Below are 72,089 nucleotides of genomic sequence, written 5' to 3'. Positions count from 1 at the left end.
TTACCATAATGAGTACCTAAACTTCTGCTCATGTTACCTCACTTTTACCATTTACACTGCTGTTGCAACATTGTACTATGGATGCAATCCCTTTATCTTCATTTTAGGGTGGCTTTGCTTCTGGCTATCATCACAAAATTACTGTCCATTTGCTGCACTTAGCCATCCCCACCCTCCTCTCCTCTGTAGCAAACATCTAAAGCACTTTGACTCATACCAGCTGCCTGGGAGTGTGTGTGTTGCATCAGGATTCAACAGCACACACAGAAAGGAAATATTCTACACCGAAATATATTCCCTTTGCTGCAAACCAATTCAGTTATAAGGAACAGAGCAATTCATATGCTGCCAGGAATGGGTGTTTTATTTCAAAACATGTCTTAGGTAATTGAGAGCAATTACTAAAATTGACCTAGGTAAATAACTCCCCAAATCAGTCTTTTGTTTTAGATCCTTGTGTCTCAGACTTTAATGCTTTACCTTCTTTGTCCTTTATTTATCATGCTCTACCCTTTATTTGTCTTTTCATGTTACCTCTTCTCCATGGGTTTTTCCACATTTCCTTCAGCGAGCCCAAATAACGGGAGCCCACCCCATTAAACACATTTTAACTCCTTTAGAAGATTCTATGAGTACTAACATGAAAATATACTTTTGACAGTGGGAAAGCTTTAATTTGATGCAATATGTAAGTGAACAAATCATAGAATGGTTGAGGCTGGAAAGTACCTCTGAAGATTACCTTGTCCATCCTCCCTGCTCAAGCAGGATCAGCTAGAACAGCTTGTCCAGGGCTGTGGCCAGTTGAGTTCTGAAAATCCTCATGGATAGAGACTATCACAAAACTGTGCCAATGTTTGACCACCCTCAGAGCAATTAAATTCTTTCTTGTATTCAAACAGAATTTCCTGTATTTTAGTCTGTGTCTACTGTCTCTTGTTCTGTCACTGCACACTGCAGAGAAAAGCTTGGCTTCCTCTTTACTTCTTCCTGTCAGGTTCTTATGAACACTGATAAGATCCCTCCAAGCCTTCTCTTTTCCAGAGGGAACAGTACCAGCTCTCTTAGGCTTTCTTTGCATGAAAGAGACTGGTCCTCTGATCTGCATGGTCCTTTACTGGACTCCCTCTAGCAAGTCCATCTATTTCTTTTACCTGTTACCCCCAAATTCTGTACTCAAGGTGGGGTTTCACTGGTGCAGTCACCATCCTCAGCCTTGCTGGAAATTGAAGATGCTTCTTGCCTTCTTGGTTGCCTCATGCCCAGATTGGTGTCCACCAGGACCCCAGGTCCTTCTCTGCCAAGCTCCTTCCCAGCCTCAGCACAGACTGCTGAATGGAGTTGTTTCTTCTTATATGCAGGAGGTTTATTTTAATTTCTTGAGCTTTGTGAGTTTCCTCTCTGCCCATTTCTCCATCCTGTCGAGGTCCCTCTGAATGACAGTAAAACTGACTGCTGTACCAACAACCCCTCCCAGTTCTCCACCTCCTGGAAGCTTGCTGAGGCTGCACTCTGTCACACAGGTCAATAATGAGGATATTAAAGTGTTGATACCCCAGTACCAGCTCCTGTGGTACATCACTAGGACTGGCCTCCAGCTGGAACTTGTGCCACTGATCACAGTCCTTTAGGCCTGGCTGGATATTCAGTTTTCAATACTCTTTACTGACCACATCTGACTCACATTCATCTTGTCTGTGAGGGTGAATCATACATGTACATGCACATTCTGTTATGCTGTAGCTCTTTTTTTCCTATTCTTTTCCCTTTCTTCTAACATCATGTTAAAAGGGATGTTATCACATCCTTTATGGTCCCTGGCATTCCCAGAGTGGAGCTTGATAGAGCAGCACACCCTGTGATTGGTGTAGGGACTGTGCAGTTCAGGGAACAGTAATTTTGCTTCAAGTGTTGAATTTTGCTAATTTGTAGTTTTCTTCCAGGGGCACAACCACATTTCACTTTTTCCAACTGCTGGCTTCAGGGAAGAACTCAAATTCACAGGGAACATAAAGGAGGCCATGTAATTTCCTGTTTAAAGGTTTGCAAAACCCTCAGGTTCAGTGTGTCACAGAGCCTACAACAGAAGCCACACTTCAGAAAATGTTATTTTTGGCAGCAGCAAGAGGTCACAGTTTGGGGAGAGGGTGGGCTTAGTGAGATTCTTTCAAGGTATGCCACTCTTTCATTCAGACTTGGATCCAGCAGTCAGAATCACCACGTTTTCACAGAGAGCAGGGGACCTGCAGCTTCTGACTACCACCCTTGCTGGAATTATAAGGAGCTGTGAAAAAGCATTTTTTTATGTAGATAAGCTCAGCCTCTACTGCATTTTCTCTTGTGATTATTTTTAGGTGCCCCTGACACCAAGAAAATGTCACTACAGAAACATCCTACAGCTACCATGACTTGTAAAGAAACAGCTTACTCAGCTTAAACTAGACAGCTCACTACAGGGTAACATACCAACAGCAGCTCACTGCTTGATGAAAGCAATCCTGGAGATTTACCCCCATGAGCAGGAAAGGCTCTCAGTTCAAAACTAGCTCTAGCAGATTCACCTTCACTGAAGTCCCCCTGGTAACTAAATTAAAGATATGGAGACAGGTTTTATGCATGAACTCAAATTTGTGTGTGTGTAGAAGCAGTGACATAAAACCTAGCTCAAAATTGTGTTCTGGCAAGTAACAGGGCTACTAGCTGATCAGCTGGTCAGCTCCTTACAGAAAAAAAAAAAAAAAAAAAAAAAAAAAAAAAAAGAGTTTGGGTATAATACCCAATATCAGGTAATTCTGTCTGAAAAACAGTAGATACCTGCTGCACTTGCAGATCTTTCCTTCAGATGGGGAAAGCAAGTGCTCAGGTTTAGTTAAATGAGAAGGCTTCATTAATACTCATTTTATGAAAATCACACTTCATGATTAAGGAAGTTAGGCTTTCATGAGGTGCTGGACTTACAAACAAGAAGGGAATAAACACAAATTAGAAAATTAAGAACCATTTCTGAGGTACTGACAGGTTTATATATATTTTGTTATAGCTTTTATAGATCTCAAAGACCTAGCTAGACAGCTCTGTATCCCAGCTTACCTTTGTTTTTTAAATTGTGATCCTTGTGGGCTCCTTCCAACCTAGGATATTCTATGATTCCATGAGTGATCAGTGGCAAGACTCAGCCAGTGTGGGTCTATAATTTTGAATGCTTAATAAGATCCAAAAGAATGGTCATGTGTTAATTTACACCATGACACACATTCTGTAAATACAGAAATATATTAATTACTGAATAAACTGCTACAGATTCTTCAGCTGGCAGCAAAACACATGGCTGTGGACCTGCCCAGTATAACTTTGGTGGAAAAATCCTATATGTACAAAGTCACTTAGCATGTATAATATCAGAATTATGGTCAGTAAAATAATACAAAATAAGTGATGCACATTTTCTCTCCTATCATAAGAAAAATAAAAAGATATTCCCGAAACCTCTTAAACATTGCTGCAGCCAGTCCTCTGGTACAAAAAGCAAAGACATCACCCATTATTCCTGATATTTTCAACTAAGAATGGAAATCATATCTCAAGTGGAACTCTCTTTGTACATTGTAAAATAACATCAAAGAGCACAAACAACCTTTGTGGTTCACCACATACTCTTGCTCTTGCAGTGCAGCACAGAAATGGGGTTAACACAGAGTTTCTGGAGCAGTGCACTCATCCTCCTTTCTGTTTTTCACTTCATTTTCTCACAAAGCTGACCAGAGGCAAGGAACACACAGCTGCGATTACTTTCTTCAAGGTCTAATAACAGCCATGCAATACATCATTTTAAAATACACTTTTTTAAATGAACAAGTTGCCCTCGAGGCAGAAGACGGGTGAAATCTCCCATGTTAGATCAAACCACCACTTCTGGTGCCAGCCACAGCCCCTGCTGTGACTGCTCCTTTGAAGTGCTCACAGGTAGGGGCAGCTCAGCTGAGAATGCCCTGCTGTGCTAAACCAAGGAGCTTGAACCCAGAGATCTTATTTTCTGCTTGTTCTGGAAAATAGCCTGCTGAGCTGCAGGCATACCAATTCAAATAGGAGGGCTATAGGTACATTAGGAATATTGCAATTGATTAAATGACACTTTGCATGGGAAAGGAGCTCAAATTTAAGCCAGGGTTTTTGTGCCTGAGTGTAACATAGCTATAAACTGAATTTCAACCTGTGTTTTAAAGCTGGTGGCTTACTTTTGCTGTGGGAGTGGGTTTCAAGTTCGTCTGAGACTGAAGATGTGGCATCACCTGCCTCTAAAGTAGATACAGAGATGTCTCTCTGCATTGAGAAACAACTCTTCAAGTCAAGTTTCAACTATGCTACAGCAAATTTAAAGCCAGTGTTTTAAGACAGTGTATTTCTTTGCAGAGAGGAGCTTCAGCCCCAGCTGTGAGTGCTTCAAAGGCACAGATTCCACAGCTGGTACTACAGCTAGAATTAAGTTGCCAGCTTCAACATATGCTAGATTTTATGATCCAAAATTTTTCATCATCAGTTTTATCAGTGTATACATTTTAACAAATTGGAAGTCATCTATAACACTAATTTGCAATTTTAAATACAGCTACGCTCTAAAATATTATTTAGATGAAGGAGTCATTTTGGAATTTGTGAATTATTTACATATTTCAGAGGTTATGCTTTTCAAAGCATCAAACATATGCCTCCTGTAGCTTGGTAAGGTGCTGAAAGTTGACTTGCCTTTATTAGCATATCTAGGTAGAACTTTCCTAAGATCAATCAGGGCCTCTGAAATATTTATGCTGTATACTGAGGAATGACTCCACATCCTAGCCAAGCACAGTGTTCAAGCTGAAAAAAGGCCAGTGCTGCTATATGGAAAGCTGGCATTATTCCCCAGACTTTGTTCTGAAATAACTAAAACACTTCAAGCACACAGCTTGGCATGTGAAAGGAGAGCCAAGAGTGAGACTGCAGCTTTTGCCACCCTGTAAGTGTGGCAAAGCAGGTGAGAACAGGCTCCTCATCACAGAGATGCTGTATCCAGGGGAAGCTTGGCTCATGCTGGGGTAGAGCACAGACTTCATAATACTGCTTTTTAAAAATCCCACTGATACATGTTTAGATTGTATTTCCTAGAGTAATCCACAGACACCCCTCCTTGTCCCTGACACACAGATAATGTGGTTCTGCCATGCTCCATCTCCTGAGTTTGGAGACTAAATAAAGGATCTAGAGGTGTACAAGAGACACAACAGGAAAACTCCTGCTGGTCCATTGTCTACAGACTGTATTGAGCCAACAGGACTGGAAAAGTGTCTTAAGAACAGGTTTTTGGAGGCTATCAATTCCATTTTTAATCATGGGGTTTATGTCATCTGAATTGGAGCCTACTTTGAAGAGTTTGCCTTTTTTTTAATGAAAAATCTAAGTCAATAGTGTACTGCCTTGCTGACAAAAAGGTCTCTTAAAAATCCTTAAGGTTTCTTGGTGAAATAGTTTTATTTTGCTTTGTCTGAATTTTTTCATAAACAAAGCATTCTAGTGTATTTGACTTTGTTTACATGTTTCCTCTCCTTCAAAATGAAAGGGAAAGGGACAAAAATTTAGAGAATGAGAAATCAGGAGCAAATGCTAAATTAAACTGGAGACAGTTCTAAGCTTCCTGAGAATCCTTTCTGCATACTCATTACCCCATTTCTCATACTCCCATTTCCTGCCTCCATTCTCTAGGCAAAAGGCAACACTCCATTTTATTAGCCCATGAGGAGAAGTAATACAATGTTTGCTATCTGGCCAGGCTGGAATTACTGTCAATTCGGGGCAAGAGACATTAAAGAGCATCTCTTGTTTCATACTGGGGTTTGCATTTTGTCTGCAGCTATGAAGCTTTTTCAGTGTTTTTAACAAGGGCAGCACAATGTCTTTGGAGGGATTAAATGGGTGCCCTTTTCTTACTGCAAACTTAAAGTATAATAGAGAACCATGGAGTAACTATAATGCTGTAATTAACTGGAGTGGCTCTGCTGATGTTATTAACCATGAGCATATAATTCAAGTGGCTTCTGAATAGCCATGAAGCCCCAGGAGTGGCATACAGTTCCATATTCACTTCATAACCATCTGTTATTATCAAAATGTGTTGGATTTTCCAGTTCATGGTGAAAGTTTTAAAGTAATGCCTCTCTATGAGATGTCAAAAAATGCTTTTCTAGGTGGTCTATGACTGGGGGAGTAGGCAAAAATTATGATAGTTTTGTACTAAATATTAGTTTTTATTTTACTTTATCAGAGCAAATACATGCTTGTAATTTTTATTCTCCTTTTTGTCCTCCACAATGCAATATTCTTTTTTATTTTCATTCTGAGCAATTTATGTACATCTGACACAACCGTAGCCTGCATTAGAGAGAAGTGGAAAACACACAGTTCAAAGCCATTATGACTCCCCCTGCCCTGTGGTGCAAAGTTCAGCTCATGCAAGTTGTCAGAGCTTTATTAAGGTCAACATTCCAGCAACTGGTAGAGCATCTGATGCTCCTATGGTTTTGATCTGAACACGTTCATGATTTCCTTCCCATCTGCTTTCCATTACATGCTAAACATTTATATTTCAAAATCTGTGTGTCTGGAATTTCACCTTTCAATTCACACAAGCACTTAAAAGTTTTTAAGGTGTGTATGCCATCTCTGGCTTCTGGGAAAGCAAGACAGGAAACATGGCTGAGAGAACAGAGTTTTAGCAGGCATCAATCCTCAAGTTTTTGGCAGAGAAATGGAATTTCCTGGTTTCTTTTGGGTTTTTTTGGTTGTTGGGATTTTTTGTTTTTGTTTGTTTGTTTGTTTGTTTTTGCTTCTTCCTTATTATATGCAATATCATTCTAATTCTATTTTTTGAAATCTAATAATTTTCAAGACAAATTATTAAAAACATTATATGGGTCACAAGGAGCTAATAACTCAAAGGAATCCAATAAGGTGGGCAAGTTGAACTTTACCCCTTCCCTTTATCAGTAGTGTGGCCAAATGCCTCAAGCTCAGACAAGTATCCCTGAGTCTCTGCCAGGCCACTGTAACTGTGTGGAAAGAACAGGAGGCCAAGTTGAAAACAGTCAGTAGAATCCAGTCAATGGGTGGAGATGGGGTTCTGGAGCATTGTTTAAATTTAGGACATAATCAGGTCTAGGACTGGAGTTTGACCCTAAAGTAACCAGAACTTATTTATTACAAGTCTCTGAAAAGCATTTGAGGTTAAGTGAATGCTGCTGCTGCTGCTGCTGCTATGGACAAAGAAACTCTGCTGGTTTGAGGCTGTATTATAATTAATACTAGAGTCAGAGTTAGTGTAAAGTTCTCAGAGAGTAAGCAGTGAGAAGATGGTTGTGTTGATGAATTAGAGTGAGCCCATAGGGACAACAAATGCACATTAGCAAAGGTGATTTACAATGAGTATGGTTTGTGGAGACACAGTCGTGTCTGGGGCAGAGATGGGGGAATTAAATGAGCATAAAGTGAATTGAATATCGTGGTAGATTTTATTGGACTGGTAGAGCTTGGATAAAAAAATGTCCCAGGGGATGCAGAGCCAGGGTCAAGGGAATTGATAGAACTATCAGAGCAAGGGCTTTGCCAGGCAGTGGCAGCCAGATCCAGCCCAGGGTCCAGATCAGAAACTCAGGGCAGTGAGGCAGGGGCAAGGCTAACGTGGGAATTCAGTTTGCTGGTCAGGATTCTGACCTTACCTGATGGGGTGGTAAAGGTCAGACATAGAGCTGTGGTTGCTGGCAGGATCCAAATCGTGCTGGGAAGGTCTTTGTGGTTGGGGTATTGATCAGCAGGGTCCATGGACAGACTCTGGCATGAGCTGGAGCCTGGAATTCCTGTGAATTGGTTGTGTACGACCTGGCAGCCCCACTGGACTGAAATGGGGATCCTGGGCCAGGGTGAGGAGCTGGGCCAATGGCCCCAGGGCTGGCTGGACACAGACTTCAAGGACTATTAGTGCCCTCAGGGTCCTGGCAGCAAATGATGAGCAGTGACAGGAGCCTCTGAACTATCTTTTGGGTTCAGACTTGGGGTTGAGGCTAAAGGCATGGATTTATGAAATAGCTTTAAATTGTGTCAAATAAACCCCACAGAATTAGGATGTGGGCTGACAGAGGCAGCATGGTGGTTAGGTCTAAGAAAGGTTTCACTCAAGTATGGTTAAAGCTATGTTCCACTGAGGGAATAAATAAATATAGTAAAAGGCAGAGTTTCTTTCTAGATCAGTATAGGCTAAGATAAGAGCTGTGGGTGAGTTTAGCTGCCTAATGGCAGCAATGGAAAAAAAAAAAAAAAAAGAAAAAAAAAAGAGATAGAAAAAAAAAAAGATAGATTTCATAAACAGCTGCAGATTGACCTAAAGCAAGGACAAAGGGCTTACCCAATCTTCTTCCTTCAGAAAAATTGATGGGGTTTTGTGTATGTGCCAATGGTCAATTTAGCATGGGCAAATGAATGCACTGAATACACTGAATGTTTGAAGCTGAGACCAAGTATTGGCTTTAGCACATCTGTTGAACTTCATGGAAAATTATCCAGTCTTTCACAGGACTTTTCTGAAGCCACCCCTTTGGGCACAGCACCCCAAAAAGAGCCAGCTGGGAACAGGAGCACTGGTCTTGGCCCTGAGAGTAAATCAGCTGCTATCATTCTGAGCACCTCAGGGACAAGCAGCAGAGTCTGCACTTACACAGTGTCAGTGGGTTAGCTGAAATTATGAGGGCATTATATAGACAGTGAAGAACCTCTGAGTCTGATTAATAGAAAAGGCAGAAGAGGATAAATGGTGCCTTCCTATTGACTCTCCTGGATATCTTTCTCTAGGTTCTGTCCCATACTGTAAAGGGAGAAAGAATGCCAACAATGGTAACTTTGGATGCATATTGAATGAAACTTTCATTTGTTGTAAATGGATTAAGTTTGACTTAAAATCCCAGCATAACTCTTTTTAGCTTTCACCAAAGAAACTGGTGAAGTATCTTTTTTCTTGCAGTGGAGCCTACCAATTCTCATTTGACTGACTTTCCCAGCATAACTTTCTATTGGCAGATATTTTTCACACACTTTCTTGGTATTAATATTGCATTGTTTAATTTGGGACTGGAGGTCAGAGCTGGGTTTTTCTAGGTACATAATCTGAACAGTGGACACTAAGGATAGCTTTAAGTGTCATCTGTTTTCATTGTCAATCTTTAGTTCATTTTGCTGAATTCCTTAATTTGTTAGGAATGCACATACTACAGTATTATCCAGCATGCTAGAACACAGGCATGCATTAAAGATACCACTATTGACAAAGGAAAGTTGGAAAAGCAGTTTGTTTACAGTCCTGTTTTTGGACAGTCTTCTATTGCAAAAAAAAATAATTATAGGAATCTTATCAAACCTTTTAAAAGTCGGTGGGAATTTTCCTATAAAATTCTTTGGCATTTATTAGATTGTGAATGAAATTGATGATGGAATGATGTAATATTAATTTTCAGGTGTGAACTGTAGAAGTAGTAGAAATGAAGCAGATTTTTTGAGAAAGTTATGGCATAAAGTTAGCACAATTGGTTTTTGCCAATAAGCCTAACCACTGTACTCTCCCCAGATACAAAAGCAACATTTTTGTCCTCTGCTCCTCTAAGCAATATCTGACACAACTAAAGATGCAAGAAATAAAGACAAAAAATAAAAAAATAAATTATTACAGTTAACTGGAAGATATTAACTAGCCCCTTTCACAGTCTAATCTCAAGACTACATCATGAACAAAGGATGGGCAACTTGAGGACTGTTCAAGTTATATCATCTTCAAATCCCCAGGCATCACAGACAAACTATTTGTTGTTAACAAATTTGTGCTGATCCTTTATGAAAATCCAGTTATTTACAAAATTGTTTGTGGTTCCTGGACTCTGTTTCTGTTGAATGGCCTTCAAGAAGAGAAGAACTGGAACAAAGATCAAACATCAGGCTGCAGCTGAAGGATGATTCAAGAAATCTTTCCTAAAAGTAACATCATGCTGCTTATGTCTGGTTTTCATCTATGCCAGCTACCAGAGCCAGGCATTTATTCACAAAGACTTACAAAAGAGCAAGTCCTATTCCCCACCAGTGCTCCTCCTTTAATAAACTTTTTGTGCAGACATCCTGCCATCCACTTGAGCACAGTGTGCTGCTGTCAGGCAGCTGAGCTGAAATCCCACGAGGTGGGGTAGCCAGCAGCATGAGCAGGTAGCCAGCCATGGCTTCAGTGGAATTTATACCTCCAGAGTGTCACAAATGGAGTCAGAAATGAGAAGAGGGTTACTCTGGGATTAGTCAGGAACAGACAGCAATTGCAATGCAGGGTGTGTCAAGAACATGAGCTTTTTCACCAGGATGGATAATTGAGAGGGAGAAAAGGAGAATTCTTCTAAAGTGGAGGACTTTTGGTGGGTTTTTTACTTCCAGAGGCATTTAGCCACAGCCAGAGAAAAGCTACTCTTCTCAAACATGAGTGCTGACACTGAGTCAACAGCAGGTTAATTTAGCCATGTAATTTATAATTTAAGTCCCCAGTCTGAGTGATATGAATTTTTAAATAAGCAAATATAATCTATTCAACAAACTCTCCTCACTTTCTCCCAAATTAAGCATTTCTCACATTTGATTTTTCAGTGTGAGTTCTACAGCTTGCTAAATCAAGATGTCAAAATATTATGAAATTTACATATAATTAATAAATACAGTTTTCTGGTCAGAAAACCCCTGCAGAAACCACTGTTTTATGATTTGTTGTTCTCCCTGAAGAACTTTGGGTTTAGGAAATGCCAGAGGCTGTTTTCCTAAAAAAATTATAATGAGTCAATTTAAAAAATAGAAAATAATAAAATTAATTCTTTTTGTGTTTTGCTGATTATACAAAAACTCCATCAATATGCTTATAAACAAAAGAAAAAGCTATGAAGGTACTTCCTTGCTTTTATTTTTACTTTGAAGTAAAAATACTATACACTACACTTACCTCTAATCCAGCATGGAAACCATTCTTGTGATAACACTTGGAGCAATCATTTCAATCCTCCTGTAAACTGGATTTCATTGGCAGCCTGTAAATGCAGTAGGACACTGTTGGATTCACAGATATTACAAATGTGGATATAGGTTTAGAGGACAGTAGCTGCTCGTTTCACTAGATACACATTTGTCTCCAACCTTGGGCAGGGTAATTTTATTCTCCCTGGATACTAAGAGCCATATTTTAGGCTATATTCTGTGTCTGTGAGGGAGGGACCAAGGACTTACATTATTACATTTATATGCAGATTAGTCCACCTTGACTCAGATAGAGTGAAATTAAATTAAAAGCTCCTTACCTGCTAGCTCCTTCCTGACAGCAGGTAGCAGGGAAGAACATAAATGGCATTTTCTTCAAGTTCTACCTTGTTACTTGCCTGTCATATGCAGTAGTTAGGCACAGGTTGTTTTATGATTTGCTGTTGCAGAGAAGTAGCATTAATGAGAATAAGGAGGGAGTTTTGATCCAGGCACTTCTCTAAGTCAAATGTCTGCTGGAACAGTAGGTTTGCCTGGGGCTATGGGGCAGATTGCCAGACTCTGGCCTCTGGAATGTGCTAGTAAGAGCACATGTGTAATATTTAGATAAAATATCTACATGTGATGACAGCACCCTGGGCAGTGCTGAGCTCACAGCACCCTCCAGGTTCTCTGGCACTGCATCCTCTGAGATACAAAACCTTCTGCCTGGCTTCTTGCTTGCTCTCCATGGAACAGGGAGATAATAAACCTCCAGCTCCTCTGACCACTGAGGCTGGCATTCCTAGGCATTCCCTAGGTGAGTGGAAATAGTGGGAAACTAGAAGGCTTTAGCTTCCTTTTTCACATGAAGCAGTCCCCAAAATATCTGGCAGGCGGTAACTCCAGGATTTCAAGGACTAGTGAGAGATTTAAGAAGTTAAATATTTTTCCCTCCAACTTCCCCAGGTGAATAGGGATTTGTACCCTTTGTTACAAGAAGCAGGGACAGAGATAAGCAATATATTCTGCTGTACAAACTTAAAGAGTAAAATAACTTGGTAGGTACCAGCACAGAAAAAGTCTGCAAACTATACTGCTTATGAGAGGAAAAAAAAGAGAAAATAATTTAAAATATACAATGAACATTCAGAAAGACACACACTGTAGGTAGAATTATCTTTAGATGGCATGTTTTCAAATTCTATGTGTCTTCTGAACTGCTTTTGTTACAAGGATCTTCATGAAAATTGTTGCCCATTCACACCTTTGCTCTTCATTCCAGAATAAATCCTCTGTGATTTAGATGTGAAATATCTCAGTGGTTAGCCAGAAGCCAAGGAATGCAAAAATTAGAGTAGTCACAGTGATGTGATCCTAAACCTCTACAAAGTGTTAATGTCATCCCAGGAACAAATTCAGATGAAGCATTGTAATACATTGATTTCCATTTCTGTGATCACAAACCACCAGTGCTTCAAAAGCATCTCTTTTTTACTGTTATTTTACCACTATAAACCACTTTGCATGCATGAAGAATTCCTTCAGTCATGTCCACTCAGTTTAGTATTTCCCTGCTTGGGCTGGAAAATGTGAAAACACTGTCCACATGATAGATTTTGTTCTTTAGTAGTCTTACTCATCTTCTCATACATGATTTTTGGTAAGTTAAGCAAAACTTATTGAGACAATTTCTATTCATTCTTAATAAGTATTTCCATGTCAATCCACTGCTTGCCCAATCTCTCTGCTCTCTACTGTGCCATGGCAGAGCTGTTTTTTTGGATAAGAACGTGTTTGGCATAAGCAAGCAGATTATTAATATGAACAGAAATTACAGGTACCCAGGCCTCTCAGCAGCATTCTTCCAAGTGCCAAATATCTGTGGTTACCTTTCAGGTACCCACAGCCCCTGACTTGCCTGACAACATCAGTTCAGACAGCCTGTCACTGCCTGACAACTTATCAGTAGCTCAGACTACAGGAACCTGGCTAAATTTGGGTTGTCCTGTGGTCCTGTGGATCATTCTTGTGAGTCCCTCTCAAGATGCTGTGGATTGTGTAAAAGCAGGTTGGTCTCAAATGCATGGACTTGACGTGAGAGGTGCTGTGCTTAAAAAAGTACATATTATTAATTAAGCCATGATACTGCTTTGTGCAATGCATACCATTAGAGAAACACACAGGAAGGGTAATGCAAGGAGGAGGCAGACTCATTGTTCATACCCTTTATTCAGAGGCAAAGTTTTCATTGCACACCTCCCCAAGAAACCTTTGCCATGTGGTTCAGATTATATTGCAGCATTTGGCTGGAAGTGACCCATACTAGTCTGTTGCTGTGTGAATATGTTTTATCTGATTCAGTACAGAAGTTGTGGGAAGAAAACCATGCCAAACAGTGAATCTTTTCCCAGCATTTCTTTGCAAGGCGTGGTGTTATGCACAACAACAAAGATCAAATATCACTTTTGGAACAGCAAGGAGAAGCTTCTGTCAGTATTTGCAATTGAGACTGAGTGAAATATTTTCCCCTCCTGAAAGATTGCAAGCTTTTGGCTTGAAACATGCCCTAGTAGAGTGTCAACATTTGCTTCAGCCACAGTGGCTTACCCTTTGTTCTCTTTTTCTCTTATCCAGTGCAAAGTCACCTAACTAGGATTCATTACAGCATTTCCACATGAGATGACACTGTAATATGAATAAAAGTGTTTTCTGTGTACCCTAGTTTTCAGCTTGAGCACCTGTACAAACCAGTACTAGAGAAGTGGCATTCATAATACATTCACCAGGGACTTGATTCCCTGATAAAACTACTGCCATTGTCTTCTACAATTTTGTATGTGGTACTAGAGCACTGCACCAGTTCTGGATTCCCCAACACAGGAAGGGCAATGACCTGCTACAGTGAGCCCAGAGAGGCCACCACGATGACCAGAGGCATGCAAACCTCTCTAGGAAAGGAGGAGAGGATTGGGATTGTTCACCCTGGAGAATAGAAAAGGCTGTGGGGTGGCCTAATTGTAGCCATTCAGTGCCTGATAGAAACCTACAAGGAAGATGGAGAGAGACTTTTTACAAGGGCATATAGGAACAGGATGAGGGGAAATTACTTCAAACTGAGGAGAGCAGGCTTGGATTAGATATTAGGAAGAAATTTTTTAGTGTGAGTGTAGTGAGACACTGAAACACATTGAGTATTTGTGGATGCCCAGTCTCTGGAAGTGTTCAGGGTCAGGTTGGGTGGGGTCCTGGGCACCCTGGTCTGGAGGAAGCTGCCCCTGCCCTCAGCAGCTTGGTTGGAACTAGATCATCTTTAAGTTCCCTTCCATTTCAAGTCATTCTATGATTATATGATTTTTGCAAGGAGTTTCCACTTTGCAGCCTGCTACTGCAGTTTGGTACTGCAGGGTCTTGTTTCTATTTGACAGTTCCAAAATCTGAATTTAACTACCACAATAATTAATTGTTGTTCAAAATGCTTGTGTTTTTGTGGGGTTATCTGAACTGGTGGCATGATGATTGCTTTCTGTATTTACACATAGCGTCTTACAGGTTGCCAGGAAAACCTAAAGCACTTTTAGGAAAAAGAGAATCTGAATCAATTGTGCTAATGATTAATTCTAAGTAGTTTTGCAAGTGGTCAGTTATGTAATTTTGGTAAGATAATAGAGCCTTTAATATTTATTATTATGTTCCTAGCACTTACTTTGGGTAAAAAGAACGGAATTAGTTTCCTCTGACATGGCACACTTAGAGGACTGTAGTAGTTTAAATGTGGAAATCAGAAGAGCATCTGTTTTATGGAGTATTTATTGTAAGTCACAATAGTGAGTACAATATTGCCATTACTTGTTATTACTGATTCATAAAACTGACTTTTAAAAATTAAAAGAACAAAAACGCTCCTTTTTAGGGCAGTAGTTGGGATTATTTAAAAGTGGCCAGGCCTTTGCCTTGGACCTGGATGATATTCATATGCCAGTGTCAGAACTGTGATGCTGAACCCCTGTGATCAGCTGAAAGGTCAAAGGCTCTTCCCTGCCTTCCTGCCATCCCTGTGCCTGCAGCAGGCTACCTCTGGCTGGGGAACGATGGAAAGCAAGTAGAGAAACTTATGGGTTGAGACAGACACAGATTTGTAAGTGAAGGAGAGAAAAGAAAAAAGGAAAATAAACCTGAAACAAAACAAGTGGTGTGAAAGTAGTCACTAAGCAGTGGCTGTTTTCCAAAAATCTCCTCGCTTGATGTTCTTTTTTGGCTAAGCACATGCTGTGCAGTGTGGGATAGCCCTGGGGTTAGCTGAGGTTAATCTTTGTCCACTTCCAGCCTCTGCCACCCCCAACCCACTCACTGGGAGGGCAGAACAGGAAAAAGAGAAAGCCTTGGTGCTGTGCAAGCATTGCTAACAACAGCCAGCAGAGTTTCTTGTCAACACTGCTGTGGTCACAGATCCACAGCAGAGCACCCAACAGACTGCTCTCAGCACAATTAACTCCATCCCAGCCACAGCCAGTACAACAAAAATATCTGACATACCTGGGGAGGTAACTGGGCCTCTCCAAAACTCTTATTTTCCTTCTGCATATAGTTACAGAAACAGGAATATTTGGGCTCACCTTTTGGGTGATCCAAGCCCTCTTTGTGGATAGCACCCACAGAATGAGGACTGCAAGGTATTCTGGTAAGAATCCTTCATCCCCTGCCCAGGCACTGTGCAGAAAACCTCCCCTCCTTCATCAGCACATAAGCAAACTGTAAGGGAAGATCTGTAAGGGCACAGGAGCCCACACTGGGTTCCTGCACCTCTTTTCTTTTCAGTGGAGAACAAATACCTAAGCAAGACACGGTAAAGGTCACAGTACAATGCCACACCCTTTGACTGCTAGACTATTTCATACAATGGTGGATAGCTATCCCTCATTTTCCCCAGAGGAACGTGCCTGCCTGATGCTCCCAGCTGTGCACTGCAAGCACTGGCTGCACCTCCTCTGCAGCCTGAGCAGCCACCAGGACTCTTTCCAGGCAGCTGCTCTTTGCTGGCTGGAGGCAGCTCCCTGTTCAGCAAGCTTGGGATTGCAGACCCTGCTTTGAGGTGTCTAACTCAACAGGCACCAGCCAAAGAAATTCAGGATCCGAAAAAGACTTATAGCCCTCTGAGCAGCATCTCAGGCCAGGCAGGATATACCCAGGCACCCAAAACAGTTAACCAAAAGGTTGGTGGTTCGAGCCCACCCAGGGACGCCAAATGTCCCAGTCTGAGGTTTCTCCTTTGCCCTGAGATCACCCCAGAGGGACATGAGGTGGTTCAAACCCTGGTTCTCCCTGAAGCAGCTGAAGAGAGATTGCTGGAGATGGTTTTCTCTTGTTCCAAGGATTGTTTATTATTTCTTATCTCAGGCACCTTTTACTTGCCCAGCAGTGGTCTGCTCAGCTTGGCATCCATGGTGGAATCTGCCTGGTGAAGGCAGGGCTTATCTTATATAGTTTGTACTATATATTTCATGTTTACAAAATTTTCCCAATACAATGCAATTTTATTAAATGGTCCAGCCTTGACCCCATCCAATCTAAAAGCACCAAAGTGTCACCCAACATGGATGACTGGGAGAAGAAGGAGGAAGAAGTATCCACCCCCCAAATTCTCCATCTTGGCCACGTGTCCCTTATCATAAACATTCCAAAAACCCCTATTTATCTACGTTCTAAAAGTCTAATTTATACTTTAATAATTTTGGTGACCTGTTTCCATTCTCTTTGTGCTGACAACTTCCCCCAGGGGTTAGAATTCAGCGCCTGAGACACCAGGGTCTCACTCAGGAGTCTTTGAGACCCTTGCCAGGGGGGTTTTGAGATCCCCCAAGGAGGCCAGGGATATGCCCTGGGCTCCCACAGCACACCTGTGTTCAGCCAACTTTGAAACCCAGGTTTATCTTTAAGAGTGACCTAGCCCAATCAAGCCAGGTTCATAATCTCTCTTACCTGCAGGTATCTTTTTCAAAAGTGAACTCTCTTCTATGCACTTCCTTAGAAGTTTTTGCTTACATTAACTGTTGTTAGATTTAAACTATTTCTAAGTTCCTTCTGCCCTCCTGGCTGCAGTTTTTATTTTTTCTGGGCCACAGTAGAGGTGGCTAAATCTCCTCCCAGCCCAAACCCTACTATTAAGTAAAAGCACCTACAGACATCGATGTGACCAGAAGAGAAAATGAACAGTACAATGCACTTTCAAAGCACCATGTAACTGAAGGGCCTTGTGATTGCCAAGTGCCCCAAAGTCCAATCACACTGACATGTGTGGTTTTTAGTAGCTGTTTGAGGAAACAGGATGGTTTCTGAATGAGAGCATCCCTTAATAGTCACACCCCAACAACAAATTATTTAGAAAATATCTTTAAGCTATGGATTGATATAATCAGAGTGCTAAATAGTATGATCCTTTTGTTGTATTAAGTAGCCCATAAAATATCATACTGACCTTTTCCAATAGTAGTAATTAAAATGCAAATGTGAAATACAAATGTGGTTTTCTGTCTCCACAGACCTGAGAGGTGCCTGTTTTTCAAACTGGGGGCTGACCCCCTTTAGATGTCAGCAGATAGTTGTATGCTCCATGTTTTATTCCTTTCCTTCTAGAAAAACTCCTTTTACTTCAGCTTGTTGTTTTATCCCCATTTTTCCGTTGCGGCCACCTATTTTCCCTTGGTTTATGCATCCTTTGGACAGGGACTGATTTTACACGTTGGGACTCATCAGTCACAGGAGGACTGTTCTATGATAGGAGCCCTCAAACACATCTGCAAAACCAAATAAATATGCAAATAACTGTAAAAATAAGTAACAACAAAACCCAATAACCAAAATAATGTTTGAGCAATAAGGAATAGCTTCTGGATATTTTGGGCCAGATTAGGTGATTTACAGTCTGTCATGAAGAAGGATTTGACATGAATACATCAGGGCTTTTTCAATGTAGCAACTGATGGAACAAAACATCAGGCAATATTTCAGTGTTACATGCAAAGCATTGCAGAGCTAGTAAATGGGATCACTACTTTTCTTCTTGTTGTTTCACTGTTGAAATAGAAGAAAAGAGAAACAATCAAAATAAGAGGAAATGGACTTTTGTCTCTTTTAATCATCAACACTTAGCCAACTTTTATTCCTAACAAGTAAAATTTACTCTGGTAACAGCCCCCTTAAATGGTGTGAATTTCCAAATGGAGTGTCTTAAAATTTACCTAATAATTTCATGGCTTGTGGAAATTATGAAATCTTTGAAACAGACACTTTCATACAGCCAATTCATCATAAATTAGTCATAACATCTCAACAGAACAATCAAGATGAATTCAGTTGACTTTAATGTAAATGCAATTTCTGTTTTTGTAGGTGCTCCATTACAATTGGTCTGCATTTAAATATGAGTCAATAGTCATTAAAAATGAAGTCTACCCTGACTTTTTCTCCCCAGTATATGTTCTGGTCATACATAATGTAACTTGAGTCTTGCTGCTCTGTTTTTGCCACTAGCCTACACTATCACAAACACACAACTTAGGATCTTGTATCTGGTCAGTCTGGTGTGAGTATTATAAATGGAAAAACCTACAGAACATACCCAGCTAAATGAAATTCTACATTTTGTTTAAGTTTATAGAAATGTGTGAAAGTGTCCTAAATTGCATTTTAAAAAATTTCCCCTATTTTTGCAGGAGTAAACAATGGTGCTATAGTGTTAACCAGAGAATGAAGAAAATTTTGTGAAGGAAAGATGCTTTGGCCCTATGATTAGACATGGGGGTATTTTTATGAACAACATAGCAGTACTTTAAAGCAAAAATGGTGAAAAATACTTATTTTTAAACAAGGTCAGGATCTTATTAACGTAGAGCATTCAAAAGGTCCTCAAGGTCTCAGCCATTATAAGTTTCTGGTAAATCCTGAGCCATTTATGCTACTAGTTATGTGTATGTAGTTCTGATGGGCTCATAGAGATACCAGTAAAACCTCAGTGCTGCATCTCACATGGAGACAAAAACTACCAGAGACACTGAAGCAGTTCCCTGCTGCAGGCAAAGGAGAACTGCAGAAGGTCACTCTGCAGGTGCATGTTGAGAAATTTGCCACAGGAAGGGGCAGGGAGGAATGAAGCAAATTCAAACACACAAGAATTATGTTCTCTGTATGTATTATACTCATGCAACACCCTTTTGCATTTGTAATACAGACTGCCTTGGGGGAGCTGGAGGAAGAGTTTTGCAAGGAATTAAATTGTTCTTTTAAAAGACAAAAAAATTATATATGAATGATAAAGAGCATTGAGATGACAGAAATCAGTTACCTGTTCATATTCCACATGCTCCAGACACATATCACTTCAGTACAGATTTAACCACTTAAACAAAATTCTCCATAGCTATAGCAACTGCTCGAGCATACCTTTCCTGCTAAATCCACAGCTGAAAATAAACATATCTTGTAATTCTTCTAAAATTTGCATCTTTGCATTTATGCCCTTTAGTATTTCTATAATAAACCATCTAACATGACAGTTAGAAAAATTCATTAGCAATGTGTGCATTTAAATATTGATTAAAGTGTGTGTGGGAGGTAGGTTTTGATTGGTTGGTTGGTTGGTTCAAATAGGTTTTGGGGCATGTTTGTAAAGAAAAATTAAAATCTGATTTGGCAACACTGATTATAAAAGCAACGGATTTAAATGAGTCTGGGTAGGTCCAAATGGACATGACCACCTTTTCATCTGTAGGAATTATTTGTGACATAATCCTAACTCTTTTTGCTGACAACACTGAAATGTCCAGTAGTCAAAAGGTAAAAGAAATCATCTCAGTTTTTGTTTCAAGGATTTATAAATCAGTATTATTTCACCTGAGTAAAATAAGGAGTTCTGTTTCTAAGAGAGGCTCGAGCAATCAGACGTAGAGAGGCCAAGAGAACTGAGCTCTGTTGTTTTGGTAGCTACACTGCTGCTGTTTAGCAACTATTTTGCCAGCAGTAGAGATCTTGGATAGGTGCCCCTGTGTTTTAATTCCTATTCAGTTGAATTCAATAAGTACTCTATTCCAACGTAACCAAAACAGCGGACGCAAAAACTGAGTTTCCAGCTTTTCATTCCCTCAGCAGGAAACTGTTGTTCTTTTTTCCGAACAGCTGAAAACAAAGGAAAATATTCAGAGAATGAAAATGTTTGAGGTAGAGAAGAGGGTAATCATTTACATATGTGCATTGAAAAGTTTTGAAAATTAGTTTTGGAGCTCTGCTTGCACTGGCGGTTTTTTTTCCTTACTTATTGCTACTCTCTAACAGTAAACCTTGTTCAATTCTGTCAGAGCCAACAGAAAAACAATAGAATATCACCCAACAGACTCAAGCAGCAGGAAAACAGCTTTGCCAAAAAATAAGTAAGTAAATAAATTACTTTTTAAATCGCTGATAAGTAATATAAATAACAGTTTTAATATTGATGTGTCCATGCTATTATCACACATTCTACTCCAGTACACTCTTACAGCTTGCTCACTGAACAGGAAACCACTCAGCTTCACCCTGTGTTCAAAAGCTGCTAATCTAAATTGTGTTATTGTAAGAGTGGGCTAGTTGTAACTCAGAGGTTTGTGGTGGTACTTCCCAAACTTTAGGCAATCCAAGGGTGGATGATTAGCTATAGATAAAATGAATGTGCATTAATGCAGTCTTAGTGTGATCCTTGGCCAAATCCTCATAGCAAAATAACTTTTGATGTTGCTCCTGAATACTAAATACTGCTACTGCAGTGACCCACAAGTGTTGCTGGACAGGCTGACACAGAGCTACAGTCCAGTGGGTAAAGAGGGTCATGGTGAGAGAACCAACATTCTCCATGGTAGAGTAACAGCAGGATGGAAGAACACATCAGGAGTAGGGGAAGTGCTGTATTTATTTGGCAGAATGGGAAGGGAGCCATGTGGAGTGGCACAGCTGCATGTGGAAAGGGAGTTTTAGCTCCTGTCTCCCTAAGGAAATTCATCCCTCCAACAACACACTGAATATGCTAAAGTATCAATAAGGCTGTTACAATATTTATGTCTAAAAGGAATATTTTCAAAATTAATAGAATTCTCTGCAACAAGCTTGGAGCTATAAGTGAACAAAAATGTAAGGTCTGACCCAATATTGTGGAATTTCCAAATCTGCCAAGTAATTTCTCAAATGTACTTATTATCCTTGCAACATTTACTCATTAATTTAAACCAGACTCTGAGAAGTTTCATAGAGCAATGACAATGTCTAATATTTAATTAAGTGGATTTTTTTCTCTTTTGTTATGTATTTAGGTCTTGCCCAAACGTACACGAAGTAATGAATCCGAACATACATGAGAAAGGTAAAATTCTTCCACTGCTGAAAAAAAAAGTACTATAACATGTCTATTCAGCCTGCTTACTGAGCCAGTAAAAGTCTGTGACAGATCTGAACATTTTAATATCATAAAAATTAAAATGAATTGGTAGAAAAAATGAAAAGTAATGGATACCCACTAAGGGGATACTCACTAATGCAGACAAAAAAGGTGTTTACTTCCACTGTGCCCCAAAAAATGTTTGGCATCATGATGGTATACTGCAAAAGTTAGGAATAATTCTATTGATGCAGACTGAAAACATTATTTTGGCTGATGGCTTCTAGAAAGCAACTGAGGGAACTTTCTTTTTCCATCTGCTGCTATCTTTGAAGGTCTCACCTCTTTTTCCTGTTTGCTGTTCCAAATAAGACAATGACAAAGGATGTCTAAATCTTTTCCATGACAGATTATGGTCAGTAGCAAGCATGTGTTTAAACCCCATTAATTACAAAAGTAAAACACTGCACTTTCTTAAATTGCTCATAAATGACACTGCAGTTCACAACTGTATCTGAGCTATTTAATGCAAAGCATATAAAATTACCTAACTAAAAAGTGGCACAACTAGCCAGATAAGTTTATTTGATGTACCATATGTTTATAGTGTTATGTAAGCTTGCTTTAATGCATTCAATATCCATATAATATAGAAGATTTAGATTTAAGGGTGGAAAAAGCAGTTCTGGGAAAAATAAAACCCAGCAATCTATCATCTAACTGCAAATCTTTTATTATGTGGATGGCTGGCCTTAGCCCAAACACCCCACCATAACTGGTATATATTCTCATGCCTTTTTCAGATCGCTGAAGTGAAACTTGCCTAATCTTTTACTTGATACTCTAATTAAACCTATATTATTCAGGAGCTTGTTAATCTAGCTGCTCTGTAGGCTTAAGGATGATGCCTGTATACCTGAGCAGGACAAGGTTTTGCATCATAATTTTGGGCAAGACAGTAAAAAAGTGACTCTGAAAATGTCTACAGTTCTTCCTTGCAGCATTTCCAGTTTGAAGGGGTTGTTTTTTCTACTGAAGTGGTTAGGATCCCTGTCAGGATCACAGGGTTTATTAAATCACAACCCACAATTCTTTATAGTTTTTTGCCACTGGCTGAAACACTGCAGTAACTGAAAAAACCATTGTGCTTTCATAGATTCAGAGAAGCCAATGGGAACAGATTTACCTTCTGCTTTCCCACTTGAAGGGCTATGTTTTTGATGTTGGACTTTTGTGTACAAATTTCTAACCTGTCACCCTTATAAACAAAACATTTTTAGGCCACCATGAAAAGTGAAGGCTGCCACAAAATGCACACATTGTTTTATTCCATTGCAAATTAAAGAGAAGATTTTGTTTCCATTTTGTCTTTTGACATCAGGCATTCTCTGTCAACATGTATACCACAGAAATATAACAAATTATTATTATTATTATTATTATTATTATTATTATTATTATTATTATTATTATTATTATTTGTAGACTCTATTTATTAATTTCATAAGCAATGCAGTAAAGCAACAAATAATTTTCAGACTGAACAAAACACAATGAGTCCCTATAGCTTGAGGAGACTCTAGCCTGTGCTAGCTTTAAATCATTAGCTTCTAGTGAAAAAAACAAAAATTATGCCAGAAGGTCCAGCTGATTGCAGCTACCTGGCTCAAAGATTCAGTCCTCTTTCATCCTTGTTCAACAGCCAGTGCAGCAAAAGCCAGAAAATTTGAAGATGTCTCTGCTCATTGCTGGTAGGCAGGGCTAGATGACCTTTAAAAGTCTTTACCAACCCAGTCTGGCCTATGGTTCTATAATAAAATAGATGTTCCAGCAAGATAGATAGATAGATAGATAGATAGATAGATAGATAGATAGATAGATAGATAGATAGATAGATAGATAGATAGATAGATAGCAGTAGAAATAGTCTCCCCTTAGGTGTGTTAACTTCTATGACAGTGCCTCATCTAACACCTGAACAGTGCACAGCACTTCTCATTCTGAAGGCCTGATAGGTACAGAAAGGCTGACAGAGTTAAATATTCACCTTCATTATGAAAATTATTCTAAAATAACAGCAAGAGTGATTTCTCACTGATTTGCACTCCTCAGCTAGCACAGAGGAAATAATTGGGCAGTTGCTTTATGTAGAGGGCAGACCCACAGAAAAGCAACACCAGTGCTGCTCCCTTCACTGGTTCAGTGCAAAGGAGCCTAAGAAAGAATTCTGGTGGTTTATGCATAACAGAAGAGATGATAAACTGACCTGGACATCAAATTGTAAACTGATATTGGATAGCAATACATCACCCCAAAGGCTTTTGTCAAACAGTCCCTTTTAGCATTAAGCCATGAAATGCATGGGCAATAGCATTGACATTTACCACTCTTATTCATTGTTTATTGTTGAGGATAAAACAACCACACTTTTTTTTATGAACAGAAGTACAAAGGCTGCAAACTAAGACACTGCCTTTTTTTTATTATTAACCTGGTACCATCTTTAACTGGGCTTACTTCTGGTTAGCACCAGTATAACTAAACAGAAAATCAGACAAGTAGTTTGCATGAATAAATCTCCTTCCCTGTCACCCATGAATGATCCTCCAAGCAGAGACTAAAGTACTATGTATATTGAATAAATGAACATTCAATGCCATCTGCTGGGGCATTAAAAAATATGCAATACCAGGCTCACAGAACAAGAGTGACAAATGCAAAGAAGGAGTTTAGGCAGAAACTTGCTTCTTCCAAAAGATAGATTTAAGGGAGGGTTGTGGGATGCTGACTGTCCTTAATATCCTTCAGCCACGGGGTACAGCCCCTGGACAAGAAGTAGTTCTGGTTTTAACTCTTTCCTTACAATAAAAGTATTTCAGTGCACAGTCCCCTTTTTTCCTAAGCATCACAACATGCTGTAATTATTTGTTATTGGTTGGTCTTGATAGAAGGACTTCCATGCTCTACTTTTGAAATCAGGCCATTATGTAGCCAGAGATGCAAGATTTGTGAGGTTACAGGCAGCCTAAAAAAGGATGGAAACAGTCCTTATGGCAATACCATGAGACAGCTCCATGGACAGACAAACACCACCAAAAACAATTTATAGCCTGATAGCTGAAGTGTTCTCAGATTTGGGATTTTCTTCTGCTACAAAGAGAACAAAACACGTTTCTATTCACAGAGGGATTTCCAGACCAGCAGTGCCAGAGCTCTCAAAGCTCTGCACCAAGAAGCAAAACTCAGGGGAGAGAGAGGAGTTCACCTTCTTTGGGTGTTCTTGGGCGGGCTCAGACATGCTCATGATGGTCAATCCCTTTTCCACACAGCTACTTCCTCAAGCATTGCATAGGTCCACAAACTCATGAGTGGACCTGCTCTATGTCCTTTTTATAGTATCTCTAAAATATTGTAAATACTCTAAAATCTGCAGTTGGCAGACTTTTATTGCTTTATATAAGTTATTAGCTACTGTATAATTTGCTACAGAATGGGACCTGCTGACAGCTTTTCTCCATTTCATACAGAAAAGAGAACTATTCTTGCTAGCAACCATCATTCTGTAAGTACCACATGTTCTTCCTAAAGTTTTACTTTTCTTTCAGTTCCTGATGTATGTTAATATCATCTGGGGTATAATACTAACAAAAAATGCAATCATCACTGGTTTTTAGTGCAAAATAAGGCATGAAAATTGTGATATATACATGAGAACTTTTTTTAGTGGAATCTAGACTGGAGAAGTGACTCGCCAATTCTCCATTTATGGGCTGAACCTGAAATACACTTTTATCATTAGATCAAGTATCAGGAATCAAGCTGAACAAGGATGTAAGTCATAAATCTCAAGATTAAATATGCAAGCAATACAAATGAAAGCTGGAAATCAAACAGTGTCAATGTCTTTAATATCTTTCTATTTGTGTCTGAAATCTGGGTTTGAGTTTCAGTTCAGGCATATAAGAAAAGAATGCAAATACATTTTAAATCATACAAAGATGAAAATTTGGCACAGGTCTATGTTTTAATAAGCAAGTTGGACAAATAAAGGATGACTAAAGAAGTTTGATGCAATCAATACTTTGACTGCTTCAGATTTCACAACATGATTAATAAAAATCAGATGCTATATGGGATTAATACCAAATAGAAGGCAAAAACAACACTAAGCAGAACGGGGAAAGAATGGTCAGGAAATTATTTACTTATGCTAAGACACTTAAAGAATTATTTAAGAAATTTCTGAGATATCAATTTATTATCTTTGGGAATTCTCCAGAGCCCTGAGCTCCTAAAATTATGGAAAAGAATAATGGTAATCATAATTTCTTCCAAGAAAGGGAGCAAATCCTGATGACTTATTTGGTACCTGAAGAGATTGTTAAACAAATTCAATCTGAAAGCATATTTTGGAAATAATAGGCCTTATTATGTAAAGAATTGTTAATGTGAACATGAAGAACATCTCATCAACTCCCCAAACCAAAAAGTAATTTCCTTTTCAGCAGAAATATGACTACAATAATGAGAAAGAAAACAGTAAATGTGATATATATTGATTTTTGTTAGGCCTCTGATATTTCCCAGAAGACAGTCTCACAAGTACATGCCTGGTCTAGATGAAAATGCATTTCATCTAGATGAAAGTGCTTGCACAACTGATTGAAAAAATAGCCACTCTCAGCCTAGCTGGCAGTAGTTTGTTATTGAACTGGAAAGAGTTGTGCAGAGAAGAGCCTGAAAACCCAGGTACCCTGCAGGGGTCTGTCTAGGGTGTGGTGACATTTTTATGTAATGTCATAAAGACAAACTTTGCTCTGGCATGTACTGTAAAGAACAATTCTTGGAGGTCTGGCTCATGATCTAACAGAGATGTGTACAATCTGGAGCTCACAGGAAAGCAGCACTGGGGATATGAGATTCAGAGTCTTTTAAGTTGGTTGACAATCCAGGAAAGATTTAAAGAGGTGTATTTTCTTAGTGAGAAGAATTTTAAAAAGATAATTATAGGCATTAGCATAATAAAGTTTGAAGTAAAGTGCATAGTAATCAATTTTTAGTGTCCTTGGAGGGTAAAACAAATTAGTTTAAATTTTAGCACTCAAGAGAACAAGCATGAACTGAAAGGGCAGTTAACTGGTAGAAGAAGATACCCCAGGAATTGATTCCTCATTACTAATGAGAATAAAACAAACATTAGGGAAAAAAATTGAGAATAAAGTAAATTAGAGAATAAAAGAAACATCAAAGAAGGTCCAAGTGCATGGATTCACCTACACTGTTGGTAACAAAATATGACTTCTAGAGGCATGGGGTACCCTCAGCTGAGTTTTTTCAGCAGCAATGTCATTCTGCTGAATGCAGAATGTTCTTTCTGTGCTGAAGGAAGCCAGCAGTTGTTTCAGTGAGTAAACAGAGAGGATGAAGGGTGGAACAGAGCTCCAGAACACAACCTTGAACAAACTCATACAAGTGTATAGACACATCCAGAGTCATCCTGAGTCAGCTCAGCACCATATTTCCATGGACTCCACTGCTCAATATGTACTCACTATCATGTTCACTTGGGCTGCACATTTGTTAGCACAAATTCCCCAAAACACCTTATGTTTGTATTTTGAAGAGTGACATTTGTGATGAGCTAGTTAAAATATTCTTGCAAGTAACATATGTAAACAGTCAGTACAATACAAATACTACATGGATTATATTATAATAAAAGATGCAGTTTCAAATGTCTGCAATGATCATAAATTAAACACTTTCATTACATTTTCAAGAGCAGAGAGGCAAAATTCAGAGAGACATTTGAACTGTCTCCCAAATGGCTATTTCATAAATCTAAACTAAAAATTTATGTACTCAAACCACTTCCTCAACTACTTTCCAACCCTTTAGTTTCCATCATAAAATTTCTCATGCACCAAAATGTCTGGTTATGACAATCATATATTTCCACACTGAAATCAATCTTGAACTTAAATTTATTTGTATTATCTGCATATCTCTTCTATCCAGAGCAAATACTTGACAATGAAGGGCAAGAGTGACTTACAGTTTTCCTCCAAGCCATCTGAAGAGGGAGAAAATGTGTATGAGACTGTAAGTTCTTCAGTGCTGGAGGCTGTTCAGTCCTTGAGAATCCTTCCTGCCAAACCTCTACAAGAATCTGAATATGCAGGTAACATCTTCTGTCTGTGGGAAGTGAGCAAAACCTAAAGTTATATAGGCACAGCACAGACTGGGAGCAGATTTTTTTTTTTTTTTTTAATTAAATGGTTCAACTGAAAAGTAACACTGGTAGGCAGGAACACGAGAAGAGCTTTGTCTGCTTCTTCATATTCAACAGTTACCCTGATTTTTATTAGATTATGCTAAATTAATAATTATACACTGCTTTTTAATTTTAATATTACCTTCATGGGATAAATTCTATTATCCCATTCCACATGGAATGTGCAAAAACCTGGCTGATCAAACTCAAAGCCATTTCAGACAATTTCACTGCTATTTAAGCTTAGAAACCTTTAAGATGGAAAAACCTTTAAAATATTAAAGAACACACTAAACTTTCCTCCAGATGATAATGTAGTATTCTTTCTAAAGGTGTTCTCTGATGCTTCAAATAGCAGTAGGGAGCAATTACTTTGAGTGTATTTCTCAAGCATTCTTAACCTTGTAAGGCAGCAGCATTAATCACCTTCTGGTTTACTGAAGCTATTCTAACTCACATTTAATACTTAAACATACAGAGCCAATTAATATCCCACTTATGGAAGTGAAATGTCATCCTAGCTGCAGCATTGCTCCAACCCAATATAAACACTTTAGAGGTTTTAAATAGTTTAAAAAAATGGTGGGGGTCGTAGATGAGAAAGACTGGGAATCATAAACCAGATAGTTTGCTCCAGTTCACATCAAAGTCAGCAAAGACATTTTCTACTCATTTTTTTGTGGGAGTTTGTTTGATGTCTAAACAAATAGATGGCTTTTAAAGTGAGTAAATTTATCAGTGTGTGAAAGGATCACAATCAGTCTGAACAACCAGATATTCTACATTATGATCCAAGACTAATTTATCCATTTTAATTGGAAATCTGAATTGAATTCCAAATACAGTTTTTATCTTGGTTAGCAGTAAAAACTTTTATTTAGCAGTCAGTACCTTTTGTTGTTTATGTAAGATTGTCCTGAAATAGCCAAAGGACATTGTTTTCATTTTGTTATTTCAGGTAAAACACATTAAACAAAAATCTGCTTTTTTTCCTGTGTATTATGTCCTATAATGTGGCAGGAGTGAGGAAAGGACTGAAAATATTTTTCAAAAGGATAAAATTCAATGCTAACATTTTTGCCATCTTTTCTAGATAAATACCAGTGCCATTGAGATGTAAAATTAATGACTGAAAACATGTTAGCATACAACATGAGCATTTCCTTTTGATTGCCAGGGACGCAGTTTTTATTAAAAGCTAAAGTAAAATTAAAATACTGCTTAGAGAATGAAACCCCTACAACTCTCACAAAATCAGAGCATGACAGCATTGCTAAGAGGAAAGGTTCAAATGAAAAACAAGTTCAGTAATCTAACCACAGTGAAGGTCAAATGTCTGCCTTAACTGTTTACCAGCTTATGAAGGTTTTTATTCATAACCACAGTGGTTATATAGCAAAAAGCTATTATCAGGGTCATGCTTATGTCCTCAACACAACTGTTAAAATAGTTATTATGTTCTGGGGAAAAAAGAAAAAAAAAAAAAAGGAGGCAAAAAAAAAAGATGAGACCTGATCTGAAAAACACATTTGGAACATTAAAACACCTCCTTCTTCAAACATCATATTGCTGAATTACTCAGGCTTGATTTTTCTTCCTCTTTTGCAGATAAACGTTGCTTAAGGCCTTCAGGTACCACTTCCCCAACGAGCAAGAGCCCAGCTCAGCTCCTCCAAGACTCAGCTGTAAGTAAAGACACTAAACCTTATTCACAACCAATTTCCCCTTTTCTGTAATATCTATTTCAAGTCTCAGCCACATCACATTCACTTGCACCGGGCAGCCCAAGCTCCTGTGAGCTGTTCCTGTTTCACTTTTCATGGATGCCCTAGCTCCTGCTTTCCCTCATTGACTGATGGGGTTCTGCTAGGTCTTGGAGGCATCCCAGCCAGGAGCAGCACCCTGCTACTGGCCTCAGCTTCCAGAATGATGGCTAATATCACATCTTGATTTTGGTTTATTCACAGATTCGCACTTTTGATCCGGAGGAAAGAGCACTGCCAAATGTAAGAGGTATAATAAAAAAAAAAACCCTACTCATTTCTACAAACAGAAATAGTAATTGCTACTTTCATATTTCCCTTTTGTAAGTAGGCAGAGATGACATTTAATAGAATAGACATGGTTTTCAGAACAACAGCTGCTTTCCAAAACAACCATCCTGCAAATTCTGCAGTATACTTTAAACTATTTTAATACTATATACTATATATTATATACTATACTATATACTATAAATAATACTATTTTAAACTATTTAAACTATTTTTTTAATTACTGAAGTAATTATTTACAGGAGATATATTTTATCTCAGGAGTTCCCTATTCCTACAGGAGGAGGAATAAAAGCCCTTCAGGTTAAAAGCCAAAATTTCCTTTTCACTACATTGTAAGGACATAAGGGGCAGGAAGAAGTCAATGTCTCCTGAACTCTTCCACCAAAAGGCTGCAAGTTTCCACTGTGCTTTACTTCCAATAATGTAATTATTTTTCACTCCCTGTCCTTCTGAGGCTGTTTCCATGAATATATTGTAAAACATAATCTAATAACTATTTTTAACAAGTAATACCAACTTTAACTAGTAATTCCCACTAGATATTTGCATCCTAGAGTGACTATTTATAATGGCAATTGTTCATCTGACAATGGAAAATTGAAAAAATTGAAATCTGACAATGCTCACCTACTCAGAATATGCTAATAATGTGGTACATCACCTAACATGTTTTCTTCTCTGCTGCTTTACCTTTAACCCAAAATTTGCTTCAAATTCCTTCAATTTTGAGTCAAAAATGTACCTCTAAATTTTGTTCTGCTTCTTGTGGTGAAATCAGAGACAGACGACCTTATTCTTCAAAATGCTAATGAAGTGTACAAATATTAAATCTCTAATTGGCAGTTTTACTTACTCAGTTGTAAGATTGTTTTAAAAGTAGGTTTCTATACAGTTTTTTATATTTAATTTACTTTGAATGTAGCAGTACATCATGCAGTCAGCTACTGAAGGATTAAATATCTGATTATCTTTGAAAAAAAATGGCATTTTTCATCTTACAATTTTCAAAGGTTTGAGCCATAAGGTAATATGGTCAAAAAGACTGCAATTGCCAAGCCAAGAAAATTTGACCGTTTTGTGTTTGCTGTTAACAGCTGACTTTTATAAAGTATTATAATTTGTTCAGCCAGAAAAATAACTCCAAGAATTCCATGTAAAACAGCATTTGCTTTTTCCCCCTCTCTTGTTTCACATTATAATGCAAAATGTTGAGAGAAATAATTCCTACAGATGATGAGAAAGTAAGACTTATATAGTTTGAAAATGAAAGGTTAGATTGATTCTTGTCAGCAAATCCCCATGTAGCCTGGAAAAAATTCTGAATTGAGATAAAATCGAGTAAGCCAGCTTCAAAATCTGCAGAAATCAGTGGGCAAGGACAGTTTGCCAGTTTATCTAAATCTTCAAATTCCTTTGAATTGGATTTACATGTCTCCAAGTGACGTGGAACCAAAGACAGTTCAGGAAGGTAAATTAAACTCTGGTGTTAGAGAACACAACTGATATATATTTTTAGTACTTCCTGAGTAAATAGTGCTTATAGAGACACCAGTAGTTTTAGATAATAGCTACATTGTTTTTATATATACCCTAACATTTTTTCTCATGCCCAGTGCTGTTAAGTGGCCTTGCCACAAGATGGCATGAATGGCACAGAAGACCTTTTTTCTGCAGTATTTTCTAGAAATGTTAAACATTTAAGCTACCATTATTTTATTCAGAGCAATTTGTTATGGTTTACTTGAAGGAGAGCTTGAGATATGTTGCATGTCTTTTGCATTAGTTAGGATTTCAGAATGTAGAAGTTAGGAAAATAATTTCAATATAGCAAAAATAAAGTAAGGTTTTTTTTAATTAGTATGATATTAATTTAAATAATCAATCATATTTTGGTATATTTGAAAAAATAGAACTGATTTCATTGGTTTTCAGTATTTTTATAAATCTCTATACAAAAATGAAAAGATAAAAAAAAAAGCATCACTATTTTGATGAGCATATACATATGTATATAAAGTCCCTGAAAAATATTTAAATTTACAATACCTGAATAAATATCACCCTCAAATGTTTCAGTCTGAAAGCAAGAGCAGAGTTTTGGAGGTAGAGGCAGGGGAAGGCAAGGAATGGGGCCGGACTGCCCATAATAATAACAACAATACCAGAATAAAGCTGTAATTTAATTTGTGAATTATATGGATAGCACTCTACTAAGAATTATTTGTAATTATTTTTAGGAGGAAGAATGAAAATACATGGATACCAGGTAAGCAGAATCTCTCATCGATTAAATTTGTTACTGATTATTTTGCCATTGACTAGATTTTTAAAAGCAGGCTGCCATTTTGCCAGCACTAGCTAAAGGAAAACTCCTCAGTGATTTAAAAATGGCATGTTATAGCATGATGTTTTGTATTGTAGTGCACATAAACCCCTTGACTCTTAACACAGGCATGTCTACTTAATCTAAATTCTTCTGTAGTAAACCAAGGAGGGGGAAATAAGCTCACAGAGATTTTTGTTTGCTCTCTTTTCCAGGAGCCCACACCTCCCCCACGGTAAGATCACATCAGAGATCACTTACCTGTGGTCCCAGGGGGACTCAGTGCTAATGAATGCTCACATCCATCTGTGCTGCTCATGGTAATGAGGTGACTGGAAGTGAGCCAGCATCCTTTCACTGCTGGCTCTCTTTGGACTCACAGGTTCTGATATGGAATTAGGGAGAACAAAACATGAGCTCTAAGCATTCATGGCAGGAGCTCAGGCCTGCATCTTCAAAACCAACTTGGCTGTGCCTACAGGCAAGCCAAAAGCCTATAAATATTGAATCTGGTTCAACCCAGATATAAATTGCTGGAAAAAAAAATATCCCACCAATTTTATTAGTGCCTTATGCTCTGTTCATTATTATAATATTGGCTTCATTCTCACTTATATCACTTTGCCAGTGCTTTTTTCTACACATCTAAATCATGTATAGAAATCAATTGGAATATCTCCACTTACTCCCACAGAAGATAGACCAAGCTCTATTCCACAAATATATTTTTCTATGATATGCCCACAAATAAAAATATAATCACCTCTTGACTTGGTCAACCTCAATAATAACTGCTATAATTAAAACCCATCCTTTCAAAAGGTTCTCTAGGAATGGCAAGTTTATTCCTCCACGCCTACACTGACTGCTTTAAAAGAAATTCTTCCATAAAGAATTTTAAAATATGAGTACCATTACGTATTTAGATTTGACTCTAAAAAATATGAAATAGCATAAAAGGGCAGTAAAATTTCACGAATTCAAAACCGTAATAGTGCAGGAATAAGAACATTCACAGTCCATTATTCTACAGAATTTCACTGTCTGTATTATGGTGGCCAGAATGGTTCTTAATTCTGTCACTTGACTTAATTTGGGTGTGTACTGTTCAGACACAAGGTCCCTCTGAGGAGCCCACTGCTGAAGGCAGCTCTGCCAGGCACCTGGGATGCAGCTCCAGGTTTGTCCAGCCAAGCTCTCCATGCTGCAGCTCCCAGCTGGAGCTGGGCTGGCACAGACAGGGCATGCCCACATCCCTCAGGAAACACCAGGCCCATGTCACCTGTGAGCTTTCTGGGATGAAGAACATTTTTTCCTCTGTGTCTGAAATTGCAGTGTGTCCCCTGGCTGGTCTATATACACAGCCATGCCCACCTGGAAAAATCCACACTGCAGAGCGGAACTTGGCACACCCTGGTGAGGCACAAAAAGCAGCACTTAGTAGCACACAACACAGTGCAGTAATGTTTTGTTAATGTAGAATATTATTCAATATTATTATTGCTGTTGAAAGGCCCTGAAAAGCTTGTGGATCTGAGCTTGGCTCAGACAAAAACATTGAAATACTCACAGAAAATTCCAGTCTCTTACTTCTAGAACTTGAGCTTAAAACACAGTCCCTGCAGCTCCTTTAGTCCCTAATAGCTGTTCAAGTTCTCTTGTGACTTCTCTAGGCCTCCAAAGATGCTGCCAAAGCAGTATCAGCCCCTGCCTCCAGAGCCAAGAATCAGCAGCCAGGTCTTTCCCAAGAGGAACACACTCCGCCAAGATCCCACCTTTCCAATATCAGCAAAAGTCACAAGGTACAGTGCATTCCTCATCTTCCTTCCCTGACAATCAAAACACTCTCCCTGCTCAAACCACAACGTTTTATTTCCATCACACCTCTGCTTTTACTTAAGAAAGTTATTCTTTAGACAGCTGTGAATAATTGAGAGAAGTGGTATTTAGTGTAATGTGACACTGGCTTCTTTTTTTTTTTTTAACTGACAAAATAATGGCAAAGAAGTAAAGGTGTAGAAAAGGAGACAGAACTTTCATTAACATTTTTCTTTAAGATCTGTCCTATTTTTTTCCTTAATTATATTTAGATGTCTTGCAACCACTTTTAGGTACAAAAATGCTATTTATTTAGCACAGTTAGTAAATCAAGTGATAGGGAAACACACTGACTGCACCAGAACACAGAAGCACACTCCACATCCCAAAGATATTACATTCAGCAAAAGAAATGACTCATCTGTAGGCAGATGCCTGACTTCAGCCCATGAGACCAATGAATCGAGGCTACAGATCACTTCTTGCTCTTTCCATTTTGCACTCCTCAGCCACACACTGCCCGTGGTCATTCAGCATCCTGACATGGCAGTGAGGATGAACCACCTGAAGCACAAACCACCTGTGCCCAGCTGAATGACCCAGAACATGCTTATGAACATGCCAGGTTATGAGTCTGGTTGTTTTTTCCACACAACACATAGCTGGTCAGATGTGCTCACTGCCACATAACCAGATGTGCTCTTGTGTGACCAAAATGCACATTCATAACAGGGGACAGTGTTGGACACCTGCTGGGGAGAGGAATGACACAAATCCAGGGGCCACAGGGTATAATGCTCAAATGATTATTGGCAAAAAACTTATAGCAGCTAGAAAGTGTGTCAGTTTTGTCCATCCTTCCTTAAATGATTTCAATTTCAGTTCATCTGGATAAAATTTTGCTTCATTTTATAGAGGTCACTTCAAATCACTTTGGAGGGAAAATAAGCTTAAAAATCAAGGAAATAATTTTTTGCTTAAAGTTAAGTATATTCTTAATGAGTGAGCTCTAATTATGGGTTGTTGGGGTAGGGTTTTTCCCTGAATGGTGCTTAATTTTTTTCATGGATTAGGTTCTAAAAGCTGTTGGTTGCTAAGACATTTTACTAATATGAAGTAGATTCATATTCAGATGCAAGACCTGACACAGATCTGCAAGGTTCCAAATCCCATGACTGATCCCCTCCCTTGGCAGGGCAGCACATATTCAAAGCTTTGTGAGAAATGTTGTAATCCATGTTGCCAGCAGATATCAGTATACAGAGCACTTGGATTTAAAAGGTCCTATTATAAAGCCAAATTCTGTAATATAAATACATGCCATGCCTATTGTACTAGGGGTTTTTATCACACAAGTAGGACAGAATAAGACCACACAATATCTGGGGAAGGCACTTAACAAATTTCCCAAAAGCACTTCACTCAAAATATGTCTCACCTGTCCTCAGTACAGTTACAGCTTTGTAAGGAGAAAAGATATGAGCTGCAGAGGGTAGGAGCAAGGCACTACTGCTTACAGTCCTCTGCTAGACTGTAAGCAAAGCTGTCCAACCACAGATGAGATTTAGAAGTGCAAGTCCTGTTTTCCAACAAAATTTGGAAGATTTATAAAATTCAACACATCATTATTCATACACTCCTAAAAATAGCTTTGTAAAAAATGGGTGAAGGCAGAGTCCTGGAATGTATCTAGTGTGACTGAACCTTTTCCAGGCCATGCAAGGGCCATGTCCCTGGGAGGTGGAGGCCAGCCCTACAAGCACATCTTTAATGTCATGGAACTTTTCCACACACCCAGTGTCCTGAATATGGCCTTTCACACATTAAACAATGACCCTGGAGACCAAGCTAACAAATTGAAGAAACTAACACAAAAACAACTATCCAAACCAAAACAATTCCTCTCCTTTCTCCTAGCCTTCTTGAATAATACAGATAATTTCCAAATTTCTTGCCTCAGGCCTCATGCTGATCAATGTTTTCAACACAGACATGAGGAAGAGAGCTCTTGTTACTGTAGAAAAATAGCTCCCAGGGTTTCCTATACCAGATCTTCCTTTTGTCTTCTGGCTGATTTAGCAAAATATCTGTCATATTTTTTCAGTCAGGAGATAGGCTAAACAGGGACTAAATCTCAGTGTCTTCCAAAAGCTACTAGATGCTTATTCACACCTTATGTTGCTAAGTAGCTTGTAAAATCTGGTCCTCTCTTTTATTAGGAGATGCATGCTGCTAAAAAGCAAAAGCTTTCATCATAACCAAAACATCTAACAAAGATGTCAGACTCAATATCTTGTCCTTTTTTTTTTGTTTGTTTGTTTTTGGGAGAATTTTTCTTTCCCAGGAAACGAAGATACTCCTGTTGATCAGGCATATCAGGAGAAGGCAGAAAAATACCCTAACACCTACTTAATCATGAGGAACATTTTCCACTCATCTTTCTCTGGTTTGCACCTCCTTTCCTCTACACTTTTCATTTCAGCTCTGCGTGTTTCAATTTTTAAATTCTTCAGTCTTCAAGGAACTTATTTCCATTTATAGCTGACTCTAAAGTGTGTGATAAGACCTTTAGGCATGAGATGAAAAGTGCTGAAGTTGATACTCCTCTTTTTCCCCTCCTCCCAGTATAAATCCTTAACAAAGTTGTCTTTCACCACAGTGAATTCAGTGGACACTATTCTTTTTTTAAGGAAGTCCAAGATACTTCTCATGAAAATAATTTGTGTAAAAAAGTAACCAGCCTCTGAACTCTAGCACTAACAAAATCTTTCCCTTGTCAAGGGATGTTGGTTTCCAGTGATGATGTACTCAAAGTGATTTTTATCATAATTAAATGTTTTGTATATTATTCTTTCTTTTCCAGACATTCATCTGTTAGGGAATCAAATAATGTAAGTATTCATATTTATATCTATGAGGACCATAAAAGCCAAACACATTCCACAGCTACACAGCCTCTATTCTAATAGTGTTTTAGCCTACTAGATTAAAAAAAAAACAAAAAAACAAACTCTAAGTCATATTAACTTTGTGTCAGAAAAGTGTCAATCTTTAATGTGTCACAACTTCAATACTGCTACTTCCTGAATGAGGTAAGTTTCTGAATTTGTTTGCAGAAATAAAAGCATAGGTACAGTGCAAAGCTACCCATCCAACTGTCCATATAAAGCATCTCATAACTGCCTGATGTGGATGCCTGTGAAGAGGGACCAGCAGGAGACACTCTCCTTCAGACAAATAGAGATTCTACATACATTTTTACAAGCAGAAAAATGAATTTATAAGGCCAATAGAGAAGTGCAATCACATTAATGTAATATAAATATATATATATATGCTTCAAATATAAGATGACCCATTTCAATACAAAACAGAAATGGACAAATTTTGAATTCAATTTTAGCAGTGCCTGCTATCCCCCAGCTCCCTTTTGCCTCTCACTCCCCACTCACTTTCTACTCAGACCAATGAAGTGAAGCAGAAAAAATGGTTTTAGCAATAAGGGAGTTTAGTTATGGAACGTGGTTTCCTCTAAAACTTATTAAGAGATACAGTCCCTACAACCATGCAGAGTGTTAAAGGATGATTGCAAAATTTGGAAAGAGGTTATAATTCATAGCATTTTGTGCTTTTTACTGAATGTTTTAGTTCCAGCACTAATGTGCTCCTACTGCGTTGGTTTTAATCTTTTTTTCTCATTAAAGGGAACAGAAGAAAGGAATCTATAGTAGTTAATCCCAACTGTTTCTTTCCACACCACAAATCTACAGACTTGTCTAACTTTTAAATCCATTGAGTTTTCCTTCTCCCCAGTTCTGACTGGGAGGCTGCCCCAAACTCCACTTCTCTTGGTTAGACACTTTTTTGGTTTGAAAGATGGTGACAAAAACATGATTTGATAGCAATACTGTAATCAGCACTTAATGCTTTAAAAAGTGATATATTGGCAAGAGAGATATTATTAAAAAAGGACTTTGTCATCCTGGATACTGACTCATTAATCAAATAGTGACTTAATCAAATATGAAAACACTCCCAAGAAAAATAAATATCTTACAGCTTTAATTAATATTTCTGGCTGGTCACTGTACAGCTGCACAAATAATTCAGCTCTTAACAGGATCTTAGTTTGGCTACATCTTAAGGAGAAATATTGTGTGTCTCATGACATGGAAAAGATAAAATTTAATTTTGATCACTTCCCATTCATATAGATATGAAGGCCTAAACAGTTTCAGTGTGAGGAGAAGACAGTGTTGTCCTTCTCAGGGTTTCAGACACTGAAGAGCAGGTCAATAGGTTTGAGACAAGGATTGTTCTTCATGATAACCCAGACAGGCTGCAGGAGAAGGTACTTGGAAAGAAGACAGGCAAAATGCTGCCCAAGAATGAACTAAACCCTGTGCTCAGCTGAGAAGGACCTGGGGACAAAGGCTGGACATGGAGCCACTGGTGTACCCCTGACAGCCATAAAGGCCAACAGCAAACCAAGCTGTGTCCACAAAAGCATTGCCAGGAGTCAAGGGAAGGAACTATTCCCTTTGACCCATCACTCAGCCAACACCTGGAGTAGTGCTTGAGGCTGAAGCTGATAGAGCAGAGAGGGTCAGCACAGGGTTTAGTTCATTCACAGCCAGGACAGGCAGCACCTGCCCTGTCAATGACTCTGGGCTCCCTCTGCCTGGGAGGGACAGCCCTGGGGGAACACAACACTGCCACTCAGAGATGTGTGTCCTAAAGAGAGCATGCTGCTTCACAGAGTGCCCAGCACAAGAGGCAACCGTCTTGAAATGATGAAGGTTTCAATGAGAAGTAGAGAAGAAAAATCAATTATGAGGGTATTAAAAGAGGCTCCCCAGAGAGGCTGTGAAACCTGCATTCTGGGAGGTCTGAAAGTCTCATCTGCCAGTTCTTTAAGCAGGAGCTTGGGCTAGGACCTGCCAGCCTGAATAAGACTTTAAATTACTAAGTAATAAGTAAACATTACTGGGAAAGTAACTTGTAAGGAAGGCTCAAAGTGCAACATCTATAAAGAATAACCTTTTTTTCTCTTCAATATTCAGGTATTATACTTTTAGATTAAAAAAATCATCTAAAATTAATGAACAAAATAATTGATATTCCCATCATTTTTATCTGTGAATCAAAATAATACAGAAATTCAGTGAAAATGTTGGAGTCAAACTCTGATCTTTAGAAACCTATCATTCCTATTTTTAACATAGTATGCTGGATTAAGACTCTCCACACAGTGATTTTGAACAAAATATCTGCCATGGCAGTAGAAATAATCATACTGTCATTTAAGGGATTTGAAAAGAAGTGACTGATTTTAATCTTTGAATAGTGCCTCTCCAGTCAACCATAATCAATATCAATTTAATACAAGATCAATGAAGGAAAACCATATTGTAAGTCAAATTGATATACAATAGTCATCATGAAATGGTGATCTTTGTAATAAATCACATGTTCACTTACACCCCTAAAAAGTACAATTCTCATTGTTGCTGGCAGAGTAAGATCAGTATTCAGCCCAGGTTTTGGACAAAGTGATTGGGCATTAATGATTGAATGATGTCTATAATTATTTTAAAACTGGTGGATAATCTGTTGGGGTAAATTCAAGTTACAAATCCAAATAAAAATATTTACTATGTTATCATTTTATATAGGCACCTGGAAGAGACCAAGGTCAGTATTCAATAATATGATAACAACTTGTTGTATTCCCTTTATATTCCAAAACTAAAATATTCTATCATTAAATCTATCTAGCTGAAACATGAGACATCCCTCAGGTATTCATCTGCTGAGAATAGAGAGAGTTAGAGAGACCTCAACAGTTACTGATGAGCAGCAGGAAAAAGGGAAACAACTTGGCCTTAGCTACAGCTATTGGGGGACTCAGGGTATCACACTTGTTCTAAGCAGATGTCCTAAGGTTTTGGGGAAATAAGAGTGTTGGTGCCTAAAAATCCAAGAGAAGGCTGCACAGAGGACATCACCCTTCTCTCAATCTTGCTGCTCTACCCTTATTTCAGAGTGACAATTTTGAAATGAAGTTTTTTTAAAGTTTTAGACTTTTAAAGTTAAAAATAAAATTAAGCCTCCAATGTTTTAAAAACATGTCAGTTCCTTAGATGTACATATAGCTTTGAAAAAATGGCTTAAACCACTCACTGTGCCCATGTGCACAAAGGTCCACGACAAATGTGGCTCCAAAATACTTTGAAGATAAATACACCTTACATGGCTTTCATGCTGTTTGCACTTTGTGTTAATGAGTTCATCATTTCCTCTGGCATTTCCTTTTGTGGATTAAGGCACCATTTCTTGATTTTCAGCAAGAAATATAATCGACTGCATTAGTAAATTCAATGCCTATCCTGTCCTATAAAAAGGATTTATGAACTCTCCACATACTTCTAGTTCAACATTCTACATTATTTACAATTATGCTGAGCCATATTTGTCATCAGCAAACCCTGTAATGTCCCCCATGTAACATTCAGTACTAGTCCAAATGTTTCCCACTGAAATCATTAGCTGACTCATTCACACCAGACTGATTACAGCCCTTTAAGGTTTTCTATTGAACTGCCTCACCCTCATCTATGAATTGACTTAATTTATTTCACAGCAGCTGTGGGTTACACAGAAGAGGAAATATTAAGTTCTTATCTTTTTTACTAATAGTTACAATTCTGGGGAAGAAACCTGAAGTATCTTTTCAAGCACAACAGCATCCTCCTGAAGCCAGGTAGGAATAGAAGAATTTCATGAGTTTATACTGGATGCTTTAAGGACTAAACATTCTGCCCTAGAAAATTATACTTCACTATGCAATAACAGCAAGATGATACCACTTTCAGATGCCATGCAGTGATATATTATGTTTTACCCTGATGTATGACAAGAACCATCTTTGGGAATTGCTTTCAAGCTATTGCAATTGCACAGCCCATTTTTATCTTTAATAGCATGCTGCTGTATTACATTTCTGCTACTATTTCTGTAATAGGGTGTTAAATATACTTTATAAAGAAGCTCTGCTATCTCCAGCCTCAGCATTTCCTCTCCTCCTCATTTTCTATTTTTATTTACAAAGGATACATGCCTGAGTTTCCTATACAAGTCTTCCATTCTAATTGCCTGTAATCTTTTTTTTTTCCCTGAAATACGCAACAAAACCCAAAAATATTGGAGACAGCATAGGAAACATATGAATGATTTAACATCTTTCCTAGACAAATACAGTATCTCTCATGTAGCATTGTTTGCAAAAATGGCATTTATCTGTGATAAAATTATTGTATGAACTAAATATGACCATATTTGTAGCCCCTAGTATTCTGTTTCATCTTATGCTTGTATTATGTGAAGTTATTTGGTCAATATTTCTTCCAGTGTAACACCAACTGGCCACTCAGGAGCAGTCTAGAAAATCAGAACAGGCAGGGAAGAACTGCTCCCTGGGTCTTCCTACAGAGGCACTGGGAACATCAGCTGAAATTAGCAGTGAACAAAGCAAATTGTGCTTCAATACACATTCAGTTAAAATGTGGAACTGTTATGGAGAGAAAAAAAGTCCCAAAACTCTATGCAACTTGAAAAGTAGCTCATGAAAATAAGGGAAATCTGTCAAAAGACACTAAATAGAATATTAGCACCCAAAACCTGAGAAGGCCCAAAGCTGCCATTGGTGACAGGAAGGGGTATGCTGGGGAAGCACAGCTATGCTTTGCTCTCTAATTTGACTTTTACACTGCCACTAAAAGAAAAATTTTTCTGATGTTACTTTTATTCATTGTTTTTTTCCTAGCCCTCAACGTACGCGGAGCTCTAGACACATTTGCAGATCAGGTAAGAACCAGAGATTGCTTTGAAAGCCAAACTAAACACGGAAGAATAAGAATCAGATTCAGGTTGCTGTGCCTGTATGTCTGCACTGAGGATTTTCAATGCATTTCCTACTGCCCTTGACTACATAGCACACTTTTACTCTCCTGTAACTGCCTCTGCAAATGCCTTTTTTATCAAAAAACCAAACCCATAAGCTGTGCCAAGAACCTATGAGTGCATAACACGAGCTCATGGTAAAAGCAAATACCACCAGGAAGAACATATGGACTGCATTATTTGCTCAGATCAAGTAGGATTCAAATTAACTTTGGTCACAGCCAGGCTATCCAATCCCACCTCCCCCAGCTTTTCCTCACAGGCTCCAGCTCCCAGACTCTGCTGGGCTTTCTCCATTGAGCTGCTTCCTTCTGTGCTGGGGTGCAATTCCACACACTCTCCTCTGGATACCTGCTAAAAATCCTTCTTTACATAATCTGTAAAGCTCATCTAGGTCTCTGCTGCTGCCACTTCAGACACTTCCCATCACCCCTACCAGAGCTTTTGCTCCTTCAGGCTCTCTGGGACAGCAGAGCACCTGTCAATTCTTCACTCTCCTGAAACAATAGGGAGAGAAAAAATAAGTAGCCTTTCCCCTACTACCCTACAATTGCCTTTAAAGTCTATATTTGGCTAAAAAAATGTTTTAAGAACAAATAATATTAAATCCAGTTTCTTGAAAAGCTGTTTTTAGCTCCATCTCAGCCAGATTTGGTACAGAAGCATTGCAAAAGATTTTTATCCTTCTTGTCCCACACCTTAAGAGAAAATCTGCAAAGCATACACAGCACAGGTCACAAAGCATCTATGGTCCAAGCAGTGAGGTCTCTTAAAAAAAAAAAAAAAAAAGTTCTGGGGATAACCACTAAAAATGCAATGTGAACAAAAATGCTAAAATTATGATCCAATACGCTGAACAGTAAGAATATTTCACTTTTTGGCAAGTCAAAGAGATTGCAGACACAAAAGGTTGATGTCTGGTACCAGGCCCTTAGAACAGATTTCATTACTGAACAGACTGATTGCTTGCTGAAGATCATGGCTCTTTGTCTGCTGCTATCACTGGATCTTGTTATTAAAACAAAAGTAATGCAGTTATACATCAGAACATGGTACATATATGAATGGAACAGTGAAATGCAGTGAAAACTGCTTCCCCTCTCACATTGGGGAGAAAGTCTTCCTAGTAAAATTGTCATATTGTATATGTCATATGTCATATTGTCATATGTTACATAATGGCATAACAATGATAAACTGATAAAGCAGGAACAGATAAGGCACAATGAAATACCCCTAACAGCACTGTCTCTGGTGACAGTAACCAGAAGGAAAAGATGGAAGCCATTGATAACCAGATTTTTCTCATTTACTTTTAAAACGGACACTGGATCATTTCTCCCACCAGCATTGCGTGAAACACACAAAACTGTTTTCTGTTGTACAGCAGGATATGGTGGGTTTTATCTTCAATTAACAATTTTTCCCCATGTCACATATCTGAAAATTACATTTACATTGAAAGGAAGCCCTTGCTTTTCTCGAGCTCTTTCTGTTTCTACTCAGTCAGCCCAAGCCTCCCATACTACACGACTTCTTGTGTTCCTGACCCAACCCCTGCACTTCCTTAGCTCCAGAGAGACCTGGGACTAGCTAGTAAAGGGCAGCCCTAAACCTACAGACAGCAAATCACCTTTGCTTTGGGAGAAGGGCTTCAGCTATTCCAGACCCCTGCAGCAGCAGCACTGCAGGGAGCAGGCACACACAGCCAGACCAACACCTTCTCCCCAGTGTGAGAGCAACCTCACCCCTTGGTCCTGAATTTGTTAATTGAAACAGTTCGCAGAGCAGACTGAAATTCATCAGCATGGCAGAACCTCTGAATCACTTGAGGTTTCAACAGCTTGGTAGAAACAATGCTAGTTGGCAATGGAATAATGAGAGGCTTTAATATGATCCAATGTAACAGCACTTGCGATCCAACACAAATAAAAGGGACCCAAAAGGTGAAACTAGAACAGAATGAACCATTATTCTCATCCAATATGTAGTATTTTATTTAGCATTTGCTGTTTTATTAAGAGCTTATTATTTTCTATGTGCACAACAGCCTGTCAGACTGAAGTAAATTAAAAACCATCAGGAAACTAATGTGTTAAATCTCTGGGGGCATTAATCTGAAATCACTGATGTTGCATTAGCACAAGAACACTCATAACTGACAGCTCTGAATTTTAAAGTTTAATATCACAATACTCTAAAAAGTACTATTCTCAAAATTATTAAGCAAAACATAGTGTAAAATTAATTTATAACTTTTAAGAATGCAACTTTTTTCCTTCTGAATTTGCTTTTACAGGTTCTACATTAAGTGTGGATAACTTGACAGTGAAGAAGCCACCACCTCCTGCATCATATGCAGCATGCAAAAATAAATCAAAACATTTGCTTGTGGAACAGGAAATGCAATCTCTTACCCAACCCACTGGAAAGGTAAAGACCAGCTTTGCTACATAAAAAGACAAGTTTTTAGGAAACAGGATTAACATTACATGGCACAACCCCTGACCCCCTCTGAAAGCTCTGGGTGCTCAGCATCTTTGAGAAAATCCAACATGAGCTCCTGAAACCACGGATAAGAACTTAAATATCAAATTTGATTAACACTTCCTAACAATATAGATGCATTACCATTATATACTGTGCTGAATGTGCTTTAAATGCAGATTAGATACAATCTGGTTTTGCTTCTGCCAGCTGTTGTTAATTTCTACACACTGATTATGCTATTTTAAAATTAAGGATTTAAACAAATGTGAATGGTACGTTGGAGAATGTGATCGCCATAAAGCAGAGAAGATACTGTTACAGCAAAACCTTGTAAGTACCATTTATCTCAAAACCTGGCATGCAAATTCTCGGGGGGAAATTTCTGTAAGCTGTCCACAATGGCTTACAAGTTTTGCTGTGAACTAACCATACAATCCATAATTTAAATCTGTATCATACAGGACGAGACATTCTTGGTTAGAGATTGTTCAAAGAAATCCAAGTCTGAGCCATACGTTTTGGTTGTTTATTATGGAAGGAGAGTGTACAACATTAAAGTCCGTTTTCTGGAAGAAAGCCAACAATACGCGCTGGGAACAGGGCTCAGAGGAGAGTGTGTAAGTAAAATCCCATCTGCTGCTGCAGCCTATAGCTTTTATGTTGGACTTCACAAGTTCTTAATACTAAGCATTAGTTACAAACTCTCCCACATAACAAACTTGCTGTTTTATAAAGTTTTTCACAATACCCTCATTTTGTCTCAAGTTTCAAGCAGCTTCACAATAATTTAAAACCAAATTTTGTATGCCATGCTCAAATTCAGATTTAAATCAATGCAAAATTTTCCTAAGTACTTACAATACTCCTATCTACTGTAACTAACACCTGCAAAGTAAAAAGGAAAGAGAAGTTCTACCTCTTCTGGTATACATATTATTTTAGCGTATTTTTAAACTTGTGATAATTTAAGCAGGCATTTTCAAATATATACAGCTCCACATATCTGACAGCAGGACCTGGTGCTATGAAGCAATAGAACAACAGTTGTCATGGATATTCAGAAGCAATTGAATCATGTGGGTATCCAGCAATCAGTCTTTCAGATATGGTAAATTTCAATTAGAAAATTCCTTTAGATGAGCAATGCTGTTTTACATAATTCAATTATAGTCATGATAAGAGTCTAATTCTTATTCTACATATATGGTTAAATAATAAACACTCTATCTGAAAGTCTTTCACACAAGAAAAAAATGAAGCATTAAAACGGAAAGTCAACTCCATAAAAATGTGATACCTGTAAAATAACCAAACAAAAAAATCCGAAAACAAAATAAAAAAATTTAAAACAAGAAAAACACACTATAAAGAACGCTCAGCTGCAGAGCAAAAAGCAAAGCAACAATTTTTCATGGGTTAACTATGTAAATCACTGACACAAATCCAGCCCAGGTGAAGCAGCAAAGACTCTGTAGCTGAATCTTCAATTATATCATTTTCATGCACATCAATACTGTTCAGAACTTGCCTTTTGTATAGAGAGACTTCAAAAAGCCTGAAATCACAAATGGCCCAAGCTGATTTAAGGCATTTGATGAGTCCAAAATTTATATTAGGATTTTTATTAGAAAACATGGGATAGGATTTATGAGCATTCACAAGAGGAACAAGGTTTACTGGCAAGTTGTTCTTCAGGGACTTTGGTTTAATGATAAAGAGGGGGGAAAATCCTTCATTGTGCAAGGACAGTGAAAGAGTTTGGAAGCTGAATGGTTGCACAAATGAGGAACTGTACCACAGGAACCATCATCTGGTACTGTTGTAGTGACCACCAGTCTTTGTAAAGCACTAGCTGCATTTCTGAACTGAAACTCCCAGACGATTTCCTGGAGTTTTAGTATGACTTAGGAGAAAGCAAGTTTAGTTTTCCATGGTTCTGACATTGTTTAGTCTTCCTGTAACAGCCCTAATACAAATAGGCTCAGAACAGAAACAATGACAGAAATAAGGCACATTAGAGCATAATGTAATATATTTGTATTCTCGCTGGAGAATAAAAACATAGGACTAAATTTTCATTATGTTAACAGCTTTAACAATTAAGGTAACTGGAAAACTACTTGAACAGTACATGAAAAATTTTTAGTGAACTAAAAGGAAGGAGAACACAATCCCTCCCATCTCAGGAAATACCAAAATATATGACTTTGTTGTTCCAACTTCTGCACAGACAGTACATATCTGAAAGTCAAATTGCAAACAACTCCAAAGTAAGGATTCCAAACATCTAGTTAACAACACATAGTGCATCCAAGACATAGCTCTGCCAGGCCAAATCTGTAATCATGACTGCCTACCTTAGGCTTTCTTCTTTGAGGATTCTTTCTCGTTGTACCAGCAAATCACAAACATGGCACTTTTCCACTCCTATGTATTATTCTCAGCAGTAGACACAAAAATAGAACTGGGCACAAAGCACAGAAGCAGTAACTAACAACCAGTGGCACAAACATTGCTCAGATGAGCTTCTTCCATCTCAGGCATTCTGAAAGGGTTCCCCAAAAAGGCTTTCTTGAAAACTGACACCTACATTTTTGCAGCCATTCTAAGGTGGTTTTTTTGTTAAAATGCTTTCCAGAGCACTCTGCTTCACTCCTCTGCAGGGATACCCTTTTTTACACCACACTCTGCAGTGCAGCCAGACCTAGCTGCTCTGTCCAGATTAGCTGAATATTCCCTCTTCATCAGCCAAAGAGAAAGAAACCTAAATGCCAGTGAACATGTGCAGACCTGTTGCATTTTTCCCCAGCTGGTGATTCTATTTAGAGGTTTGATCTTGACAGATATTCTTCAGTGTGTTTTCACTTTTGAATTAGTCTATTTTCATCCATTAACTTATACATAAATATAATTGTTCAAAGTTTTCCCTATCTTATTGTAACTTTCCATTTTTACTATACAGCATATAAGTTGCTAACATATTATATTATCAAATAAGATTTAAAATTTACAGTTATTTTTAAAAATGTATTTCATTTAACTCTCATGAGTACTTTTATCACTAGTTCCAATGTAATCCTGTAAGGACATAAGGCAGTAAAATGGGGATGATCATCAGATTTTTATGGTAAAACTAACTAAAGTTCCATGCAGCTAAATTAGTATCAAACTCTAATATAATAAATAGAAGGGAAAAAAAAAAAAAAAAGAAAATCACTCTCTTAGTGGAGGAAAATTTTTTGCAAGCTATTTAGCCACAGATGTTCATACCTACATACATGTTTAATATACTAATTACAAAGCTATAAAGATCAGATCCCCAAATGACACATACATGGAATTTAGGAATTTACATTCAAAACTGCTACACTGAGCACCCTTTACTTGGCTGTTGCCTTCCTCTACTCCAGACAATTTCACTACTAAAGATGCAGAGATCCCTGTAACGCTGACATTTTTCATGTGCATAGTTCTTTTGAAAATTATGAAATACAAACCTTGCTCATATTTAAAGCTGATCATAACATGAAATTTATGTATTTTTCTTATCTCCTTTTCAAAACTAGATCTGCCACATGCAAAATACATGGTTTTAGCACATCTGTAGCATCCATCTCAACTCCCAATGCAGTGAAAAATGCATAAAAATGAAAGGCAGAAGTAGGCTCCTCTTCAAGTTGGTGTCTGCTTTACAAAGAAGTTTAAAGCAGAGCCTGGTGTGTTTCTCTGATCTCCTTGTTCCAACCACAGATACTTTCTCCATCTTCACCACTGTATTTGCAGCTCATCTTCAAACTATCAGCCACAGCAGTCCCACCATTCCACTCTATGAATTTCCATGTGAGCCAACTGGATTAGCTGTCCCTACCTTCAGCAGCCACCAAACTGGCCTGGCCAAGCAGCTTAGGGAGCACTTCCACCACGCCTCCCACTGACAGTGTTTTGTCAACAGTTACTGCCACGAAGAGAGGCACAACAAACAGCCAGTAGCTTCAACTGAGAAATGTTTAAAAGATAAGCATCTTGTCCACAGCTTAAGTGACAGCTCAGGGATGAAGGGTCTCATTCAGGATGTGCAACATAGACCAGAATTCCCACCCTCCAACACAATTCAGAAATACACCTTTCATGAGCAACCCTTGAGACCCTTTTCCCACTATTCCCACCTCCCCAGAACAGTCTGGAGACCTGCAGACAGGAAATTCCTGCGACAGTAGAGATGGGCTGAGTCTCTTCAAAAAGTGAAACAAATCAAATACTGAATTTTCTCCATCTTTATGTCTTTAGATGTCTTAATGCCTAACAAAATGTGGTGCTCAATTAAAAGAGATGAGAACATAAAATTCTGAGACATTTTTCACCCATTACCAAAGAGCTAGAATAATGAACAATGTGGCATTAACCTAGTCAAGCCTAATTAAACTGGCAAAGCAGATGAACAATTATAGTAGACCTCTTAATTTCCCAAACAACAGAAAACATTCAAAAACAGGAAAATAACTAGTGCTGGAAGAGTTAATTTAGAATTTTAAAAAGTAAGGATTACTTTCATAAGGCATGAAATATCAACCACAGTTTTGCCTTAGTTTTCAGTAGCAACAGTGACTTTGAACATAAGCAAAAACAGAATAGTGAAGTAAAACAAATACATATGAGTAAGAATTATCAAAACAAAACTTTTTAAAATTATCACATTGGCTTTGAGATCAAATAATTTTCACTTTAATACAGGAACAGTTTCACCAAATCACATCCTTAATGAGATTCTGTTGTTATAAACTAGGTGTGAATCAGGTGGGGGTGAGAGACACTACCATGAGACATGACCAGGTGTACAACAAAGAGACATGCTTACAGTAAATGTTATATAAATAGGAGATAAGTATTAATGTCAAAGTTAGTTTTCATTACTGTGTACAGTTCTGGTGGTTTAATATGAATGAGTACAAAGACTAGCTCAAGACAAAAACACTGATATGATGAGAGCTTGTGGTATGTTGAGACCTAAGAAGGTGCTCACAGGGAAGAGAACCATTTAAACTGAAGGATTGCTAATCGTTGGAATGGGATTCTTCCACTAGGGCAGATGAGAATAAACACTTTGGGTAGCTTTCTGTTGTTGTTTGATCAGGTCAGCAACCTTGAACCAGACCTTTATCACTTTAGAAATTGCTTACAGAATGTCATTTTTTTGGGTGTGAGAAAACAAGATGCTTCTTGTTCCATGCTTTAAAGGGATTCTACAGCAACTCAATAAATAAGAATGGGAAAACAAAGTGCATATTTAATAAGGTACATTGAAACCCACAGTGCAAAACATCATGTATTGCTAATTAAGTGTAACTTGTAGCAGGAAAGAGCTAGTAACAATTTATATTTGCTTCACCATTTCAAGATCTACCATCACACCTGGCATCACAACCTTTTCTATGTGATACTGCATCATCAAGGCTTAGACATGCTCCCTTTCTGCCCTAAGGAGCTAGTTGCTTTGTCCTGCACACGACAAATTAAAAAAAAAGAAATATGGGGATCAAAATATGGTGCTTTTCCTTTTAGAACTGCTTTCCTCTAAACATAATTCCATGCAAAATGTTACCTATTTTTAAAAATGTTGTTTGCAAGTTTTTCAATGTTATAGATTAAACCATCAAGCAATTTCATTTTCAGTCACTGATTACTGTCTTTTCCCCCCAGAAATTTAACTCGGTGGAAGAGATCGTTGACTTCTACAAATCTGTTCCCATAACACTCATTGACGGAAAGGATCAGTCAGGAAATCACAGAGAACAATGCTACCTCACACATCCATTCAAGCCATGCTGACATTTTCTGCCTTATTGTCCCTGAGTCATCTGTATAGATATAAATAGAACACTTATTTGAATGTCTCAAGAGCCAGATTTGCCTTTTGAGCAAGGAGCTCCCCATAATATAATGAAGACTTTTTCAGGTCTACTCCATTTTTTGACTGTTGCATTTTCACTTTGAGGATACCAGTAAAGAGTATGTCAATGTATTAACTCACGGGAAGGTGTTGAGACCAACTGGTTTCTTGACAATAACTAATCAATTTGTTTATATTGCACTCTACCTTCTAACTTAGGATGAAAATGAAACTCACCCTTGCTTTGAGATGAAAACGAAACTTGCCTTTGCTTACCTAAATGTCACTGAAACTCCACCAAGTAGCAAAACCTAATAAAGTATACTAGCACAATACCACACCCATTAAATAAATATTCTTGCTTTTAAAAATACACATGAAATCCTGTGTCAGAGTTCTCACTGTCTAACAATTTCATGTGGTGTGCATATGTTTGCTCAACAAGCTGTGCTCAGCTGCCACTGAAGTTAGTGTCAGCTGATGCTTATAGGTATTGGAGATTTTAAAGCTAGCTGTAATTAAGTAAATTCAATGTGCAGTTATTATTTAAATAGCAGATGTATTCCATACCTGAGCCTTCACTTGAATAATAGGACCATTATGTAAACACTTTGAATTCATACCAGGTGCAAATGTAGAGATAAAAATCATAAGTAGGAAGAGTAAATGTATTTCAAAATCAGCAAGAAAACATGCTCAGTGTGTATGAGCAAAGAACATGAGAATGTGACTATTTTTCCAGAAAAAAAAAAAAAGCAGAACTATTTACTCATACAATTTGAGTTTTGGAAGCCTAGCTAAATTCTGTATGTATATGAAGGCAGACTACAATACTGCATGTTCATTAAGGGATTTTTTTGCACAGCATCAATAATCTTCCTAACCATACTCAGAAGTTTTACTAGGTTATTATTGTAATATACAAAAAAATGAACCTTAGTTACTTTATGCTTATAGAATAGAAACAAGAAGAACAAAACCACTCAAGCCCAAAACCACAACATTCCAACCCAAGTTATGACGTACTATGTAGTGGCACAAACTAGCTTAAAAAAATTTAGCAGTTGATTGTTATTTTCTTGCAACCTTTTTATTTCTCAATGCTGCATCAAAAGAGAAGAAAACATCCACTGTAAATTATTACTCTCTAACTGATGAGACTGTTAAACTTGAAGGAAATTATTCTGACATAATTTCATCTAATAAAAGTAAAAAAACGGAAACTGCTAAAATAGGGTTTAGCAGAGTTCATAAAAAATGCATGACATAATCTGCTTTAAGAATGTCATAACCACAATACAATTTAAATTCCAAAATGTTTTCATGTTGAAACAGAAAAAAAAAAACAAAATTAAAAACCTTAAAAACCTCAAGGCTTAACAATTTAGATAACAGATTACGGCTGTGACATACAGAGCTTTGCAGATGTTTACTAAACAGTAAACTTCCTATAGAAGACAAGCATTACTAGTATACTTAAAACAGACAGGTTCACAAAGTTGAGCAGCAACACTTCCCCCATTCCCCCAGTACAGCTTTCACGAGCAATCTTCTGATTTTGCCAGTGACAACTCTTACAAAGCGAATTCAAAACTATTTATTTGGTAGCTTCTACAGAAACAAAATTAATTCAACCAGTAACCTGGACTGAAGGAATTAAAACAAAGGAGAAATGCTAACCACAGGGTTTTTTGTATTAACCATTTCAGTATTTATTGTATATGATACACTATAATTTTAAAATGGAAACTATTTTCACCTTTGAAAATGCTAATAGCACTGTTAGGTTTGGCATCAAAGTATATGAAGCAGAAAAAAAAAAAACCCTCTAGTGTACCCATCTAAAAAAATATAATTCCATTTGAATACAAAATGAGAACTGTCATTTCCTTATTACTGACAAAACAGGAAAAACAAAGTTTGTTCTATGGAATAGGTTAGTGTGATACAAATGATACAAAACTTTTCCATGTGTACACGATGAAAAAAGATCTGACTTAAAGCACCAGCTATCAGAAGGATTTTAACACTGTATTGCAAAATTATGGGAAAGCAATAAGTGGTTCTGAAAATAAACCTCAGTCAGATGTAGTTTTAAAATATTTACATTCCAATGTAGATATGATAAATATTTTATCAAAACAATGTATAATCTGCTGGAGTATATAAAAAAATATTCCCAGCTAAACTGTTTACAAAAATGCACCATCAGTGAAAAGAGTAGGGACTACAAGTTTACCAGAGAAGTCCCAGTTCAAACACAGAACACACATCCAGCATTAGAGTTGGTATTGATTTTCATATTTCTTAAACTGTAACACATTATTTTAATTGTAAGTATGTGCTTCAATATACTTCATTCTATATGATTCTAAAATTATTTTAAATTGACAATACGAAGAGAAACACCCACAGCTCACATACAGAAACAGTAACTTCAGTGTCATCCTGCCCCTCTTTTTTACTAAAAAAACTGTAATTTGGCCCTGATTTAGAAAAGTGTTTAAGCAACTGAGCAATGTTTACGCTGCACTGAAGTCAGTATGCATCAGACATAATCTGCAACTAGGCACATGCTTGTATGAATTTGAGGCCTACAAAAAATAAATGGTAACAACATCTAAATTCTTAAACATGAAAGATTGCACTGAAAATCTGGTTCAACACTGTCAATGTCACAGCTGTGCAACATGGCTTTTCATTTTGAAAAGTCTTCAACAAGTTCCCAGCAAATAAACTCACCAGCTAGAGTTCTAACCAAATACCGAGTCTGTAAATGCCTCTATCACACACAAGATGGTTTATATTTGGCTAATATTATTTCAGAACAGCCTTGAGGCCACACAGAGAAGTGCTTTTCATTATCAGCCCAAGCCTGATGCTACCTCTGGCCTGATGGTACAGAATCCTGACAATGTTCTGCTTCCTCGAATCTACACAATAAAGTCTAGGTAAAGACTCAGTACTAAACAAAATTAAATTTTTAGTGCTGTCTGATCTCGCAGGAGTAACTGATTCCATAGATTTTTCATCTACACCCTTGTACATTCTCTGAACTCAGTAGAAGTGTTTTTATTTCACTGAAACAGAGCACTTGCATTTAAATTTTACTTTTTATGCATAGTGCCTAATTTGTCACTAAAACCTATCACGTACACTTGCTGACCACAGAGGACCAAAGGTGTATTTCCAAAGAATGTGCTTGATCTCTGAAACACCATGCTGTAATAAAGCAAACTAAATCCTGTTAAATTTACAAAGATCTCATCATCTAAGATTTTAATCCATACAGACCTAGCACAAACCACATACAGCACAGTATCCTAAGGTAACTAGAAAGATGTTTGCATAGCAAATCTTCTTCAAATTTCTCCTGTGGAACAGATAAAGCTGACCTCCAAAACAAATTTCAAACACAAGAGTGCAAAATAGTGCTTAATCTTCACTATCAGCTCCTCTATCTTTCTACCTCTGCTCTCTTCTTCATTTGCTAACAGTAGAGGGCTTTTGGCAAAATAAAGCAGTTATTTCCACCCACCATTCCAAACAAGTTAGTGTCACTCATTAAATGCAAAAGGGGAAACCTCCTGTAGGCTCTCACTTAACGTTTTTTTGCTTGAAGAGAAAGAACATCCCAACCCTTGGTTGCCTCTATTAAGTGCCTCTGTCCATGACTTATCCATTCTTCTTGGTCCATATATACTCTTCCACAAAACCAACACTTAAACACACACTGAAGTGCTTCAGCTGGTGAAGTTTCCACCACTTGGTAGTTGTTTTTGTGCGTCTTTTTCAGCTTCATTTTTAGCATACTCTGCTTTTTTGCTTGGTTTCCTGTCTCAGCATTCTGAAGAGTAAGTCGTTTTCGATAACGTTTGACACCAAGACAACTTCTTGTCCTTTCTGACAGAACTACTTTCAGGACTTGACCTTTATACTTGTTGATAGTTTTCATGACATTAATTATCTCTGGTGAATCGACATCAGGGTGGTTTAGTACCACAACTGGCTGATTTCGACGAGGGCATTTTATCAACTGATTCATTTTCAGAGGAACGAGTCGAAGACGTCTTGCTGTCAACAGGTATGCCATATCAGAACTTGAAGTGGTTTCTGACTGAGCTCTTGTTTTCCTCTTAGGAAGTTCTCTGAAGCTTGGTTGTTTTGCCTTATTTTTGGGACTTAGCTGACTTTTTGAATAGGGCTTGCTCTGTCTGCTCACATCACTGCTTTTCTGAAATGTTACACCAGTTTGCTTGCTGCTACTTTTAGCACTTGCCTCTCTCTTTGGTCTTTGCCTGAGTGATACAGTTTGGGACTCAGCACTTGGTTCCCTCTGATTAGGCAAACTCGGGAACTTACTGCTAACTGTCTCAGAAACACTCACGGGGACCGGGCGAGGCAGAAACATTTCATTGTGATGGGCAGGAGCTGATGTTTCACTCCTGTTTTCTATTCCATATGAGCTTTGACTGCTAGAAGCATTCAGCACTCTCAGCATTGTCCCTTTGGGGATAAACACTGGGGTAGCAACATGAGAATTTTTAGTTACCCTGTTTTTAGAAGTTCTTGCAAATGTAAAGAGCTGATCTTCACTGTGTTCTTCACTACTAATCACACTTCTTTCACCATGCACTTCAGACACAGTTGCAGTTTGCTCCACTCCAGTGGCACAGCTTGCTGAACTTTCCCGAGGCAAAAGCAACTTTTTACTAGAAGCCTGACATCTCAAGGGCATGGATTTCACATTAGGTTCACCAGCATTCATGAGCTGAGCAATCTTTCTACACAGCAATGTTGCTGATTTTTTCCTGCGTGTTGTGTCATCCCATCTGACATCCTCTGGAACATTTTTAGCCCCAGAGCTAAGAGAAAATACAGATGAAATAACAGGTCCTTCAAAAGGACTGCCTTTATTTTCCATCTTCTGTAGTTCTAGTGATTCCAGAAGATGACCACTCTTTTGACTTATGGTTTCAGTTCTTTTTACTTTGCTCAAGCCAGAAGTTACATCCTCAAGAGGTGGAGTTTTAGTAACATGGAAGTCTTTTCCTGCTTCAGAAGATGTAACAGATTTTTTACCAAAACCCTTTCCAGCTAAATGTGCTTCAGTAGAGCTGACTGGTAGAATGCTATGTTCCTTGTCAACCCTCTTCACAGACAATATATCCTTTTCTTTGCAGACAGCAAAAGAATTTTTGCCCTCCTGAGCAGCTTCTATTGAAACATTCTTGGAACTTCTGCCTTCAGAAACGGAAGTGTATTTTGGACGGTATGTGTCTTCACCTTCTTCAAAACAATACAGATCACTATTTTTTCCATCTTTCCCCCTTGAGGATTTGAGATCACTTTTTTTTTCAGAACTGTTCATCACCAGAGATGGAGAACAAAGTTCTAGAACACCTGAATGGACATCACTACCTTTCACCAAATGAAAGCATAATTTTGATGTATCTTCCCTCTGTATAGATACAGAGCTATAGCCTGAGAGTTGAGGATCAGGAGAACAAAAACATTCAGAATTCTTCTCATATGTACTATCCAAATTAGGCTGGTTACTAACACTGGATGATTTGTTTACATTCACTTCCATAGTTAGTAACTCATTTTGACACACAGAAGATGGGTTTTTTACTTCTGCAGATTGTTCTGTACCTTGACTCTCAAGTTCCTCTTCAGCACAGTTCACAGGTTTGTAAGTTGCTTCTTTCATTGGAATTAGTTTAAGAACCAGCTGTTGTGCTCCATTAACTATTTTAAGCTCTACTATCTGAGCTAAACAGTTGGAAGGAACTACAAGCTCAGACGGTGCAATTACTGTTAAAGGCATCCCAGGTTGTAAAGGCTCTGTTTTTGGAGAATAAACCTCAACCTCCACACTTTGATTCTCACATACACTCATTTCAGATGGCTCCAATATTGTCTTATCCTGGACTGATGATGTGTTTATGCTACATTCTACATTTTGAGATGAGCAGGCTGTTTTAGTTGTTTTGCTTGGAATCTCACAAACCATATTTGACGACAAATTTGAAAGTTCATTTTGGAGAGGAATTTTATTGTACTTCTGCTTTTTACATAAAGTGCTTTGACTCAGCTTCTTTTGCTTGTGGTTCACAAGAGTATTTGACAGCCGTTTTCTGGGTGTTTCATGCACTCTTCTTGTATGTTTAACTATATAGTCATGTCTAACAGCACCATATTCACAGTACTCACACTGATACGGAAAGGTTCCAGTGTGTTTCACCAAATGTCTCTGGAATTCTCCTTTGGTGTAGGATACATAACTACAGTGGGAACAAAGAAACTTAATTTCTTCATGTTGCCCTACATGCTTTTTATACTGTAAAGGATCCTTTGTAGAAAATCGGCATTTATCACAGTAGTATTTACCTGGCAGAAAATTTTTTACTTTAAACGTTTTCTGGGTTTTACTTGGGGTTTTTCTTTCGCGTTTTTCATAGTCTGCTGCATTGGCACCCTCAGGAACAAAATCAAAAGCTGGTGGTTTAATATGACTGCACTTCTTGCAGATGAAATTTTTGTCTTCAGTCCACTCAAGCTTCTTATGCTTTTCTATATCTTGAATTGAAATTTTCTGAACATTTCTGCATTTTATACAGCTTATCAGTGACAACTTATTGTTCTCAGCCTCAGTTCCTTGGTAACAGCAGTTTTGGTCATCCACCCCTTTTGACAGATGTGTTTTATCATCAGATTGCTTTGGGGATGTAGTTAAAGAATTATTTTTATCATTAATTTGGCCAGGGTACAATCTTGGTAAAATTTCCCTCATTTTTTTCAACTGCATTTCAGAAGAAGCAACTCTGCACCATTTTCATAAAACACGGCAGCAACAGACAGAATGTTTTCTTGGTATTAATCTTGCATATGTTGCTTATCACTCAATCATTCAGGCCACCAATCTGCAGAATGCAAGCTTTGGAAGAAATAGTGTTCAAGCAACTGCATCCATATTCTATTCCATGTTCTTAGTCAATCAGCTTGCAGCACTAAAGAATAAAAAGCAGAAGATTAAATCAATTAAGATTCAGTAATCAGTGAAATTCAATGAACTAATAATTGAACTATTAGTGGACTACAGCTGAATTACAGAGTGCAAGTCTACTGTTAATATACCACTGATTGTATTCTGCACTTAAAACCAATGACTCTAAAACATACCAAAGCAAATAATCCTTTAATATTTGTTCTCATTCAAAATGTTCTCAAATTCATATAATTACCTCTATGCATCAAAACCTAAAGAGTTCATGGTATTTCTCCCATGTCATTTTACACTTCAGAAACATATTTATAAACCAAACAAGATACTTGTAACAGAACTGAGCAGCAGAATCATATTTCAGTTCATACACAGCCCTCAACTCAGGACAAGATATCATGAAACACTTCAAGTGCCATTCATATGTGAATAGCAGGGAAACAGAATGTGGCTACAATGGTTACTAGAAACAAAAAACTATTAGTTTGATTTTAAATAAAATAAATTTTAAGTTAGTATGAAAATTCCTGATATACAGAAGTAAGTTCTTTCCTAATCAGTGCCAATGTTTCAGATACAGTGTTGAACACTAATTCATAACAAGATGTGATTTATGCTTCACATGTTCTCAAAGTAATGAAGTCAAAACAATCTGTGACTGCAAAATTAATTACATTCTCTACTATTAATGTTACAGTGTAGCCACTTCTATATAGGTGGACAAGCATATAAATAATTTCATTCATTTCATCCTAATAAAACAGAACGTCAATCAAGCAAAATAAACAATGCAACATAAGGCAGAAGGAGATCAGTAATATCACTGTAAAACTCCAAATTAACACATGCAATATATTTACCCCACAGGTTTCAGCACTCTGTCTCTCTACTATATTTAACAGGAAAAAGATCTCAGCCATTAAGTTTTTGGCAAGGCTATGAGACCACTACTATTTGTAAAATAAACAATCAAATTAGGCTTTTGAGACATACATGAAGTCCAATCAACACCTTTCTTATTTTAACATCATTAGTTATAGACATACTGTTGCACAGACTTGCAATCACAAACAGACTCAATTGCATGAGATCATTTCTGTTTTTCAGTCCACCTAACAAAAGGCTTCTGCTTCTTAAGTCCAGATCCTCACCAAGTCTACCCACAGAGATCAGGGCCTGGTCTGGACTTCAAAAGCACAGTGCTGAATTCATTTAAGCAGCTTCCCATCACAATAATCATATGATAATCAAGAAATTAAACTGTGGTACTGGAAAGACATTGAGGTGCCTGAGTGAGTACAGAGAAGGGCAATAGAGCTGGTAAAAGGTCTGGAGAGTAAATCTTAAAAGGAGTGGCTGAGGGAGCCAGGGGTGTGGAGCCTGGAGAAAATGGGGCTCAGGGGAGACTTTATTGCACTCTCTAAGTGCCTGAAAGGAGGCTGTGGCAGGTGGGTGTCAGCCTCTTCTCCCAGGTAACAAGTGACAGGAAGAGAGGAAATTGCCTCAAATTGCTCCAGAGCACATTTAGATTGAATATTAAGAAGAATTTTTCATTGAAAGGGTTGTCAGGAATTGAAACAGGTTACCTACAGAAGTAGTGGAGTTACCATCCCTGGGGATATTAAAGACATGTACACTGGTCACTCAAGGATATGGTTTAGTGGTTGGCTTTGCAGTGCTAAGTTACAAGTTGGATTTGATGATCTTGCAGGTCTTTTCCAGCCCAAATAATTCTGTGATCTCCCCAACAGCTTCACAATACTAAACTTCTGATCCAAGAAGGTTTTCCTGCATCTTATGTGCTCAAAACCCAGAAAGCAACCACATCCTGCACTGCATCAAAAGCCAGCAGGCCAAAGGAGGCAATTCTCCCACTCTGCTCTCATGAGACTCCACCTGGACTGCTGCTGCATCCAGCTTGGGGCCCCCAACAGGAAAATGGCTCTCCTCTGGACCCACTCAAAGCTGAAGCACTTCTATGAGGACAAGCTGAGAGAATTGGGGTTGTTCAGCCTACAGAGATGGCTTCACAGAGACCTTACAGCACCTTCCAGTACTGAAAGAACTTTCAAGAAGGCTGGAGAGGGGCTTTTACAAGGGGGAATGGCTTCAAGATGAAGAAAGGTAGATTTAAATTAGACATTAGAAAGAAATTCATTACTGTGAGGATGGTGAGGCACTGGAACAGGCTATGAAGAGAAGCTATGGATGCCTCATCCCAGGCCAGGCTGGATGGAGCCCTGAGCAACATGGTCTAGTGGAGAGCGTTCTTTCTCATGAGCTAGGTCTGTTCCAACACAAACCACACAGTGATCCCGTGATCTTCCTTGTACTCTGTCAATATCCATAACTACTATAGCAATACTGCCCTAAAGATGGGCATCTTAAAGTATTCTGATGTAACCACAAACAACAGTAAAAATAAGTTCAAAAACTGGTTAGGGACAACATTACAAGCTTTTTGCTCTAAAGCAGATAGATAGTTGTACACTAAAACTCTAGTTGTAAGACTGTAGTAATCTCATCTCATTGCAATGCAGACAGCTGTGAAAATACACACAATGTGAAAAATAAATCAATAGCAGCCTTGCAGGAAGGAGGAAAATATACATGACTGCTGTATCATGACTGCTGGAGAATCTTCTTCAAGCAATTCTAATGTAGATGACATTATGTGCTCTATTACCCTGATTCTAAAGAGGAAAGAAAAGCAAAACATTTGCAGTAGATCAGATGGAACATCCTTCCCTGGCTACTACCACTTTTTAAACAAAAGATTAACCCGTTGACACACACGTGTGATGGTAGGCCTATGTTCAGCATATCACCTTTTTGTTTCAGGAGAAAGATGATAAGAGATCTTGATAAGCTCAAGATCCAGACCAAAGATGCTTAATGCATTTCTGTACAGCTTTAAGAAAGAAGTAATATGGCATTTGAAAGGAAACGGAGAAAACTGTATCAGTATTTGCCTTTCTCTGCTGTTAGCATCTATCCATTAATACTGAAACTGCCCTCCATGTGAACTAACTGAAAGTATAGAGAATTTATGCCATCAACATCCTTGACCACAAAAAAAAAAACCCTATAATCTCAGAAAATTTTCTTGTTTTTTTTAAAACTCTGTAGATTTCACTTTATGGGAGAACATGAAAAAGAATCCACAGTCTTTAAAGGGCAAGTAAGTACAAGAAACACAGTCCAACATTTTCAGAACGCTTGAATTTACCAGTTCTGCGCTTCTTAGTCCAAGACTATGCCAGAAAAATTTAACAGATATAATTAGAAGAACAGACTAGCAATCCTCCCAAATTTTCCTAATTTGAACAGCTGTATGTAGGAAAGTCTGCCGTGGTTTAAGCCCCAAACCACACTTTCAGGCAGACCTGTGAGCAACACAGCAGAATGCAGGTTGCGATTGCTGGTGCGTGCCCGCGATCCGCATGCGCCGAGGTGGATCCCAGGCAGCAGCCACAGAGAGAACCAGCAGCTTGATGCTGCCCCTCCCTCAGCAGCAAGGAGAGTGAAGTAGAGAAGCAGCACAGGAAAGTTTATGGGTCAGGACAAAGGCAGTTTAAGAGAGCAAAGAAGCAGGGAGGTGGCATATGGAAAATCACTCACCATCTTTCACAAGCAAACCACTGCCCAGCCAGTCTCCGAGCAGCTGCCACCCTGGAAGGCACCTGGAAGAATCCCCTGCCCTTCCTCTACTTCCAGTTTTCATGGCTGAGCATAACATTTTAAGACATGGACTATCCCCCAGACCAGTTCTGGGGAGCTGTCCCAGTTTTGTGCCCTCCCAATCTCTTGCCCACCCCATGCCTACTCCCTAGAGTGAGGACTGGGGGGGAGAAAACCTTGACATTGTGCAAACATTGTTCAGCAACAACCAAAACACCAGTGTGTTACCACGATTGTTTTAGCCACAGATCCAAAGCACATCACTGCACAGGCTGCTTTCAAGAAATTTAACTCCATCCCAACCAGACCCAGTAAAAGGTAAAAAAAGAACTGAATAGCAAATTGATGTCAAAATAACATCTCTATTGTGTTCCTAGCTAGTTTTTCACCATGTATCCTGAATACTGACCAGTTAATAACAAAGGTTTTGGTACAAACAGCTCAAATTTATAGTTATTTTGGATAAAACAAGCCCAAAATTATATTGTAATTTAATGCCTGTATTAAAAAGGAAAAAAAAAATTCTTGTTACTTCAGAAAGCCGAGATCATCAATGTACACAGAGAGGTGAACATTACATACATTCACTCCATACCACTGGGGGAGGTGAGGAGGGGGAGGAATTCCCCTAAAGATTTGTTTTGGTATTTGAAGGGTTGGCAGAAATATGCTTTAGAAGATTTAATTAAATCTTAAATTTAAAAGACAAATAGTTGATTTTTTGAGTTAAAATCAAATGCAGTGCACATATGTGTTGCAGTGCAACACAAAGATATCATCATAGGAAGATCTTGAAGTCTACAAAGAGTCTCAATGGCAAACACAGGAAGGGGATGGATGAAAAATGAAATAACAGACACTAAGAGTGTCAAAATCAATTCCAGTCACTGTCTTCACAAGAACGAATTCAGAAAAAAAAAATTCTGAAACACAACAAACTACCCAAATTAGGAAAAAATTTTAAAAAATAGAGACCCTAGTTTGGGGGGAAAACCAATAAAAAAAAGAAGCACTTGGAAAAAAGACATCACAAGAAAGATAAACCAAATTTTCCCCTTCACTCCTACCAAACACCTGCAATTCAGTGACATTAAAAGGTCAGGCATTCAGCAAAACAAACATTGCTGCCTTTCACACAACACTATCATATCTTGAACGTTGCTGCTCAAGACACAAGAGTTTTAACAGATCCACAGGAATTAAATGGCATTCCAAACTGTGGACATCCCACGTACATAAAGGCTAAAAAACAAAGATCGATGAGACAAAGGAAAATAGGACACAACATCCTCTGCAGCCTGCCTATACCAAATTCAACCAGTACTAGGGTTTTTGCACTGCAGTAGGTTATAAAACCACTGATGTGGCCACTTTCAGACTAGAAATTTCTATTTACTTCAAATAGATTGAAAATTTGTTCATCATTTCAAAGAAGAATATGTATATTCCAGGGCTTGAGTTTCCTTTAGTTCAAGCTATATGCTGCTATCAATGAAAAGGGTGTGATGAGCAGGATGCATTTAGCCTATGTGATCAAAAAAATGAGCCCTTTCTTCAGCAAAGCACACACCTCTCACACACAAAGATCACAGACTGCAGCCAACAATCAGGAAATGCTTTGGTACTGAAAACCCCATAAAAGTCATCCCTTAAAAAAAGAAGTTTAAACACAATTGGAAGACACCCTGCGTCACTGCATCAGGAGGATGCAGTGTATAAAATTTGAGCCACTGTGAAAGATTTAAATCTCTGTGCATGCTTAAAATTACCTTGCCTTGCCTGTATTTTACAATATATTATTTTAAACTGACTGTTTAACATTTATTATCTCTGTTCAGCAGAGTTAACTGTTCTACTGACCCAACTACACAGCTGCCAATTACCAGTCACTAATTTTAGGCCTAATGACTGGGAGAGAGCCAAAGTGTTTCACTGAAGTATTACATATTGTATCAATCAAAATAATTAATTTTGTATTAAAAAAATTTCAAATACACCAAAAAAATTTTGTCTACAAGTATTTCTTCTTAAAAAGCCATTTTGTCTCACAACAACAGCTAATCACAGTCTTAACAGTTCTTGGTTTTTAGCTGAAATTCACATGAGGTTTTTCAAAGCAAAATTAATGAGGAATGACAATGCAGACAATTAAGAAGAGCAAGGACCATGCATCAAGTTTTTAGAGCTCATTTTTATTTAAAAATATACAGTTCTTTCACTCTACAGGAAAAAAATCAATTACACTTAAAATGTTTATTACTTACAAAGTCATGCAGAACACCGATTGAAAGGAAATCACTATTTTTTGAATGCATAAGTGAAAAATTGTCCAATCTACAAAGGTTTCTTGGCATTGTATGGATGCAGGTACATGTATGCACCATGCAGCATTCTACTGAAATGGAGGTCTGCTTCCCTGCGGCTCTAGGAACAAGGCCTAGCTTAATTTGTATCTGAAAGATACACACTTCTGTCATATCATTCAACTGCTTCATGGTCTTCCTGCAATAAGCTAAACAAGGCATTGCCAAATAACTACTGTATCAAAAGCAGTATTCTACAGAGTGCTCAGAGACGTTTATAGAGTCATCATTACATGTATGATATTTTTTTTTTTAATATCTGTGCTGCTCATTTCATCCTTCCACACAATTTACAACGATTTTCAAAGTCTTTCTGCATTTCCAAAGCATACTGACTAGTATAAAGCATTACCCTACTCTTGAGTGCTAAGGCCTGTAGGAAATACAGCAAATGGCACTGAAGAAAATGGGAGAAGAGGGGGAAGAGTCCCATTAGAAGTACATATCCCTCCATGCCCAGATCTCAAAGCACTCATGTAGATGTTAAAATGGATTTCCACAGCTTTCATTCCTGCTAAAACTAGCCACATACTGTTTGTATGTGCAAGAAAAGAGCCTTGACTGAAACCATCTACTGCAGAAACAATGCACAACAGACTGCTAGAAAAATCCTGTAAAACACCATTAGTCTTCTTAAACATACAACAGACTTTTTAAATTAAATGTGCATTGCAGGACATTTTGGCTACATCTACGATAACACTGGGTTATTTACTTAGAAGAAAATCGGTTTAATACATCTAAATTATTTTAAGTGTCCAATGCAACACTTTTCAATGATAGATTGTCTTGCAACAAAATTCAACATGGGATTCAAATAAGCCAATCTTAAGCCCAAATACTCAAAAGAATCTCATTTGCACACAAAACACAGGATGTTCTATTTTGCTCATGAATACACTTACTAACCCGAAAGCTCCTTTTCTTCAAGAGGATGACCAAGACGACAAACCTGGACACAACAGCTTCAGTCCAGACGAGTCCAAAGCGGCCTGATGGCGTCCACGAGACAGCAAGCACCGAAAACCCTCCTTTTCTTGGGCACGCAGCCCCAGTGCTGCCGCCTGCCCGCGGAAGGGAGGCGCCCCGGCCCGTCCGTGCGCGGGGCCCGGGCGCGGCGCCGCGGGATGCGCTCAGGGAAGGCGCTGATGAGGGAAGGCGCTCAGGGAAGGAGCTGATGAGGGAAGGAAGGTGCCGAGGGAAGGCAGCGCCGAGGGAAGGCGGGCGCTGCGCGGGCCGCGCACCCTCCGCCCGCCGAGCGCTGCCGCCGCCGGCCCGCAGGGGGCAGCACCGCGCGCCGCGCCCGCCCCGGCCCCGCGCAGGGAGGGAGGGCGGGCGGCGGGAGCGGAGGGCCCGGGGCCTTACCTGGCCCGCAGCGGGACGAGGGGCACGAAGGAAGGGCGGCCTCCCCCGGCGCTGACCCCGCCGGCCGCCGCCGCTGTCTCCGGACACGGGAGGAACGCAGCGCCGCCCCGCGTCCTGCGCGGCCGCTGCCGCCCCGCCCTGCGGCGCTCATTCCGGCAGGGAGGGCGAGCGGGGCCCCGCCGCCGGGCCGGGCCGCCCGTGCGCGGCGGAACTGACCTCACGGCGCCCCGCCCGCCGCGCGTAGAGCTCTACCGAGCGCCGCACCTGCCCGGGCACCGGGCACAGGGCACCGGGTATTGGGGTTGGAACACAGCGAGGGGCGCCCCGGCCGCGCTCTGTGGCAGCTGCACGGTGCGCTGGCTGCCGCTGGCTGCCCCTCCAGGCTCGCACCGCAGGCCAAAGGATGCGCTGTTGATCGCCACAACCTCTGTGCATCCCTTCCCATCCCTTGGGGTGTACTCGAGGCTGTGCTGTGGGCACGCCTTTCACGGGCATCGCTAGTGAAGTACTACAGTGGCGTAGTTGTGTGTTCTCATATCCTTCCTATGAAATCCAGATGTGTTGTTAGCAAAATTTCAAGGGACAGAAAGAGGATTACGCTGGCTGCATATTACCCTATAAAACACCTTTGATGTCACTGCAATATCAAATCAGTCCACTTTAAAAACAAAGCATATCTAACACGGAGCCCCACAGTCTTCCCAGATGAGGTCTTTGAAATGAAGCTTTTTCGTACATGTCTTCAAAGTTGAGCTCTGTGTTGCCGTGACACATTTTCCAATCTGTTCTCTACTGCAATGATTTGAGAGTGCTGGATCTTGTTTAGGCATGGACATACATCCTCAGGGTTCTTAGATTTTGGGATAGGCTCTTCAGGTCACAAACAAGAAAAGGGAAAGCTATATACAGGGAAGTCTTGGGGGAAAGTATCCTCTCAATTATCATTTTTTTAGTTCCAAAATGAGATTTTGCCTTCAAGAGTTTGTTAAATCTTTTGATTAGCAGTGCAAGAAAACACTTTCAATGGCAGTTTTGAACACTGTATTCTGCTGAATATCTTTAAACTTGTGAATAAAGTTGTCTGTCTGATTGGGATTTTTAGAAGGCTTTTGACAGACTGTCAAACTAGACTGTAATGGTGTAAGACCAACTATCTTGGCATGAATAGCTGGCTAAGGGTGGAGTGAGTGTGTGGTCCTTGTAGCATTGAGATGTTGGGTGCACTGCTGTATCAATCTCTGCTTGGACCTGCTCAACATACAAGTGACTTGAAAAGGGAGCTGGGCACTCAAGTGACAGCCTTCTGATCTTAGCAAGCTATTGAGGGACCTGAGGACAAGAACTGGCTAAAGATATGTGGAAGGACATTATGGAGCTGAATAACTAAACAGTAAAAGGGAAAATTAGATTTTGGATAGACTAAGGTGATACACATTGAGGAAAAACATCCTGACTTAAAATAAAAAACCATCAACTCTTAGCTGACTAGTACTGTACAGGAGCAAAATCTTGGCCTTGGAAAAAGTTTCTGTGAAAATCTCACTTCTGGGCTTAATAAAGTTGATAAAAATAAGGCTTATGGTGAGATTTGAAAAAAGAGCAGAGAACAAAGCAGTTTAATGCTGCTGTGTAAATTCATGACTTAACATATTCTAAAAGCCCTTTGAGTTTCTAAGTTCCCTCAGCTCAGGAAAGAAGAAAAGTAGTGGAAAAGGTTCAGTGAAAGGTAAAAAGGATGATCAAAAGTACTTTGCTCTCAACTTTCACGAAAGGAGCAGCTAAGGAAGCTTCTATCTGATTTAAAACTTAAAAAAAGAAAAAGATATTATTATTGGTATAGCAAAGAGCTAAAAATCATGAGTGATCATTGTAACTGTGAGCAGTTATAATTGGAAGTTGTGTGTGTGGATCCCATGAAAGCCACCAGGGACAATTTGCAATTACTGACTGGTGTCAGCTATTCTGCAAAGGTGATGATGTAGTGTTATGAAAGTTTACTTCCCTAACTGTTAAATCAGTCTTTGTAATATGAACATGTATTCATTTTGTTCCTATGTATTAGTTCACATAATACAGTGAAATGGAATGAGATATTTTACTAGAGACTTTGAGTTTGTTCACACTCAAGTAAAACTAACTAAAGGACCAGCCCAGCCCTGGAAATAAGGACTTTGCTTCTTGGAAGCATAGAACTGTCATGGAAAACCGAGATAAAGCCAGAATTCTAGTCACTCTAATATATCTTTGAAACCCTTCCAGTGTTATCTGGCAAAACTGACCCCAGGAACATTTGGATCAATAGACAAGCAGCAAGAATGATGCAGAAATACAGTTGCCTGGCAAATTTTTACAATGATTAAAAATCAGTAGTGTGGATCTTGGTTAATAGTGAAATCATGTTGTACTGGACTGATTGAAGGGTATAAGAACCCTGTGTAAAACCACATTCAGGATGACCCAGTTTGGCTGGGACGCCTCATGTACATGAATAAATACTTTTGTATTTCTATACTTTGTTTCCTGGCCTCTCTTGGTCAGCACCAATTGTTGCAAATTTTCATAAAAGTGAACTACACTTAGCAGATCGTTTCTTTCAAAACCAGAAAAATTAGGAACATTCCTAAAATACAAGATTATAATATTTTACACGATAGTTCAAGAAATAGTTTGCTAGCCAACAGATTTTCTGATCACATCTATCTGTACCTGAGAAAGTCCAGATTTCAATAAATATACTTCATATCAGTAAAACTGAATCAGTTATCTGATAGTCAACACTGATTAGGCACTTTTACCTCTCTTTCTTAGCTATGTGTAGCTAGCCAGCTCTGAGGGTAGAATGGCAATTTCCTCTAACAAATGCAAATAGATTATTCAGTATTTAAATAAGGCCGAATGAAACAATGTCATCCAGAAAAAGCTTTGTTATGGAACGCTTGAGAGACAATTCGCATCTTCCTCAGTGCTTTACAGCTACATAAGTTCAGTCCCTCCCCTGCGTTTTCTAACCTTGCCTTCAAAGCATCTCGATTTCCCCCCGTGTCGCATGAACTCTCTTCTTTGCAGACAGGAGACCGACCGATCTCTTAGCGCCTCTTTCTCACTTAGGCTCCAGCCCTGCACCGACTTAGAACACCAAATGGAGAAATTCCCAGCAGTTTCCACCTTATCTGTCCCTTTTGATTTGCCATTTGCAAGCCGTTTTTGATGGCCTCCGAATTCCCGGCTCTTGCCTGGTCTTTGGTCCTTCTCTGTTTGTCCTGTGACTCAGCCACCTGCAGGGCCGGTTCGGCGTTCCTGAGCTTCCCGCTGAGGCTCCTAAAGGGAGGGTCGGCTCTTGGCAATGCCAAGGCTTGTTACCCGAGCAGGAAACGCTGATAGCAGTGCTGCTAGCTGGCAAACAGGAGCAGCATCCAAGCAGGAAGCCTCTTTAACTTCCTGCATCCTTGGTGGTGTTGCTGTCCATGAAACTGGTCCTGTCACCAAGAATTCACCAGGGCTTCTCTTTGACACCGCTTGTCCTGTTGCCATCCTGATTTCGTTTCCATCCTCTAACAAAATTATCTGATATGAAATGTTGATTGTTTCTCACAGGTAGACAGATCACATAATCACAGACTGGGTGAGACTGGGAGGGACCACAGTAGTCATCTGGTCCATCGTGCTCAAGCAGGGCCAACCCAGAGCACATGGCACAGGATTGTGCCCAGATGGTTCTTGAAGATCTCCAATGAGGGAGACTCCACAACCTCTCTGCAAAATCTGTTCCAGTGCTCAGTCACCTGCACAGTAGAGAAGTTCTTCCTCAATATTCAGGTGCAATTAATTTCTCTCCATTGCCTCTTGTCCTGTTGCTTGGCACCACTGGGAAGAGCCTGGATCCATCTCTTCATGAGCCCTCCTTTCAGATATTTGCAGATATTGGTGAAGTCTCTGGTCAGATGTCTCTTCTTGAGGCTGAGCAAGCCCAACTCCATCAGCTTTGAAGCTCAACCACAAAACTATAAAACAGCTGTGTTTAGAGAAGGTTCACAAAAAAAGAAAGAGGATGAGTAAATGAGCTAAAAGATAAATCAGGTGCTCAAGGTGCTTCTCTTGGAACAGTTTTGCTTTGTGTGTTACTGAATTCACAAGCCCTTCTGTCACTGAGAATGTTGGCATAAATCAAAGTCTCTTTTTTTAATACTACACTGCAGGCATTACTTTATTACAGCACTGGATGTGTGCAGGATCTTTCCCTGAACGTGCATAAGCACTTTTGAAACTTTCCACTATTTGTACATTTTTAGCAAACAAAGAAATTAATGTTCATTTGCTATAATTTATATAATTGTTTTCATTAATTACTATTCTTTCTTCTATTAGTTGTTGATTGATTTGTTTCTTCTCATGCTAATTAGCCCATAATTTCAATCTTTTTATTATCTGTTGTCCAGGTAGAAAGTGTTTCAGTACAATTGCTGACTTGTCTTTGTAAGTTTTGTGTTTACCTCAGGGTTCTGCAGAATGTCCTTGTGGTTCATCAATTCTGCATTCCTAGTGTACAGTTTCAGCAATATATCTCTAGCCCAGCTCTGAGATCACTGAAGCATATCAAGGTTGATTACAGTTGTTTTAGTGAAACTTAAAGTTTCAGTAATTTTCCCGGACCCAAACAGTAATTTTTCTGCCACTATAGCAGCTTGTGGCAAACCTGGTTGTGTGAATCCATGCACTGAGGTAACCAGGGTGATCTCTATGCTTCAGCTGAAGTGCAAAGAGTGGGTTTATTTCATTATTTCACTGGCACAGGCTCTGTCAGGCTTAGTTCATGCCAGGAAACAGAGGCACATGAGGACACAGGCTCTGTCAGACTCAGTTCAGCCTCACAGACCATGAGGATGGGCAGGGGCTCAGTGCCTGGCGTATCAAAGGGCTTCATGCATGCACAGTTTATCCCAAGGCTGTGCTTCCATGATCTCTCCTTCTCCCAGCAGGAGGCTCAAGTATGTGAGTGGGAGTGTGTTATCACAGGGCAGCTGCTTCCTCAAAGCAGGTAGAGGATGAACAACACTAAGCAAAATAAATGGAGTTTTCCCACACTGACATACTGAGCAGAACTATTCCCTCCTCACCAAATCTTCCATTTTTAATCCCTCTCTCCCAGAACTTGCTAAGTGCTGGCTACAGTGGCGTACGACAGAGTGGAAAATGAGACTTCTTATGATTCATTAAAATAATTAATCATAAAAATGAATTAAAACAATTAATTTTAAAAAATTATTAGGAAAGTTATATCATTTCCAACACTACCACCAGAAAATTTTAAAAAACGCAATGCGCTGGAAAACCAGCAGTGATAGCTCAAGTTGAAAATGAAGGAGGGCACTTGTTTGAAACAAACAGAATTTCTTTCTGAGCTACTACAGTAACTTCCCATAACAGCTTGTCCTGTCCCTTTCAGGACACTGATAAACTATAGCCAAGTGGATTTGGTTTGTTGAAGTACAGTCTCCTAAACTCAGGGAATGCACTTTGTACAGCTAAGCTATGTTAGGTGGAACATTTTGGCTTCCAGGGTAAAAATGTACTACTTTGTAAGTATTCAGAGCACTTTAAAAGGATAAATACAGTATTTGTTTTCCAAAACGTGCACACAAAGACAACAGTCAGGATTTAAAACATCAAGAGAAGTTTCAGTTCTGAGTTTTCCAGCCCTACATATTCCTGGCTTGGACTTTGAAAGTGAAGGAATCAGCTGAGTTGTTGCTTTGCGTTTCTGCGGCTGTTCTTGATGCTGTTCCATACGTTCCCTCTTCAAGTGGCTGAGCAAAGCGCGTACAACATATGGCGCGTTCTGGAGGTTTCTTTAGCTGCATTTTGCTGCTGGTGGGCAGATCTCTCGTGCTGCCGCGCTGGCAGAGGGATGAGGATGAGTCCGGAGCAGCTTTCGCACCGTGTCCGTCCGTGCGCCGCCCATGCTCGCGGGGCTCTGCTGCCCTCCAGCGGCCGCGGCCGCGCTGCGCACCCGCTCGGCGGGGCCGGGGCACCGCGCTCGGAGCCCGCGGGCGGGAATCGCGCCGCGCTCCTCCTGTCCTTCCTCTGGGAACGCCGCAGCACTTCTGTATTTCCGCCCACGGCCCCCTTCGTGGCGAGCTCAGCACCCCACAGATGGCATCTCATCTCCCCACAGCCTCGCCCCGTGTTCTGAGCTACGTGGCAGCGCCTCTGCTGCCGCTCGCTGAACAAAGCGCGTTTGGATTTGGGATGCTGCACTTGGGTTAAGTTAAACAGAGCAGCTGGTTTTACAGTCCTACAGGAAACGCTCCCGTGTGGACCTCAGCTCGTTTATCAAATTGTTTGATTTGAAATAGATTTAAGCGTAGGGGTGTGCAAATTGTGGGCTGTACAATCACATAAGCCTTAATCCTTTGGGAGCTGCTGTCAACAGCTGGAAGTCAAGCTGAAGAAGAGAAGAGCCAGCTGGGAGTGTGGCCAGGGCAAAACCTGGGATGTGGTTCTGAAATTCTGGAGTCTGGAACTCCTGCAATGGCTTTACGATTAATGGCTGTGAGCGGCCATTAATTTGGTAGTAGTTTGGGCACTTTTTGAAGGGCGGGAAGCAATGATTGCCTGCAAGAAAGGGACCAAAGATGAGCTCAAGGCCCTCCTCCACCGTGTTCCCTGCTGGTGGCTGAGCCAAGGAAAGCCCTGGGGAAAGGGTCTGGGACTGCAGCCACCAGCCAGCACATCTCCCGTGGCAGCCCCGGGATGGAGTGGGCAGTGCTGAGCATTCCAGGGTACCTCAGAGCTGCCTAAAAGAGAATGGGGAGGAAATATGAAGTGAGCAAAAGCAAAAATTAATATTCAATCAGATTCAAAACACACCCAGTTGCAAGTCAACAGCTCTCCCTCATCACTTATTTTTGTGGCTCACATCTATTCCTTTAAAAATATTTGGAACTAACTAGGGATAAAATAACAGTCTTCATCAGGCAGTACAATGTGTTCATGGTAAAGATGTGTCCTGTAAACCAATACAGTAGGAGAAATCTGAAATAGAGTCTTGCATTTTACACAGAAAATAAAAAAAATAGTGTTCAGCCAAATACCATTAACATGCCTTAATATTATCTTCAAGCCTTTCAGATTTCAGATTTCATTGCCTTAGATTTCTCTAGGTATTGTAACTATTACAAGAGTTTTTTTTCAGATAACTACCCATTCTGTGAAATTTGTTTTGCCATCTGTAAGGAAATTAGAGAGGGGCAAAAGATTTTCCTAATTAAATCTGTACTTAGTTAAACCCCATTAAAGCTATAGAGGCCTTAAATGACATTCTTTTATTTAAAATGTTTATTGTGTGACTTTTTCTAAAAGGATCTTAGTTTCATATTAAAAAGATTTTCAGTAATGATACAAATCCAGGCTTCTAA

General features: G+C 39.0%; 2 protein-coding genes across 5 annotated transcripts; one reads left to right on the top strand and one right to left on the bottom strand.

Moving 5' to 3' along the window:
- Nucleotides 1–24,881: 24,881 nt before the first annotated feature.
- CLNK (cytokine dependent hematopoietic cell linker) lies at nt 24,882–50,786 on the top strand. The gene is made up of 15 exons (XM_079306334.1): nt 24,882–25,010; nt 27,467–27,629; nt 29,331–29,407; nt 29,690–29,780; nt 32,017–32,045; nt 32,318–32,337; nt 33,776–33,904; nt 36,784–36,811; nt 39,596–39,614; nt 40,620–40,683; nt 41,746–41,786; nt 44,182–44,315; nt 44,625–44,702; nt 44,834–44,989; nt 50,070–50,786. Exons 1-15 carry the CDS (start codon nt 24,939–24,941, stop codon nt 50,196–50,198), a joined length of 1,230 nt encoding a protein of 409 aa, XP_079162460.1. The 5' UTR covers nt 24,882–24,938; the 3' UTR covers nt 50,199–50,786.
- A 1,047-nt stretch (nt 50,787–51,833) lies between these two features.
- On the bottom strand, nt 51,834–64,894 carry ZNF518B (zinc finger protein 518B). Of its 4 annotated transcripts, XM_079307189.1 has the most exons (3): nt 64,675–64,894; nt 64,219–64,470; nt 51,834–57,272 (listed from the first exon to the last, which is right to left on the bottom strand). In XM_079307189.1, exon 3 carries the CDS (start codon nt 57,068–57,070, stop codon nt 53,861–53,863), a length of 3,210 nt encoding a protein of 1,069 aa, XP_079163315.1. In that variant the 5' UTR covers nt 57,071–57,272; nt 64,219–64,470; nt 64,675–64,894; the 3' UTR covers nt 51,834–53,860. The 4 variants fall into 4 exon arrangements, 3 of the variants coding, with proteins under 3 accessions (XP_079163315.1, XP_079163313.1, XP_079163314.1); XM_079307187.1 differs by lacking the exon at nt 64,219–64,470; XM_079307188.1 differs by lacking the exons at nt 64,219–64,470; nt 64,675–64,894 and adding an exon at nt 60,887–61,204.
- Nucleotides 64,895–72,089: the final 7,195 nt, after the last annotated feature.

Source organism: Erithacus rubecula (assembly GCF_903797595.1).
Source record: "Erithacus rubecula genome assembly, chromosome: 5".
Classification (NCBI taxonomy): Eukaryota; Metazoa; Chordata; class Aves; order Passeriformes; family Muscicapidae; genus Erithacus; species Erithacus rubecula.
The sequence above is the reverse complement of the archived record's forward strand: the minus strand, read 5'-3'. Positions and strand labels throughout refer to the sequence as shown.

Coding starts and splice junctions, on each gene's coding strand:
- CLNK (XM_079306334.1), top strand. CDS start 24,939: ATGGGACCTGCTGACAGCTTTTCTCCATTTCATACAGAAAAGAGAACT. Junction 27,630..29,330: donor ACAAGAATCTGAATATGCAG/GTAACATCTTCT, acceptor CCTCTTTTGCAG/ATAAACGTTGCTTAAGGCCT. Junction 32,046..32,317: donor TGAAAATACATGGATACCAG/GTAAGCAGAATC, acceptor TCTCTTTTCCAG/GAGCCCACACCTCCCCCACG.
- ZNF518B (XM_079307189.1), bottom strand. CDS start 57,070: ATGCAGTTGAAAAAAATGAGGGAAATTTTACCAAGATTGTACCCTGGC.